Source organism: Nymphaea colorata, chromosome 7 (assembly GCF_008831285.2).
Source record: "Nymphaea colorata isolate Beijing-Zhang1983 chromosome 7, ASM883128v2, whole genome shotgun sequence".
In the NCBI taxonomy this organism is placed as follows: domain Eukaryota; kingdom Viridiplantae; phylum Streptophyta; class Magnoliopsida; order Nymphaeales; family Nymphaeaceae; genus Nymphaea; species Nymphaea colorata.
Genome location: NC_045144.1, coordinates 3,082,328 through 3,154,416, shown reverse-complemented (window position 1 = coordinate 3,154,416; position 72,089 = coordinate 3,082,328). Strand labels below are relative to the sequence as shown.

Sequence of the window (72,089 nt, the reverse complement as noted above, 5' to 3'; positions counted from 1 at the left end):
AGGATTGGTTTTGTGATACACTCAAATAAAATCCTGTTTATAAGGATGCCATATGCATTCAGACAATAATAATACAACAACAATATCATATGGACTAGTTTTATGATAGATTAACATAAAAACACGCTTACAAGGAGACAAGGTGATAACCAATTAGATGGGACAAATTGCAATAATAAACGATAAGATTTTTGTACAAGAATGAAATAACGACACCTTTAAAAAGAGGTCATAGGTAATCGGACAAGAAATCATGTGTCAATGTAATGCCAGGATTAGTTTTATGATACACTCAAATAAAATCATGTTTACAATGATGCAATAAGCACTTAGACATATGACAAAGATGTCGCATGGACTGGTTTTACGGTACATTAACATAAAAACATGCTTACAAGGAGGCAAAGTAATAAACCAGTCGGATAGGACAAATTACGATAATAGACAAAAAAAATTTTCTATGAATGAAATAACCATGCCTTTACAAGGAGGTGAAGCTAATCGAACAACAAATTGTGCAATAACACAACGTCGGGATGGGTTTTACGAGGATGGGTTTTATGATGCAGTCAAATAAAATCATGTTTACAAAGACACGAGAAACACTCAAACAAAAATAATATAACAATGACATCATATGGATTGGTTTTATGATAGATTAACATAAAAATGTGTTTACAACGAAGCAAGGCAATAACCAATCGGAAAGGATAGATTACGATAATAAACGGTAGGACTTTTGTAAGAGAATGAAATAACACCGCCTTTACAATGAGGTGATAGGTAATCAGACAACAAATCGTGTGATAATGCAATGTTAGGATTGGTCTTACGATACACTAAAAAAGTTATTTTTATAAGGGCGTAATAAGCAATCGTACTGACTGGTTTTATGATAGGTTAGCATTAAATTGCACTTACAAGGAGGCAAGGTGATAACCAGTCAAGCAGTTTAGGTAATGATAACTAACTGTTTTTTATACAAGAATGAAATAACAATGCCTTTACAAGGAGGCGTAATCTGACAACAAATCGTGCAATAACTCAACGTTATGATTGGTTTTATACTCCGCTCAAATAAAATCGTGTTTACAAGGACGTGATAAGCATTTGGACATAAATAATATGACAACGACATTGTATGGATTTGTTTATGATAAATTAATATGAAAACATGTTTATAACGACGTGATGTGATAACTAGTCAGACATGAAAGATTATTGTAAAAAACAACAGGATTTTCATACGTGAATGAAATAACAATGCCTTTACAAGGAGTCAGTAGGCAATGAGACAGGAAATCGTCCGATAACGCAATGTCAAGATTGGTTTTATGATACACTCAAATTTTGCCATAAACACTCAAACAAAAATAATGCGACAATGTTATCACCCCAAATTTTTCAAAAAAACTACTATTTTATTATTTGGATTTAAATTTTAGACCCAAAAAAAATTTGTGACTATTTGATCTAAAATGAATTTCTAAACCTAAGTCTAGATCCAAATCAAGCATTTCAAATTCAAAATCCAAAATCGCGTTCAAAACGACAGTCTCGTTCTATGAGTGTCACACATGTGCACAAATCATCTGTTTGTTTTATGCTCTGTCCTCACACCAAAAATACGTTTTTGAGCATTAACCCACTCGCTAGAACACTTCGGCGACCAATTGAAGCGAATTTGAATTCAAAACGAGCGTCACTCAAAATGGAGTCACCCACCCATTTATAACAAAAAAAGATTTTACGTTTTTTCAAACAGTTTTATTTGTTTCATTTTATTTTATTTTATCTTATTTAAAAAAAAATTGACCTCCGCGCGTGAGGCCTAGCGCTTGTGCATGATCGCTCGTGTGTGCTTATGCATGCGGGTGGCAATGGGGCGCACGGCGCTGCTCGCGTCAGGCGAGGCGCCAGCTTCTGACACGTTGTAGCATGACAGCACTTGCTGCGCAACCAATCTCAGCTGCGCATGCGCACTGAGGTGCCGAATCGGCACAGGCGCGCCACAGGTCCCCATTTTAATTAAAAATTGTCCATTAGAGGGCAGTTTTGGTATTTTGGGTAGGCAAAAACCCTGCCCACACCCCAAATGGGTGTTTGCAGGGCTAGTGGCCAATCCCACTTAGTCAAACTTATTTTAAGAAAATTAAATTATTCAAAAATACTTGAAATTCGTATAAATTCTTGTTATATAAAAAAATCAAAATTTCAATTTTGGCTCTAAAAGTCTCTGTAAATACCCCCACGATCCTCCCTCTTGAGCATGGCCTAATCCTTAGGGGATTTCTAATGTCTCTTCACTTGAAAATTTCCCTCTTCCTCTTTCTTTCTCATTCGTCTTTGTAATCACCCCCAAATTTTTCAAAAAAAGGGGGCTATTAAAATTTTGGTCCTATTATTTTTAAAATAAATTTTAAATCCAAATTTAGATCCAAAATCCAAGTTTAGATCCAAATCGAGAATTCCAAACTCAAATTCCAAAGCCGAATTCAAATTTTGAATTTTGGCTCCAAAACTCCTTCCTCTTGGATTCAAACCTTGAATTCAAATTTCAAATTTTAGCTCTAAAACTCTTCCCTCTTGAATTCAAATCCTAAATTCGAATTTTGAATTTTGGCTCTAAAACTCTTTCCTCTTGAATTCAAATCTTGAATTTGAATTTCGAATTTTGGCTCTTAAAAGTTCTCCCTCTTAAATTCGAATTTCGAATTTTGGCTCCAAAATCCTCTATAAATACCTCATACTTCCCCCCTCTTGGGCAAGAGTTAGCCTTGGGAGAAACCCTAAAATATTCTCACTTGAAAACTTAGGGTTTCTCTTGAGTTCTTTCTCTCTCCCTCTTCCTCTTTCCATTTCTCTTCATCTTCAACATCTTGAGAGCTTCATTCAAGGTAAGTCCAAGATCATTCAATAAAATAGAGATTGTTTCCAATATCAATCACATTCGAGGTATTTAATCTTCCTCTATTTCTATTTTCATTTTCTCTTCTCTCCATGGTATTTTCAATATCATTCATATCCGAGGTATGTAAACCTCCATTTTCATTTCCTCGTTTTCTCTCTTCTTCCTCTCCCCATGGCCATATGAAATAACCCTCAATCTCTATTTTTAGAGTCAAGAGGCTATGCTCAAGTGCACCGGGAGCAATGAAAAGAAGAGATGATTTTTCATTTTCATGTTTAAATCATGCAATCTTTCATTTTCATATCTTCCTTTTCCTCTTTCCGTCTCCCCTTGGCCATGCAAGATAGCTCAAATGATTCGGAATCAAGAGCTACTCTTGAGTGCACCGGGAGTATGAGCAAGACGGAAGAAAATCCATATCTTCATTTACCTCCAAAAATATAATTGATATATTGTCTTCATTCATCATTCATGCTTGAAATGATGCTCATGCATGATATTCTAATATTCCATTTATATGACCCAATGCTCGATGAGAGTGAGTGTTTGGGGTTGGGATTTCTTCTTGTGATTTTTGAGGTTGGGACTTGTCCAACTCGGGAAGAACCTTCACGAATTTGTGCATGTTAAAGTGCATTTTCATATCATTTCACGTTAGTTTCTTTTTAATCATCTAATTAGAAACCCTAATGAACACTTTATCATGTGGTTTGAGCTTCTTTCATACCCAATGATGGAAGAAACATATTCCCTTGCAACCAATTGAATAACAATATTCTATGTTTATATAAATCATATTTTCCAAAACATTTTCGAAAGAAACCTTCTAATATGGCCTTGTAGATTTAACTTAAGTTCTTGCATGAACCCAAGTTCCCTTCCGGCCTACATAAAAAATTGAAGTCGGCTATTTTTAATTTATTTCTTGATTTTCATATTTATGATATGCATATATACATGTCATATATGTATGCGTGCACATGAATATCTTTATTTGTCATTCTCTTTTTATGATTTAACATATCATTTTACAAACTCTCATATACATATATATATATATGTGTGTGTGTGTGTGTGTGTTCTATTTTAAAATCTATCTTTTCCTTTTTAAAATGATCATCTCTTCTCTACTTGATATAAACATCACTTTCATAAGCTTTCATGTATATATACAAATATGTATGTTTTTCTTTCAAAACATATGATTTTATGATTTTGAAGATCTCTTTCACTTTCTCTATATCTCTCTTGGGATGTAGTCTTTCATCTTTTTCATTCTTTCAATATCTAACCATTAAATATTTTAATTTTTCATTTGCCGACTTCATCAAGACTACAAACCAAGTAATGACCCAATATTGGAATCATACTTGATGGTCTACAATCTCAATCCATTTTCAAGAACATTTCCTTCATATATATGATATTTACAATAACAAGAATCTTAGATGTATGTTATGGTAGGAATGCCATTAGATGAATGTTGTGGTAGGAATGAATGATTTCTCTTTTAATCATATAGGATCAATGCATTCATGCATTCACATTCACTTAACATCACTTGTGAGCACAATCACATCTCCAAAAGAACTTAAGCAAGATGAGATGGAACTATAACTAGGTGGTAACCGAATTAGAGCAAAACCTCAAACCTACTTAAAGTCTTAAGAGAACACTAAAATTATTTCAGAATGACTTTTCAAGCTTTCCAATGATATTTACAAAGATTTCTCAATTCTAGTTTTTTCCAAAATATTTCACATTCTCAAGCAATTCTTCAAGAATCTTTTCAAAAGTTTGAAACATCAAACTTTCAATATTTTTCAACACCGCATATAGAATCAAAAAAAATGTTTAAGTTAAAACGAAATGCATCAATGATAAACATAGCCCTTGGGTTGATTACCCCGGTAAAGGCGCCGGAAACGGTCAATCCTCGTACCGACGGGTGAGTCCATTTCTTTCCTATTTCAAAACAAAACCTCATTTTTCTGGAGCACTCCAAAACCAATGAAAATTTTGGGATGCAAACAGTCTTTCTATCCAACCTTTCGAAGAAGTTTCATCAAGTTACAACTCTTTAAGAGAGCACAAAAGATCTCTTGGAGGCATTCTTTTCAAAATCTTGGAGCTTCTCAAGGTAAATCTAGGATCATTCGAAGCAAGATTATTTATTTTCCTAAAATCATTCTCATTAGAGGTATGTAATCAACATCACACTCTATTTTTTTCATTTTTTTCATTGTTTCTTTCCTTCTTCATCTTCCCATGGCCATATAAGATAGCTCTAAAATCTTCTTTTCGGAGTCAAGAAGCTATTCTTGAGTGCACCGAGAGCATGAGAAGGGGAAGTAATATTTCATTTTATGATTGAAATATGTTATCTCTTTTTTTTTTAATGTAGCCTTGTTTTGGTTTCTTCATTTTCTCTCTTCTTCATCTCCCCATGACCATATAAGATAACTCTCAAATCTCCTTTTTGAAGTCAAGAAGCTATTCTTGAGTGCACAGAGAGCATGAGAAGATTAAATGATATTTCATTTTATGATTGGAATATGTTCTCTCTTTTCTTGAATGTTGCTTTGTGCTAAGATAATATTCATGCATAGTTGATTGATCTTTTCATTTATATACGAATGAATGGCAAGAATGAGTTGGGGTTTGGGATCTTTTCATTATTATGTTGATTTTTTAGGTTAAGATTTGTCCAACTCGGGAATTCTAATCACATGTAAATGCATCATTATGTCATTACGGTTACTTTCCTTCTTAATCACCCAATTAAGAACCTTAACGAGTGCCTCGTTTGTTGCTTGATTTTCTTTCATACCCAACAGTGGAAGAAATATATCCCTTGTAACAAACCAAATAATAACATTCTATGTTGATATATAAGTCATATTTTACAAAAGATTTTCGAAAATGAGAACCCTATCTAATGCGGCCATGGAGACTTAGGTTAGACTCTTACATGAGCGCATGTTCGCCTCCAGCCTACATAAAAAATCAAAGTCAGATATTTTTAATTCATTTGTTGATTTTAACTCTCATGAAGACATATACATATATACATGTTATATACGTATACGTATACATGAATATCTTTCTTTGTCTTTCTCTTTTTATGATTTAACATACTTTCACAAACTCTCATATATGTATATATGAATATATATACGTATATTCCACTTTAAATCCCTCCCTCTCTCTCTCCTTCTAAAACGATCTTCTCTTTTTTATTTGATTTAAACCTCATTTTCACAAACTTTCATATGTGTATCTATACGCATATATATATACATTTATGTATATGTAAATATCTATATTAATATGTATCTTTCTTTGTTTTAAATTTTTGATTTTGTGATTTTTAATATCTCTTTGTCTCTTTCTTTCTTTATATTTCTCTTGTGATCAAATCTTTCATCTTTTCTATTTTTTGAACATTTTTCTCTCAAGATCTTTTTATTTACCGACTTCACCAAGACTAGAACTGAAGTAATGGCCCAATATTGGGTTCATGGTTGATGGTCTATAACCTCATTCTCTTTTTAAAAGCTTTTCTCTTTTCATAAAAAATATTTATTACAAAAATTTTAGATGTATGTTATGATAGAAATGCTATTAGATGAATGTCATGGTAGGAATGCTTTACTCTTTTCTAATCATATAAGATGCATTCATGCATTCACACTCACTTAATATCACTTATGATCACAAGCACAACTCTAAAGAACTTAAGCAAGATGAATGGAACTCTAACTAGGTAGTAACCGAATTAGAGCAAAATCTCAAACCTACTTAAAGTATTAAGAGAACACTAACGTGACATCAAAATGATTTCCTAAGCTTTTTAAATAATATTTATAAAGATTTCCTAATTTTAGTTTTTCTCAAAATGCTTTACATTCTCAAGTAATTCTTCAAGCACTCTTTCAAAAGTTTGAAACATCATACTTTCAATATTTTTCTCAAACACTACACCACATATTGAATGAAGAGATGTTTAAATCAAAATAAAATGCATCAAGGATAGCATAGCCATTGGATTGATTACCTCCGATAAAGGTGCCGGGAACGGCCGATCCTCGTACCAACGGGTAAATCCCTTTCTCTCTTATTTTCAAAACAAAACCTCATTTTTTTGAAGCACTCCAAAAACCAAAGAAAGTTGGGGGTTGCAAACATCCCGAATGAGATACAACGTAGTTTACACTAAAAAGAGAGGTAGCACTAGCTATCGTAAAAGTTTGGAGCAAAAAAATTGATAAAAATGTAGAGTACAAACTAACTAAAAATCATGAGGAATCCCAATTTCTATCTAAATTGCAGTTTTTTTTTTCTCTTTCCCCCTACCCTAAGGTTTTGGGAAAAAATTTGTAATTTTACCCCTCCTTTGAAAATAAGACAACTTTTATAAGGGTTTCCATTTAATAGAGATTGAATGTAGCAAAGTTCAAAAATGACCTCCATTTTTTAAAGTCTACAAGGACATAAAACTTTGGTGATGAAAACTTTTTGTAATAGGACATACAACTGTTCTTAATGCTTTTATTTGGGGTTGCTAGACAAGGGTTTGATTTGTACAACTTTGATACACAAAATTCTCTAGGTATTTTTATAAAAAAATAATACAACGATTTGGATGACATGGCTTGCTTGGAAACGTGCAGAATTCTGAAAATAATGCAAGAAATTAACTGAACATTATGGTGAATTCTTATTTTGATTTGAAAGAACACAAAAAATAACAAGTGAACAATTGTTAATGGAAAATGAGTCATTTTGAAAATTATTCTATAAATGAATTATTCTGTAGACGGATTTTATCTTAACAATATATTTACAAAAAAAAATCCAATAAATCTGGGAAGGAGATTCAAATGAAGAAGAAATTATTTGAAAATTGATGAAGAGCGTGAACGTTGTAAATATTGCAAGAATATGTAGATACCAACCACAACTCCATTAGGAGACATACACAACATTCAATTTGCTTGAAGTACATATAAGGTGGGTCTAGCTGCCTTTAAATTGGAGTGTGAAACATGGAAAAAGAGATGCGCAAAAAAACGCATGGACATATTGACTGGTTGCTATCGTGCTTGAACCAAAAGCATCTCAAAAGCCGCTGCTCGTATTGACTTCGGTACTACCAAAATTTTGATCTAAATCACAAGAAATAGCAAGTTCTGAAGCTATCCTTCCACACCCTTTGACTTGTACGAGGCAAATAATGTGAGTTAATGATTGTAAAGATCCCAAAGGATGATTCTCAATGCATTCATACCATATATAAAATCAAAATCAGGGAAATGGATATCAAGTAAAATCAACCAAGGTCAGAAAATCTGAACCTTAGCACACATTTTTTGAAAAAAAAAAGTTTGTTATATGCTCGCCACCCAATGGGTCAAGCATGAATATGGACCGTTTGATCTCTCTTGATCAAACGGCTGGATGAGTCAGTCGATCAGCCTATCTAGTTGAACGGACATATGTAACCACAGTTGTGGTATGTTAAATTACTAATGCAAAACAACTTAGACTATACATGCTTACACGCCCCGTTACTTAACCAAAATTATGACCCAATATTTCAAGTAGCTTTCTTGATGCCTCCACATATCTAGCTAAAAAAAACATGGAGTTACTTAATATTTGTCTAAAAAAAATGCTAATTTGTGATCACCAAATACGTTCAACACGTTAACCCAGCTTATGGACACAATTAACTATTTTAAGAAAATGGGCCACCGTGATTGTGCTTGGATGGATGCACACCTCATTCATTGTGTTTGTGCACTCTTCTCGGTACTCTCAAGTCTCTTGGTGAAGAACTTGATTTTTTCGATAAAAACATGTTAAATCTAGTGCAGTATAGCCAAATATAACATTTATATAATTCATTTACCTAAGTTTTCAACTGCATATAAATCGAATGATTTTGCCCAAGATACCACGCTCAAGAATTCCAAAATTTCCTCACATTTTGATCATTGAAATCCATTTTCTTAGCAATGATATATCATTTTTTAAAAAAATGCAAAGAATATACTCATTTACTGTATGCTTTTCCTACACCTTCGAAAAAGGTTTTTAAAAGGCCAAAAAGTTTGGTCATGTATCTAAAGTAAAACAGTTTTGCCCCTTCTTTGTGCAACTATAAATATCCCTTAGGGGAAGACTTATTGGCCGAAACTTTCTAGATTCGGTGCAGTCTTTTTGACAGGTTTGTGGGCAGTGACTAGACCATTTATACTTGGTTCAAATTCAAAAAACCTAAACCTCGAGAAACGCTTCATCCATGTAATTTCCCTTTTTACTTCTTTTCTACATTTTCTTGCCTTTTAGGTTTTGCATGTTTAATGTCCTTTGTTTAATTTCTTGTTTTCTTAAATTTCTTTCCTTCTTAGTTTTAATTTTTTATTTACTTTTTCCTCAATTTATTACTTTCTTAGGTTTTGCATATTTCGTTTTCTTTTTATTATTTTCTTGGATTTTAAGTATGATTATCAATAAATTTTCTATTAGCTTCCTATACTTGTTTTCTCTACTTGCTTAGATTTTGCATGTTTTGGATTGACTTTATTTTTTATGTTGTATGATGAATACGTAGGGACGTGGCTGCCCCTCATACTTTTATTTAAAAATGTCATTCTATCACCTTTTAATGCCTGTTTTCAAAAGAACATTGTTCACTCTTACCCCTCTCTCACTTTCTCACTCTACCATGAAGGTAGAGGGCAAAGGGTACGAGCCTAACCAAGATTTCCACTGCCACATTGGCCATAACCACCAGAATATGATTCAAATAACGAATGGAATATTTGTTGTTTTTCTATCCTCGTTTGCCCTCGTTCCCACTTTGTTGGTGGCAGCCATCCTTGGCTCCTATATTCCAACTGGCCTTCTATCCCCTTTGACTCAGTTCCTCCACCATGTCCTCTTCTTCAAGTCATGGGAAGCCTTCGATTTGCTCCTTGTCCTCTTCGCAATCCTCACTACCATCTTTAGCAGAGAAATTAATGATGATGGCCAACATCCCCACTATCAACGGAGTGACCATTCTTTCCAAGGTCTTCGTCTGTTTGAGAAAATCCGAAGACTAGAATGGCCAAACTAGGTGGGGAGTAGCCACATTATCTTCTGTTGATCTAATCCACATCGCGATAGGGGACCCACCCATAAAATGATGTCAAAGAGGAAGCTCCATTGTCTCTCGATTTGAAGGTAAACTAATTTCCAGATGATAGCCGGAAGACAGAGGTATGGTTCTCGGGGCAAATATCTAATTGCTTATTATTAAAATGACTATTATTTCAAACGGTGCAGTTTGGGATCCCCACCTTCATCTTCTGCTCATCCTCCTGCCAAAACCAATAACAATGACCATGGCTCTATGACTTAAAGGACAAAGGAGAACATGAGAATGCCTCCCCTAATTCAGCGAGCCATTTATCGGTTTTAGAGGAGTCATTGTAGAAGATGAAATTATAGTCACTTTGACAATGATGTCCAAAAAAATAAGACTGCTTGGGATCATATCTCTCTCTTCCGACAAACATCATGTGAAAATCAATCTACCTTCAAATCCAGAGACAATGGAACTTCCTTTTCGGACAGTAGCTGATTGCATGGATCCTTACTTTGTGATGTGAATCAGGCCTGTCGAAGAAGATACTGTGGCTCTTTCCCACCTTATCATGGCCATTCCGATCTTCAGATTTTTCTAAATAGTCAAAGAGCTTGGCTGAAAGGGTCGCTCTCTTGATCATGGGGCTGATGAGTGCTGGGATTGGTGTTTGTAGTAAAGATTCCTGTGAGGATGGCGAAGAGGACGTGAAGCAAGTTGAATACTTCCCATGGCTTTAAGAGGAGGATGTAGCAGAGGAACTGAGATAGAGAGGAAAGAAGGGTCGAAATATATAAGGGAAGGATACATGGCCGCCATCACCATAGTGGGAATGAGGGCCAACGTGGATAGGAAGAAAGCAAATACTCCATTTAGTATATGAATATTCTGATCGTTATGGCACATGTGGCAGTGAAAAATCACTCTAGTTGAGGGATGAGCTTCTTCAGAGGCTGATCGTTGAATTTTACTTTTTATTTTTCAGGTTAAAGAAGTAATGGGCTAATCTTTTATGTGACCATTATAAGAAGACATGTTTTTATCAAGAAAATAAAGATGAAGCATGTTCTTTGTCTTTATAACTGAAAATTTGGCTCTTAAAGAAAAACTTTCATTTTTTTAACAAAAAGGGGGAGGGTGAGAACATTTTTAAAAAAATTAATCATAAATTTAGTTCCTATGGTAGACTCATTGTTTCACATTCTCTTTTGCTGGAATTCTTCATGCAATTGAACGTTTTTTTAATGAAGAGAGGATGAGAAATAAAAAAGGTTCAAGCCATAAGAATCAACATGATATGCATAAGCAGTTGCTTCACTAGTTCAGGTATCCATTTACACTTGTTTGACTGCATCAAGCGCACCTCAACTGATTGGAATGTTCTCCTATCTGCTCTTGTATGTGATTGTGCTAAGGATTTTGGACTGAGTATGCTATATGAGTTTGTATAATTTTTCATGGTTCAGTTGGGAATATTCTCTCTATTTCTCTTCACATGCTGGTATGGTACATTTCATGTCTTATATGAATCCAGAAAGCAAAATATCAATTTGAGAGTGCACTACATATTGTTACCTCAAATAGGCAGCAAGTTCCTTCTAATTTAGGTAGGCCACATGGTATACTCTCTTGCATGACAACCATGTTTTATTTTCTATTCTCAAGGTGAAAGTTATGTGGATTTTGGCTTTGATTATGATCACATTCCTTGTCAACCAAACCGATTCATCACTATTATGGAAGTTAGTTTTTATTTATTGGCATCTGTTTTCTACAAAAGTTTATTGAAAATATCTTTTCAAAAGTTTTAGAAGCCAAAGGCTGTCACGGATGGAGTCCAATCCTATCCTTAGATTTTATGTTTAATGATACTTTCATTTAACTTGGTAAATATAGGAGCTACATAGTTAGTAAAACAGTTGTGATTCACATGTTATTTTCTCTAGGTTCAGCTGTTATCCTATTTTATATTTTTGAATTGCGCACAAGGATGGAGAGAACAGCCAGGATGAATAATTTTTTATATTTCCCATAGCACAAAAGACCATTACAATTAAACACAAGGAATAATGTGGTCATTTTATAGGAGCATTTTCCGTCCCGTACCACTTTGGCAAACTTTTGCTCATAACACGAGTCCTTGTTATGGGCTCCAAGACATAACCTGCAACGTAGAAATGGAAATTAATTTTACGATTGAACATTTGAAAAATATGCTCACCATGTTCCTTTTTATTTAATAAAAAAAGTTCTCCTTTAAGAGCCAAACATTTGGTTATAATACCAAAAACGAGCTTTCAAGGTGGGGGGTGCTTGTGTCTAATTTCATTATTGAGAAAATGATTTCGTTCACTCTTATTCAGAAGTTATGTAACAAATGAATTAAAAAGAAATGTAAAAAGATTGCATCATTGGAAATGCAAGAGCTATTACCATAAGGAAGGCAGCTTTGGGGCTAAAATAAGGCCATGTCTTGTGCACCTCAAAGGAGCAAGATTTGTAGTAGGCATTTGCACTAGCACAACCCTCATCTTGCTGAGCTTGAAGGCCGAGGGATCGTCAATGGTAGCTCATGTTGACAAGCACTAGTAACAATTGCTCTCTAAAGGGCATGGCACTAGACGAAAAAAATTCTTGTCTAGGACGTCCCTCATGCACTATTTCGCCAAGTACTTGCACCACTCTCACTCTCTCCCTTTCTCTCTCCTGGCACCACCATAGAGTAGAGGTGGAGGTGTTTCTGCTCGGTGGAGGCTAAGCCAAATGGGAATGAGGGCCATCCTATCCCCTTTGACTCAATTTGCTTGTCATCCTCTTCGCCGTCCTCACTAGGATCTTCAGCAGAGACACTAATGACGATGGCCACCATCCCCACCATCAAGGGAGTGACCTTTTCTTTCCCAAGTTCTTCGGCTGTTCAGGAAAATCGAAAGACCAGAATGGCCAAAACGAGATGGGGAGGAGCCAGATTATCTTATGTTGATCTGATCCACATCGCAAAGAGGGGACTGAACTAGCTGATGTCCAAGAGGAAGCTCCATTGTTTTTGGATTTGAAGGTACACTGGTTTGATGATAGTCGGAAAGCAGACGTACGGTCGTGGAGAAAATATATAATTACTTATTGTTAGAGTGACTTATTTCGGAAGGTGGAGTTTGGGATTTCCAACATCATCTTCTACATATTCTCCAACGCACACCAATAATGATGACCATGGCTCTATGAATCAAAGAACAAAGGGGAATGCCTCTCCCCATTCAGAAAGCCATTTACTGGTTTTAGGAGGTGATTATTGAGTAGAAGATATAATTAGAGTCACTTTGTCAATGATGTCTACAAGAGTCAAATTGCCCAGGATCATATCTTTGTCCTCCGATAGCCAACATTCGAAACCAGTATACCTTCAAATCCAGAGGCAAAGGAACTTCCTTTTGGACAGCAGCTGGATGCACGAATACCCACATTGGCAAGTGGTTCAGGCCTATGGAAGATAATATGGCCCTCAGCTACCTTCTCGTGGCCATTCCGGTCTTTAGATTTTTCAAATAGTCAAAAAACATAGATGAAATGGTTGTTTTCTTCATAGGCCTGGTGACTACCAAGATTGTTGTAGGAAAAAGGGAGAATGTGAGCATATTTTTCTAAAAAAATAATCATAAAATTAATCCCTATTGGAGATTCACAATTGCAGTTGCTCTTTTGCTGGGGTTCTTCATCCAATTAACTTTTTTTATAAAGAAAGAGAAAAATGAGGAAAAAAATGATAAATGAAGGTTCAAGCCATAAGAATGAACATGATATGCATGAGAAGTTGCTTCACGATTCATCTATTCATTTACACATGTTTGAGTGAATCAAGTGCAACTCAACTAATTGGATTGTGCTCCTACATTCTCTTGTATCTGAATGTAAAAAGAAATTTGAACTACCAACACACTAGTTGAGTTTGTATAATGTTTTGTAGTTCATATCTTGTCGACTAAGGGTTGACAATGTTATTGCCCTCTCTCTCTCTCTCTCTCCCTTTCATCAATTCTTGTATGGTATATTCTGTTGTATATGAATCAAAGTAAAAAAACCAGTTTAAGGGTGCACTACATCTTGTTACCTTGAATAGGCTGCGAGTTCCTTCTCACTTTTTACCAGCAGTAGTCATAGTAGCCAACGCTAGCTTCGAGCTCATGCTTCAGCAGGTAGGCCCCATGGTTATTCATATTTTAGTATAAAATATGGGATACATGCAATGCAGTTCTTCATATTACAGGCGAGTCATTCATATTCCAGCAATTGCCAGTTTCATTACTAATACTATTTATCAATGCAACAACAACAACAACAACAAATTTGCTATTGAACTTAACAACTTGTCTCAATTTCAATTAACAATTGAATATGTATTATATCATTTCTTCTGTTCACCTTTTTGGTGAACCCTTTCATTGAAGTAGGCAATCTCTCTACCTCTCTCACTCTCTCTCGTTCTCTCTTTCCCCACACCAATGATGCATATGCTAGTGATGCCACTGTCACTCACCTTCCTTCTTTTGTTAAAAAGTTTCTCCCTCCTTGAACATGGCCAACCCACATAGAGGCCGCTCCAACATCCCATTTCTTCCTCTTTTTTTTACATTGTCATTTTCACATGATTCTGCCATTGTATTTGATTTGTTAACTTGGTTCAACCATCATCGGGCATGTTTTTAGTAAAGTTATTTTAATTTGGCCAATCCCTGATTGGCCATGGCCAACACACATAGACCCCGGTTGCTCCTGCAGCTCCTTTGTTCTTCTTAAAGAAAACCATTGGCATCCCTGGTCAACTATGGGATTAGATTGCACTCCAATTGAGGAGGAATTGTAACTCTAGAATTTTGATTCCAAAATCAAATTTCTTTGCCATCAAAAGTTCACAAGTTGGTCTACTTGGACGTGAAATTGTAAACTTTTATGATCCTTTAGGTATCTAAATATGCTATGTATGTTGCTAGGTGGCTTTAACTATCACTTGATTCATTTTCTTTAAAGGGCACAAAATCTTTGAATATCTAAATATGTTATGTATGTTGCTAGGTGGCTTTAACTATCGCTAGATTTATTTTATGTGAAAAATCATATGTTAAAACTTATATTTTTGCTGTATTTTGTTCATTCTAGAGAAAAATCTTTACAAAAATCAATTATGTTTCAAGCATGGTGGTCTTTGAAAACTGTCAAATATCCCATAAACAATTGTTCATGCTAACATGTTGCATGGAGTGAGAATTTGGTGTGGAGAGAAAGCAGATATCGAAACATATATTACATTACATGTCAATCGGCAAAATATTCATTCAGAGCCAGCCATATGAACACCTAACTTGATTCTGTCTAAACCAGAGTTATGCACATTTCATGAGCACCTATTCAGATTGACATTTGGCATAGTGAATTACAATTTTTCTCATATTATGCATACTTGTACATTTGGACTTTGCATTGGGATATAGTTCTCAAATTTGAATCCAAACAAAATTTTAGATAATAGATATGGACATGATCTTTGATATGTTTTTGAGATTCAGATCAAGGTCTGAATCTAGAGAAAATTCTAAAAAAAGATCTTAGACATGATGGAAGATTAGATAAAAATTCTAGATAAGAGACATGGACGACAATAGTTCATGGATCTAAAAATGTTTATGAAAAGGTTATAATTGAAGATCCAAATATCATAAAATGTATACGTGACATATAACTTCAGTGTAGAATGGCATTATTGAAGATGAAGTGGCACTTTTGCCCTTGGACATGGGGAAAATATTTTTTCAAAATGACTATTTTTGCCTTTGGGTGTTATATTGGAATGAAACAAGCTCAAATCATGATTTTTGGCTTACTCCAAGGCTCTAGGAACTATATAAAGTCATAAACTAAATTATACATGTCGTATGTCCTATGTTTTTTAATTTGACTGGACAGCCAATGGGCCTGCTTTTAGATTGGCTTGGCTTAAAATTTTATAGAAAAAATACCTCTTGGATTTTTCTAAAAATCATTTTTTTGATTTACAAACTCTAAATGTTATATTTATAAAGGGAAACTGAGGAGGGCTTGAAAAGTTAGGTTATCATTGGAATTTTTACTATTTGGAGCTAGAGGTACTTAGATCAGCCACTTACCAATAAGGATATGTGAAAAGATCTAGCTGAATTGAGCTTGACAGCTGTTTATAGAGTGTAGCATGTACTAGGAATAAATTCTGGAGTTTCAAAACTGAATTGAACTCAAATTAGGATGAATGAACTCAAACTAAACTAAAGGAAAGTATTTTTATACATGATAGACATGATTCTAGTTTGGTTTCAACTCACTCCATAAGTTGAGCTCAAATTCAGCTCAAAGCCTTAAAAACAGGAGAATAAGCTCTGAAACGTTTGGAACTAAATTGAACTAAAACTGAGATGAATAGACTCAAACTGATAGGAAAGAAGATAGTTTTGTATAGATAAACATAATCCTAGCTCAATTCAGCCACTCCATTAGGATGAGCTCAAATTTAGTCAAATCTTTGAAAAGGAGATAGGATAAGCTTCAAGAACTTTAAATCTAAATTTAAATCGAACCAAGATGTGAACTCAAATTGAAGTAGGAAAGATAGAATTATATATGATGAACATGATCCGGCTCAGTTTGAGCTAACCATACCCAGCTGAAATTGAAATATAATTTGGGCCTTGCCAAAAGTGAGAGAGTGTCACAGTGGAAACCTACGAGTTACTCTAAAACTAAAATTTTAGGTTGGAAACTTAAGGTGAGAGAAATGATATTTTCTTTCTCCTAATGTAATCATATCTTCAACTTGATTGGACTTAAGTAGATACGGTCGAGCTAAAATTATAGTTTTAGGTTTTAGTGAACTGACTTGGGCTAGTCAAAAAGAGCTGGTAAGCTGATTTTAACTACCCTCAAAGGCTTGTTGAGAAAAAATTACTCTATTTGGATCTGTTATAAATAATTAACAAAGTTTCTGAGATTTTCTGACATTCATGGTTGAAATGGTCATTTGACATCAAGGCGACAACCTAGCTGGTCCTAGTCTAGGTATTAGGTGTCTAAATAAGGTAGGTTTAACTCTAGTTTTTTAAGGCTGGCTTCTACAACTAAAGTCGCTTTTCAAAGCACAATTCAAAACCATCTTCTAGAGGTGTAAAATGCTTGGTCATATTGAAAGTTTTGGGATATTTACAGTGAGGAAAAAATGGAAAGAGGTGGAAGGGATGGAGAAAAGGTGAGTAAACTAAAGTGAGAAAGAAAAATGCCAGTGGCAAAATCTGCAGGTATAAGTGGTCCTATACCGGTGAAAGAATGATGCTAACTACGAGCATGCAGCAACTTAGGCCAATTTCTTTTCATCGATATGAGTAATTATTTTTCAAAACAGTCGATTATGCATCCTAACATTTTTGCTAATATATATTCTATTGATCCTCCATGATATGTACTAATAATATTTTTCATCGGTATAGACAACTTGCCTACTGGTTATCTTAGATGCAAGTTTTTCATTTGTAGTGATTGGACATGGAATTCAGAAATTCATGTATTGCAAATGTTAGACCAAGCAAAGTTATTCACAACTTTTTCAAGCTATTTGAATAGATTGCGATTGTCTGGTGCAATGTATATCAGTAAATGTGTTATCTAGTCCATCAAACACACTGTTATTGATGAACTTGAGCAAGGCCAATTCAGTTCATGTGGCACATCTACTAGCCTTCTTTGTGTCTTAGAACTAGCATTGTCACTAATCAGTCTGGTTGTACCAAAGTTCATTCACTGGTGGGGACCAAAAGCTTTCATGGTATGCATGCATAGAAAAATGTGCTAAAACTTCAAACAAGAAAATCTAGAACCCTAAGGAACACAACGTTCCAAAGAAAGAAAAAGTTCCAATAATGGCATTTCCTTAGAAGACAACATACTTTTGTTCTTCGATATCTAAACTTTATAGAAATGAAAGGGAGGAAAAATATTCTATAAGTTGCTGTAAGTTAGATGCCCTCTATGCAATGGGAGTTAAGTGTAGGTTAATGTTGGGTTTTTGCCCACCTTGACTCACAAAAATTTGCCTTATTTATACATTGATACTTCCAAATTTTTATTTATTTATACATAAGTGCATGTAAAGTTTAAAACTTAAACGATTGGTGCCCCTTAGTCAATTTGTTTTCTAGTTTTGCCACTGTTCTTTTGCTTTCGTTGATTATTTACCCAAAAAATCATGGAATCTATTTTCTTGTTGAATTTCTCAATGTAACAAAATCTTCCATTTTTCTTTTGCCATGATGCATTAGTTTTTTTTGTGCTCTTTTATAATTAGAGCTTCCAAATACACCATGTTTCTGCAACTAATGCAAAAGATTTCTGGAAGATCTTGTTGTTGTGATTTTGTTGGTAGAGATATATTAAACTACTTTTCACAATTAAATGTTAGTTTGCTTCCTTTTGTCTTGAAAACTGGCACAATTAACTGTACCTTCCAAAGAAAGAAAAAGTCAGTCCACTACCCATATTCATGCTAAGCTCGGCTCACTTATAAGAGTTGCTTATCTCCCCACAGTATTGTGTTATTGGAAATGTCATGTGGACACAATTTTCATAATTTAAATGTTTGCAAGTTGAGAAACGAGCTAATAATTGAAAAAGCATGTAACTGGAATTTTGACTAAGCTAGATTGGCTTCAATTGCAAGCTGCACTATTTGCATGCCTATTTCTTGTTGGCTTATGTCACTTCTTTGAAATCAAGTAGATCCATTTACTCTATGTTTTTCCTACACCTTCAAAAAAGCTTTTTAAAAGGCTAAAAGTTTAGTCTTATATCTAAAGTAAAAGAGTTTTCCCCCTTCTTTGTGCAACTATAAATATTCCTTAGGGGAAGATTTCAAGGCTGGTCTTTCTTTTGAGAGCTACAAACTAAGAGGCAAATACGGACTTCTTAGATGCACTCTAAAGAAAACAAATGCTTCTTGGATATAAAAAGCCTTATTGGCCAAAACTTTCTAGATTCGCTGCAGTCCTTTGACAGTTTTTTTTAGGGGTAAAAAAGCACCCAACATATTAGCTGCTCTCAAGGTTGCCGATGGTCAAGATCAGTGCTGGTTCCCAGATACCGGAGCTGCTGCTGATGTTACTTCTGATCCGAATAACTTACAAACTTTTTCAAGATATTATGGTCATAGTAAAATTATGATAGGAAATGGTGAATGTCTTGATATTATTGATATTGGCACGGCTCGCATAAATAGTGGAAAATCATCTCTCTATCATCACAATGTTTTGGCTGTTCCTAAGATAAATAAGAACTTAAAATCAGTAAGTCAGCTTACTTCAACCTTACCTTATTTTTTTGAGTTCTCGACTAATGGATTTGTAGTGGTGAAGGACAAGCTGAACGGCAAGATAATAGCCACAGGCAGTCGGGCTGAAGGTCTCTATGCTGTTGACAATAAGAAGAAATTCAACAAAGATGGAGATGTGAAGAGTAATGATCAGTTTGCATAACCTACACTATTATCTAACGATTCTAACCTAAAAGAAAGGAAAAAAGAGCTAAAAGGGAGCCAACAGGTGCAAACAAGTGCAGAGCTAGGAAAGTTTTTGTGGAGGGCCAGAACAGCAGGTATTTTCTACCTATGATTTATCAAATTCAAACCATTAACAGAATTAAGGTTCCAATTTGAAAAGTTAAAAGAAAAAGAACTGACTACTAAGTTTTGTTTCCCTTATTTAGGAAGTTAGACATACATGGCATCTGGGACGACATTTCACAAATTGGTGAACTGATCTCTACAGTCCGATTTTGATTCGCACGGTTTCGCTTCTTAATCTTGTTCTCATCAACAATAATGAGAATAAAAATTAACAATATATTCATGGGATCATGTAAACCAAGTCCATAGATACACAAAAGTGAAACATATTAGATTCACATAGGCAACAAGTAATAAAACAAAACAAATGAAAGACCATGAAAATTCCAAATTTCCAATCATAGAGAGAAGGAGAGCAAGGGATGCGCTTGAGAGAGACAGAGATGCTCGACAATGGAGCAGCCGCAGGGTCCGGCTATCCGGCAGCCCTCACCTAGAGAGAGAGAGAGAGAGAGAGAGAGAGAGAGAGAGAGAGAGAGAGAGAGAGAGAGAGACCTTGTAGATGGTTGTACTTGGGGAAAGACAGCTGAAGAGAGTTGATTAGGGAGGGGGAGAGATCAACATGAGTTGAATTAGGGTGGGAGCCAAAAGATTTTCTGGTTCAAATACCGCAACCATATTCTACAGAAAATGGGAGAACAAGAGAAGAGGATATGCTTGGGAAAGGAAGCAAGCTCCTTAACGTCCTCCACTACAGCACTGTCACATTGATTTAATACGCACAAGCTGAAAGTGAGTCGTGCTCCTCTACAGTGGAGTTGGAGAACATGCTCAAGAAAAAGCAAGACAAAGGGGATGGGGGTAATTTGGAGTTCTTTCAGGAAAATCCTAAAAAGTGGTTACTGTTCTACAATTGCATAAAGGGACTAAATGAAATAGTTTCTAACTTTTTAATACAATTTTTACAAATTATTTTGTGAACCAGTGAAATTTTAATTTCATCAAATTCCTAGGATGGGTATGTCCGAAGCAGGTTGTTTCTTATGTCCTTTCACCTAGGATGGTGAAAGGGCGTAATGCCTCAATTATTTTGTAGGTGGGAGGGCATAACAAAGAATGTCTCCTTTGGATAATATATTTTTGTTAAAGATTTTTAGGGTCCACATTCTTGAAAGAATTCCAGCGGAACCAAGAACTCCAAGATCATTTTCCTAGATAGGGCAGAAGAGGAACTCTTGTCCTTCTTTCAAGTTCATTTTGTGTTTGATTTTCTGGAATCCTAATTCCAGAACTATTTTTCTGTTGTGTGTTGGGCCCATAAAAGGTGGAAGATCCCAATACCTATTGGATAAGCATGATAACCTCTTGCATTTGTCTCATTTTCATTATCTCAAGCATATATCTGGCAGATTTATTTCATTTTTTTGATGTTTTTTTATGTATATGTCATATGTAATAAGCATGTATCTAAAACATTATCCTTTGATTGTATTCTGAGCTTCATTCTCATATTATAATTGGACCACATAAAATGAGTTATATATACAATTATGAGTCAATCGATATATGTGAGCTCATCCCCAAATTAACTTGTCCTAACAATACTTTCTATAAGTCAATCAAAACCAAAAAGTGCAAGTATGAAAATGTAGCGTCTGACGAAATGCATGTTTGTTGGAGAAAAAACAAACTAGCAAGATTATCATCTAATCAATATTATCATTTACTTATAGACAATTGCAGCAGATTATAAAACAAAGTGAAATAGGCCATTAAGGTGAATAAGAGAGCTAAAAATAGAGGTTTTGTTTGCACCTATTTTTCTGTTATCAACGTATTTGCTTTATTCAAATACAAAGAACTAGTCTAAAGCCATCCAGAACGAAAACCGTGTACATGGAGCCTTTTGAACATAATGTATGTAACATAAACCCTAACTCACACGGGCCGCACGGTACCATTTCCAAACACTAATTTACCAATGTAAAATCAACAATGAATAGAGGCTGGATCAAACTCAGAATGCAAACCATTTATTTGTCTACAGACTTGGATAAGATAGAATACATGAAAATCGTTCTTCAAGAACAAAACAAGGGATCCAATCATCAACAACGAAAAAAACAGCTTGTCCAAAATTCCAAATAACTTATCCATATAATGTAAAATGTGCAATATTCAACTTGTAAAATGCAACGCAGAATTGCTATCCAATGTATTGGTATTTCTATCTTCATAGGAGAACAACCTGAAGCTTCCGACAAGACCTTCCGTTGCCATCCAATTATCAACATGAATGCCAACATACGTCACTTGGGGCAACACCTAGCCAGCATAAACCATCAGTAGGATTCCATGATTCCTAACTGGCAACCAACATCAACACGGTAAACAAACCTCTTGTTCATGACTTGCCGAAAGTCACTTGACACTTCGTTGGCACCACGACTGCCTGCAAATGCAATGAATGGATCAACTAAAACCATTTTGTTGAGAACGCCTACTGGCATCCATTCATCTCCATGATGAACTATCAGTCCGGAGCTGCCCGACCTTTCCCACGGGGCAGTTTTTGTGTTCCAGCTGTCAACAGAGTCCATTAACCAAAAAAAAAAAAGGTATTAGAAGTGGAAAACCAATAAAGGAACTATGATAGTGAATAGAAAATACACACACTAAAAGGAGAGAGGGAGGGAGAAAATACACCACGCAAGACTAAACATTCACAGGCCTTGATGGTAAAGGGGTTATATATATATAAAGAGAGAGAGAGACAGAAAGACAGACCATCTTCAACATCTTTTAACTGGTAGTAGTGCGGAGCTATTTCAACCAGCCATTCTGGTTTCACCTCTGTAACCTGCATTGAGTTGGTTTTGATCAGATGCTTTTCTCAATTGAAGTTATTGACGGTACATACTTTAGATCCAATCCATACCTGACGCATGTACTCTTTCGTTGTTAGCACCAATTCGTGGTAAATTACCCATCTAGGGAGAACCTGAAAAAACCAGTCAAGTTTTTGTCCTAAGCGGAATATATAAAAATAACATAAAACGAACCATTTATCCTAAAGATGGTCTTAGTAACATGAGAACCCGCAAATATAAGCACTAGCCATGCACAAATCCTAAGAGTAAATCATGTTTGAGTTATGGCTAAAAGAATTCCAACTCAAAAGGAAATTACCAACTCAAAAAGATGATTGCTAGTTGGATTTTTAAAGCTACCCTAAATGTGTCTGATTGGATGGTTTAAGTTAGAGCATACAAGTCATGATATTTGGGGAGCTCATATTCTAAGAAGCCTCCTAAACTCATGGCTTAAGATACAGTAACATAACGGATACCCTTAAGCCAGGCAGAAACTGTATAAACAAAACTCCAGAAGTTCAGCATTACTTAGAAAAATACGTAATTGTCCCTTTGGGGCAACACATAAAGCTTCATACTTACAAACTATCAGTCAGTCCTTTTTATCCTATGATGGTTCTAACAGGTCTACTCCCAAGCTATTTCATAAACAACCAATCTCTTTCAATCCTATAAAGGATTAGCTTCTACACTGGTCAGAATGGTTCAGGTTGGTTGAATATTTAAATTCTCACACAGCCATTTGCAGGTAATAGGTTGACACTTGCGTTCCATCACCTTCTGCCGGGGTAGCATTCCTTCATCAACATGAGTTTGCATACATCAAAAACATACCAATATAGTCACTTTCTGGGAAAGATAGAGGTGGATTTGAAAAGATCTTTACTTGATGTCATGAATGTCTTTGTGTGCGTGTGTGTAAGTAAAAATATCAAAGGGGATTCTTCGCAAAGCAAAATCCAGTCTTACAGACTTCCTCAGGTTCTTCAAACTTCATAATTTACTTAATAAAGAAAAATTATGACTAGCAGCAACATCAGAGAGGGGATGTCAATATCATTAGCTTCCGTTAACAATTAGAAGAAGAAAAGAAAACAAAAACTCCACGAACAGTGATCACATTTTTTCCTATAATACGTGAATTTGAGTAACTTCTTATTCATTGGCTTAAGTTTCTAGTGAATGTTATACCTGTGCTAGACCAGAGGTTGGATGTATAAGTGCAGTTTGTGTGTTTTTGACAGTACGATATACCCCAAACTTTTGCAGCTTTGCTGAGTTGAGAAAAAAGCCTACAAAATGGGGCAAAAAAGAAAAAAATTAGGCAGAGAGTTACATTGATTGCAGCATTTAATACAATTTACCATCAAACGGTCTTAGTCAACAATGACTACACCAAACCTGATGTTATGGCCTTCTTGATGGGGTCAAGAACATTTGGGTTAGAGGTAAGTTCAATCTCCACCCTCTCTAACAGTCCTTGCAACTGATCTCTAATATCTCTAGCACGTTTCATACTCCTCACCTGACATTCACAAACAAATAATGTATATGCAACAGTTACATGTCTATGACTAACAACCATTGCCAATAAGTGGCAAAACAAAAAACAAGTCAATACTACCTGAATATAATTCTCGTAGCACCATTGAGTGGAAAAGTTTGTTTCTTTCCATGAATTATAAACCTGTGACAGCAAAATGTAACCCAGGAAAATAAGCTATGGACAATAACTTCATCAAGGAAAAAAGAACTACAAGTTACCCTATAAAAAATGTATCAAAACAAAAAAAGCACCTTTAACAAGGCAATGTGGTCACCAACATTGCCCACATGGAAGTTCATTCTAGCAGTATCAGCATGTACTTGCTTATCCTTCGGACAATAAAAGATTGAGTTGCCAACAGAAAGCATTGCCGCTATTGAAATGATCTCTTCAGAACATTTGTATTTATCAGATGCAACAATCATCTTAGAGAGCATGGGATCAAGAGGTAACTCTGCCATCCGACTTCCTGTCTTTGTCAGCTCCCCTCTGCTATTAAGTGCATCAAGGGCAAAAAGTTGCTCAAGTGCCTTAACTAATGCCTCCAAAGGTGGCGAATCCATAAAATTAAAATTAATTAGGTCATTGATGCCCATCTTTTTTAGCATTAGTGCAACATTTGCAAGATTCGTTCTCTGAATCTCAGGAATTGTGTTGTCTTCCAATTCATGGTGATAGGTATATGCAGTGTAAAGACGAAAGCATTTCCCAGGGCCAGTACGCCCAGATCTACCTGCCCTCTGCAAAGCAGATGCTCTAGAGATAGGAGTAACCAGTAATGACTCCACACCTGTTCTTGGATTATAGGAATTCAATTTACAATATCCAGGATCAATAACATATTTTATTCCATCAATTGTAAGTGATGTCTCTGCAATATTTGTTGCCAAGACAACTTTTCGAGCACCTTCAGGAGTTGGTTCAAATATCTTAGCTTGAAGATCTGTTGGAAGGTTCGCATAAATTGGGCATATGATGAGCTCTGCAATTTTTGTTCCCAAGCCTCGAGTTCTGTGTTTCAGAATCTCTTCTGCTGCTTCTATTTCTTCTTGCCCCGTAAGGAAAACAAGAACATCACCAGCTGGCTGTGTCACATGTATCTGTAACACAGTAACTATCGCAGCATCCAAATAATCTGCCTCTGGAGCTTTTGTATAATGGATCTCAACTGGGAAACGTCTTCCTGGTATTTTAAAAATAGGGGAAGAATCAAAGTAGTCACTGAACTTTTCAGCATCAAGGGTTGCACTCGATATAAGAAGCTTTAGCTCCGGCCGAAAGCGTGCTATATCCTAATCAAGCAATTCAAGAAGCTTAGAACAGGCCAGAGCATGGTATATCCAAGTGGATCAATTCAACAGCTATTGTAACAGAAAGCCACAGTGTTTCAGTATGTAAAAAGTCAGCATCATAGCACCAAGAAATTTTTGGTAATACTTTTCAGCATCAAGGGTTGCACTCGATATAAGAAGCTTTAGCTCCGGCCGAAAGCGTGCTATATCCTAATCAAGCAATTCAAGAAGCTTAGAACAGGCCAGAGCATGGTATATCCAAGTGGATCAATTCAACAGCTATTGTAACAGAAAGCCACAGTGTTTCAGTATGTAAAAAGTCAGCATCATAGCACCAAGAAATTTTTGGTAATTAAGTGCAACAGCTAAGCAGTATTATTGCCCTCCTAACAAGAATGTGTAATGACAGCACAAAATGCAACCACTACCAAAGTTTGAAAATGATCTTTAACAAAGACATGAATTGGAGAGGAACATTTTTTGAACAGGAAAAAGAACGAACCTATGTAACGAAGCATAAAGTACAAAATTCCTTGCAACAGTCAGACATTTGCTAAAAAATTGTGCTTTATAAGAAAAAGAATCAGCATTACGTCTGATAGGAAAGAAATGCTACACACCTTGACTAAACCAAACAAAATATCGGTTGACAGGGTTCTCTCATGAGCTTCATCCACCATGATGACACTACAGGGAAAAGAACAAGATCACTAATTTATTCCACCACTATAACACTAAGAACAAAATCAAGAAAATTATCCAACCATACCCTACATACTCAAAAGTTCGACAAGGGTTACACTTAGTCTCTTTATTGTCCCTAAGCTAGCTTGGCCACCTAGGCATAATGTCTATGGATGATGAAAATAACTAGCACGACCAGGAGAACGCAAGCCTATGCTTGGTAGAACAAAAGCTCTATCTTAGTATCTTTCTTTGAGCAATATAACAAGAACTGGGTCGCAATCCTCTTTTCTCTTTTCTTTTCCTCTTATAATTCCTCCAGCCATCTGCTCTTTCATTTTTTTCCCCTTTCCTAACTAATCTCCATTCTTCTTGCTTATCAGCACACTTTTTTTTTTCCTACTTTGCTTCTGGTCCTATTTTCCATCTCCTCTTCTCCCTTTTCTACCATGCTTCATGTTCTTATTTTTATGTGTTTTTAAACTGGTTCAGATTTAATATGGAATTTCTTTTAGTTGTTTGCCAGCTTCAGTAATTTATAGGAACTTCTTAATAGAATACACTGGCCAGATTTTGTATCCTCAGTACAGTTCTTCGTGACATAATTAGTTATAATTTAGTGTTGTCAAATGCACGTCTTTAGTTGTTGTTAATGCATGTTATGGGGTTTTCACTTTTCAGTTGTCATATGCTTGTTTTGTAAAATTTGAATGTGTAGATATGTATTAGTGTCTCATGAGTGCCCTCTTCATTTTATTTTCCTTTTGAGATAAGTCTACACTCTATCATTTACTATGTTAGATGATCTCATAGGTTATTTATTGGACACTTGCTTTTCGTTTATATATTTTTTCTCCATTGGCTGCCTAGTCCCACCTAGCCTGGACTAGCCCCTAGGCAAGGGTCTAATACTTGGAGACCACCAAATTATTTTGACTACATAGGCCATATCCAACCAAAAGTAGAGACAAACATCAAAAGGTGTAGCAAAACATCAAGATAAAATTATACATTTATCAAAAGAAACACAAATAAAAAATAATTGGACAGTGGAGAGTATAAATCATAATTCATAGCCACAAATATTGTTTTTGGGTTTCAAACAGTCAGGATTTTCTAGGGTATAATGTGGCAAAGTTGTTTTTCCTGGAAAAATCTCTACAAAAAATCTCGATAAGTTTTAAAACAATTAATGTAAAAATTTCCTAAGAATAAAATGCAAAAAATGTGAATATAAAAATCTGATAACTAAAAATGTATAAACACGAAAAAACTGAAGAAAACTAGAAAAAACAAGTTGTTTTGCTTTTTTCTTTCATTTTGGCGTCCTTTCCAAAAGGGGTGTTTTTCCCATTTTTCTGGCTGACATGGTTTTTAACGATTTTGATGTGTTCTTTTTTTTTTTAAGAAACGCATTTTCTGTAACTATAATATAAATAATGAAGATGTGTATATAGAGACCTGTAGCTTCCTAAGTCAGGTTCTCCAAGAAGCTCCCTCATAAGCATCCCATCAGTCATATACTTCAAAATTGTACGGTCTGAAGTACAATCTTCAAACCGCATTGAATAGCCCACCTACAGGAAATTCATTAGAGTGAAATTGCATTTTTTGAACTTGAAACTTAGATTAAAAAATTAGACAAGCAAATATAGAGAAAAAATCAGTACTTATAAAATACAAATAAATCAAACTAATCAATGTAAAGTACATGACATGCATACCTCATGCCCAAGCTTGACCCCCATCTCTTGGGCAACACGTGCAGCCACACTCATTGCCGCAACACGACGTGGCTGTGTGCAACCAATCTGAGAACAAGTGGAGATGATTATGACAACTCATCCAGCACGGAACACCACATAAAAGTAGTCCAGTAAATGCCATGTGTATGGGCAGAAAAGTGGGTGTGCCCTCTTGTGTTTGTGGGGTGCACACATCTATTGTGTGTGCATGTGTGTGTGTGAGTGAGAGAGAGAGAGAAAGGGATGGACATGGAGAGAAGTTATTGAGCAATATGCACTGGATGAAAGACCTATTATCTCAGCAATTGTAAAATTTTCATATAACTTCAGATATTAAGAGAAGTAACCAAATATTATATTAAACATCATAAGATTATAAGTCAGTAACCTATGAAACACGGGTGTGGCACAGTTAGGTCGCGTGTCCCTGTCGACTCGGCCGGACACAGGCTTGGGTACAGAACCGCGGTGTACACAGTACTAACATGCAGTGTCCAAGGATATATCTGTCCGTTATCTGACATGGTCAGCATTGACAGACTCCAATTTCATCCCTTTCCTAGGTCTTACTTTTTTGTTTTGTTTTCTTCTCCCCCCTTTTCCTGTCTCTTCCCGTCGACTTCCTTTCATTCTGCTTCCTGTTTGCTGCTGAGCTCCCCCTTCAAGCCTCTTCAACCAAGATACGAAGTTTATTAGGTGCTTAAGACAAAAGACACGATGGCTGATATAGTGCATACATACTACCATGTACTTCACTTCACTCTTCACGTTGTCATGTTTCCTTTTCACTTCTCACTTTTCAGATATAATGGCTGATAAGGGAAAAGGCAATTTCAGGAGCTTCTATATTAGCAAGTTCTAGCAGCAGTATCAATATTGATTCAACTGTGTTAATGTACTGTGTCTGGACGGGTTGTGGGTTTAGACCCAACCTGTCCACCTCTTAAAGTGTGGGTGATTGTTATGCACTTAAGACAGGGTTTAACCCTAATCTGGTTTCTTAATTAAAAATTTATAGAGAGAGAGTGTGTGTGGCAGCTGCTAGTGGGCACCGTGCATCTCACCTGTGGTTTTTTCCTTCTGTTTGAGGGGTCTTAAATGTTAAATCTGTGCATGTATCATCTCTTCTTTGTTGTCCAATATTTTTTCATGGTATCTGAGCGTTAGAGATCGAAGATGTTTTTCTTCCTGTTGCGCCTTCGCTGGAGTTGCAGGAGTCGTCGTCTACCTGTTGCGTCATTGCTGGAGTCGTCACTGCATCTTTGCTGGAGCTGCTAGAGTCGCTGCCTACTGCTTGCTGCATCATCTCTGGTGCTGCTGGAGCTAACGCCTGCCTACTGCGTCATTGCTGGAGCTGCTAGAGTCGCTACTTGAAGATATAGCTGCCTGCTGCCCGCTCTGTAATCGCTGGTGCTGCTGGAGCTGTCGCCTACCAGCTGCATCTCTGGAGCTGCCGTTCGAATTGTTGCAGCCTGAAGACGTTGCTTGTGGGTTGTCGCCTGCTGTCTACAGCAAGGTCACCTGAGTGCCAACGAGTCATGGATCTTCTCTTTTCCAGATGGCTGCTGAGGGGAAGGGGGATAGCTCGACTGAAAGGATGGAGTGTGTGTCACAGAAATCAGATCATCTACCAGTCCAAGTCACATCGATTCACTCGACCAAGGATAATTACCTTCGCTGGTCGGTAGCCATTACGAAGGGAATTGCTGGTCATGGCTGGACTTCCTACATAAATGGGAAGAAGAAATAGCCAGCTGAGACTGATCCCTACTGAAAAACGCAGTATCTTGAAGACAATCAAGTAAAAACCTAGATTGTCACCCTTGTTGCTACTGAAATTCAATCATTAATTCTACGAAAAAGGACTGCCTATGATATGTGGGTTGTCCTCGAGCAGATGTATGGGCAGAAAAAGAAAGATGTTCATGTCGGCAGGAAGATAAAACTGTGGTTCAATTCTATTCCTCCCTCAAGTCGAAATGGGAAGAATTGGATTATTACCCCGAAGATAAGTGGGAGTATGCATATGACCAGAAGCTGTTTTGGGAAAAGGAATGGAGAAGTTGCATTTTTGTGTTCCTTGATGGTTTGAAACTTTGAATGATGAATTTGAGGGCATTCAAAGTCAAATTCTGAACTCTGGGGAAGTTTCTAACATTGAAGATGTCTACTCTAGAGTAGATGCTAATGAACAAAGGCGACTTGTTATGGTTGGCCAGGTTCCTCTGAGACCACGCCTGTCACGCAGTCTGCCCTGATTAGTTTTGGTCCGAGCACAAGTCAAAGGCATTCGGAGGTGCTCACATTGCAAAATTAATGGTCATCCTATTGATTTTTGTTGGGTTCTCCATCTCAAGAGGAAGAACAACTGTGGCAAGAACCCTGAAGGAAAAATGGTGGCTGCTGGTCCTGAAGTTGCTGAATTCACCGGTGAAAAAAGGAAGATTACATCTGATCAGATTCCTGAACTTGAAGCCTACTTAAGCCACATCGATGTTCACAAGGATGAGCCTTTTGATGATGTGAAGATCAATCGTGCCCTTGCCATGAGTGGTGATAAAGGTAATTTGTGTATGGGTGAATGGATTGTTGATAGTGGTGCTACACACTACATGACAGGAGATCCCAAGGTGTTTCAAGAATACCACCTACTCTAGGAAGAAGAGAGCAGCATTAGCCAACGGATCATCTATATTTGTGGCTGGAAAAAAGAATTTTGTGTTGTTAAATAAATATTTAGTCCATAATGCCCTTCATGTTCCTCATCTTCCCTTGTTGTCTATGAGTAGATCACCAAAGAGTCGAACTTCAACTTAATCTTTGTTGTTGATCGATGTGTTTTGCAGGACTTAGTGACGGGGGGAAGAACGGGATTGGTTTATGACAGCAATCAGTGGGAAAAGGACTAAAGATGATCAGATTGAGCTTATTTTGAGTTGGCACGAGAGACTCAGGCATCTTCCTTTTCTTTTACTTTGATGTTTGTTTCCTGACTTTTTTTTCAGCATTAGCAAGGACCTAGCGTCCTGCGAAGTCTGTGAAGTCGACCGATTGGCTAAACATGTTTGGGCTTCGTACCCCATTTTTGAAAGTCCATCTAATAAATTTTTTGCCTTGATTCATTCTGATGTGTGGGGCTCCTCGGGCATTTCCTCTGGTCATGGCTTTCAATACTTCATACATTTATTGATAATTATTCTCGCAGCACCTTTGTCTATCTGTCTATCTATTCAAAGCAAATAGTGAAATGCCTCATGTTATTGAAACGTTTCTTACCCTTGTACAAACATAGTATAATGTTAGTGTTCAGATCCTTTAATTTGATAATGCTCGTGAGTATGTCCCCCATTCTGTTGAAACATTCTTTCGAAAAAAAGGGAATTGTGCATGAGACATCCTGTAGTTACATCCCACCTCAAAATGGAGTTGTTGAGCGAAAGAACTGCCACTTGCTGGATGTCACTCGAGCCTCGTTATTTCAATGACAAGTACCCAAGAAATATTGGGGTGATGTTGTGCTTACAAGTGCTTATCTTATCAACTGTGTTGAATAATATTTGTGTTAGGTGGTTTTTTTAATATTTAAGAGTTTTAGGAACTCTTTACAAATAAATGTTCTAGTAGTGGACTAATCTTGTAATTTGTTTTCTTAACCTAATTCTCATTTAATGTGAGAATGGGGCAGACTATGGAGACAACGAATAGAACTCTCTTTCTCTCTCTCTCTCTCTCTCTCTCTCTCTCTCTCTCAACAAACTGTATGCCTACTCCTTACTCTTTGTTAAGGGTTGACCGCCCGGGATCCCTTCACCATTCCCCCTCGTGTATTTGGTTGTGTCTAATTCATTCATAATCACAGCCCACATTTCAAAAAATTAGATCCTCAGGCCATTAAAGGTGTATTCTTGAGTTACTCTCTTACCCAGACAGAGTAGAAGTGCTTGGATCCCTCTACAGGTGACCAAGAATGTGACCGTCTTCGAGCATCTTTCCTACTTCCAACAGAATTCTCTTTAAGGGGAGTATTTCAAGAAGAAAGGAGGAAGAGTATTCTCAGTTGCAAGAAATTCAGTTTGTTGACTTCTTGAACTATAAGAGGGAAGAGTATAGAGAAGGAGAAGCTGGTGTGACTGAGCAATATGGGAAAGAAAATGAACCACAGAGTACTACAGGGCAGCGTGACCATTTATTTAAACAGATTTACTCCAAAAGGCACCTCATTGAAGACAAGAAAAGTGAACACCAATCTCAATCCTAAGGTATCCTCGGATAAGCCAAGTCCAATGTGTGAGGAACATGATGAAGATGTCAGAAGTAGCCAGGTCATGTACTATGCACCCTATTAGTAGCTTTGTGTCATATTCGAAACTTAGTAGAGATTACAAATGCTTCATATTTTCTCTTTCTACTTCTATTAATCTCGGGATTGTTGTTGAGGCTCAGGTGGATCCGAAATGGGTTATTGCTATGCAAGAGGAAATGAAAGCCATTGACTAGAATAGAATGCAGGAGGTTGCGGATATCCCTGAGGATGTTCATCAAGTGGGATCAAAGTGGGTTTATACAATCAAGTATAAACCTGATGGATCAATAGAAAGATCTAAAGCTTTGGCTAGTCACAAAAGGCTTCAGACATAAGTATGGCATAGACTACCTGGAGACGTTTGCCCCAGTTGCAAAGATGAATACTGTTCGGGTAATTCTTGCTCTTGCAGTTTCAAATGAGTAGCAAATGTATCAACTTGATGTGAGGAATGTCTTCCTTAACAATGATTTGGAAAAGGAAGTTTATATGAGTATGTCTCTAGGTTATGAGACAACAAGAAGGTGTTGCAGATTGATTGAAGAAAGCTTTGTATGGTCTTAAACAGTCTTAAACAATCTCCTCGGGCATGTTTTAAACGCCTCAGACTTATGATGAAAAAGCATGGATATCAACAAGGCAATGGAGACCCACACATTTTTTTTGAAACGAAGTCAAAAAGAGGTTACAAAGGCTGAAAAAGATGTTCGCTTAAAAGTTTGATCTCAAAGACCTTGGAAAGTTAAGATAGATTCTTGGTATAGAAATGGCGAGGTCAAGTTTTGGCATTGTCCTAAATCAAAGGAAATACACTGTTGACCTACTGAAGGAGATTGCGAAACTTGGCTGCCGACCATCCTCTACTCCAAGTCTCCAATGGATGTCAGTTTTAAGATTAGTATTGAGGATGGGAAGCCGCTTGATGATGAAACTAAAGGGAAATATCAGCATTTAGTTGAGAAGTTGTTTTATCTCACTCTCACTAGAGCCGACAACACTTTTGTTGTGGATGTGATGAGTCAGTTCATGCATGCTCCTACTAATGTTCATTGGAAGGTTGTTGAGAGTATCTTGTGCTATCTGACGAAGAATCCTAGTAAGGGACTTCTATATGTGAGACAAGATCAGCTTAACATTGAAGGATATTTTGGGCTGGTAGCATTGATACAAGGAGGTCTACCACCGGTTATTGTGTATATTTGGGAGGTAACCTGGTGGTAAGGCAAGATGTTTGTTCCTATTCGAGTGTTGAGGCTAAGTATCGTGTTGTTGCTATGGGAGTTTCTGAATTACTGTGGCTAAAAGTGTTGATGGCTGATATCAGGATTAAAATTGATGAACCTATGAAAATGTATTGCGATAATAAATCTGCAATAAACCTTGCTAACAAATCTCATGTTACATGATAGGACCAAGCATGTAGAGATTGATCGACATTTCATTCGTGAGAGAATTGACTCCAATAAGCTCGTCCTACTGTATATGAAGTATGATGATCAAGTTGTAGATGTGTTGACAAAAGTTTTGTCTTCTACTCAGTTTGAGAAGAATGTAAGCAAGTTTGGCATGTTCGACTTATATGCCCAACTTGAAGGGAAGCGTTAACCTACTTAAGTGTAGGTGATTGCTATGCACTTAAGAGAGGGTTTAACCCTAATCTGGTTTCTTAATAAAAAACTTAGAGAGAGTGTGTGATGGCTGCTACTGGGCACCGTGCATCTCACCTGTGGTTTTTTCCCTCTGTTTGAGGGGTTTTTCAAGTTAAATACATGCATTTATCTTCTCTTCTTTGTTCTCCAATATTTCTTCAAACTGAAACCACAGCTCAGTCTCAACTCTCAACCACTTTGGAGACATGTATCAAAAGGAGAACAGCTCTTGATGGCGGAGGCAACATACAATTCGAATGTAATTTCTGTCATGGTCGATTCACTGGTTCATATACATGTGCTTTAGCACATTTATTACACATTTGTACAGAACATGCCCAAAGAGTTGACAAATACACGTTGAGAGAATTGAAAAAAGAACAGGAGGCAGTTGAATTGAAGAAAAAAATTAAGTAAATCAAGTGAACTTTTTGTACGTTTGACTATTGAACAAAGTGTTGATACGTGAAGGAAAAGAAAAATGGGTTTGGAAGGTAATCAAACAATAAAAGGATCATTCAGAAATATGAGTAGAGCAGAAATGGATAAAAAAAATAGCTAGATTCTTTTATGCAAGTTCACTTCCATTTAATCTAGCCAAAAGTCTTTACTGGAAAGATATAGATACATCATTGGCTAATTGCAACCTAGCTGGTTATGTGCCTCCAAGCTCAGAGCAATTGAAAACATCACTTCTAGTAGAAGAGAAACCAACTGATGGATGGATAGATATCCAAAGGGTGACGATTAATAAACTTATAGTTTATTCACTTAATGGTTCAATTTTTCTAAAGTGTGTTGACGCATCTGGGAAATATAAAGATGCAAAATATTTGAAGTTGTTGTTCATAGAAGTGATCAAAGAAGTTGGTGAAGAAAATGCAGTGCAGATTATTACTGATCATGCGCTAGTTTGTAGTCATGCAGGTATAAATTTGTCATGTGATCCTAAATATAGCCATATTTTAAGAACGCCTTGTGTATAGGGGTGGGCATCGGGCCAGGCCGGGCCGGGTCGGCCCATCGGGCCCGAAGCCCCTGCCCGGCCCGATATCCTGGGTCTTGGCCCGGGCCCGACCCGGCCCGATATCCTGGGTTCTGGCCCGGGCCCGACCCGGCCCGATGCCTACTGGCTGTTTCCCTTTTCTTCGCCTGCTTTCCCCTCTTCTGAGTCCCTCTGTAGCAGAGAAAGCAGGAGAGGGAGAGAGACGGTGAGCATGGAGGGAGAGGGAATCAAGGGATCGGCCAAAGAGAAGGTCAGCACATGAGTGGCCGTTAACATGAAACGCCATCCCTAATTGGAAATCATGAGTTCTGGAGACTTGACCTCCAAAACTCTAGCCTATCGCTAGGAAAGGGCTCTCGCGCATTGCCGAATTCTGGCGACTAGAGTGATTTGCAGCCTGCTTTTGGGAGCACGACGGATGCTATCCCTAAGAATGGTACTCAAGAGACTGCTCTCCTAAGCAATCGTCGAGCATGCCGAGCGCTACAAGGATATGGTGGAGTTCATGGAGAAGGTGATGGCGAGCGTGGAGGAGGAGGAGCTCATTGTGGAGAAGCGTAACCTCCTCTCCGTCACCTACAAGAATGTCATCAGGGCACGAAGGGCCTCGTGGCGCATCATCTCCTCCATCGAGCAGAAGGAGGAGAGCCGCGGCAATGAGGACCACGTCACGGCCATCCGTGCTACTTGGGTTTCATGACGGCAACGATGGAGTCTGTGAGTTAACGGGCCGGATCAGGCCGGGCCGAGCCCACCCGGGCTGCACCATCTGGCCCGGGCCCGGGCACGGCCTGGGACCCGGTTTCCTCGGCCCGAACCCAGGCTTGACCGGGCTGGGTACCGGGTACCCGATGGCGGTCCGGCCCGATGCCCAGGCCTACTTGTATAGTGCATAGCTTAAATCTTGCATTGAAGAGTGTCTGCAACTCCTCAAAAGAAGACCCAAAAGCACATAGTCTATGTTCACGGATTGAAGAACTTGAGTAGAAGTATCAGAAATTTGGTTGTAAACATCATCATCATGCTCTCTCTATATTAAATAAACATGCTTATTTGAGGTTGTTAAAGATTGCTGAGACAAGTTTTGCTTCTTTCATTGTAATGTTGAAAAAGAGTTAAACAAGAGGGTATTAACATTGATGCTAACTGACAATGATTGGGAATTTTATCATAGTGATGATGATGAGAAGGCTGAGGCAGCTAAAAAATGCATTTTAGATGATAAATGGTGGGACAAAGTCACATACTTCAATTTACAGAGCCTATATGTGAGATGATAAGAGAGGTTCATAAAGATGGTCTCATGCGGCATAAAGTTTATAAAATGTGAGATATCATGATTGAAAAAATTCAAAGTATAATATATAAGCATAAAAAATGATGCAACTCTTTATGACTCAGATTTCTTCAATCATGTGCATGAAGTTCTTGTAAAAAGATGGAACAAAAGCAATACTACTTTGCATTGCATGGCACACTCTCTAGATCCCAAATCTTACTCACAAAAGTGGCTGAAAGGATGTGTTGGTTGTGTCTATCCTCATCGAGATCCAGAAATATCAAAGCATGGGTTGCTAGGCTTGGGAAGACTTTATAATGATCATCATACATTGAAGATGGTAAATAGTGAGTTTGGTAAGTTTTTGAATGGAAACTTTGATTCACTGATAGCTCTTATGGCAAGGGGGGATGAAGATCCTCTAAACTGGTGGGCAACTTAGGGTTCAGAGACACCAAATCTCCAAACTATTGCATTAAAATTATTGTGTCAACTTGCCACATCATCATGTTGTGAAAGAACCAGGACCACATATGCTCATATTCACAACATTAAGAGAAACAAACTCACTAGCAAGAGAGCAGAGGATTTGGTTTATGTTCACTCCAACCTACGACTACTATCTGGAAATTGTAATGATTATAGGTATATTTTTATTTTAATCTTTGATATGTATAAATCATATTCAATAATTGCTTGCTTCTAATATGGACTTTGTACAACCGGTGGTTCCTTTTAATTTGGATGATATTGATGAACTAAATCAATGACAACACGTTTGCTGGATGACATAGAATTTCGTATTTAATTGCTTTGTTAAATTTTAGATCAATGTATCCAATTTTGAGATCAAACTTGACTTTAATTGATGAATCATGATTGCAATGATGAATGATACATTTTTAGTTTGTTTAAAATCTTAATGAATGTATTTTTCCATATCATTTCATATGTGTATATATATAAGCCGTACCCGTGATTTTGAATTTGGAATGCACCCGTACCCATACCCGAACCCACACCCATACCCATTTGACATAGGCAGTAGCCTATGTCACACGGGTGCATGTACGGGTTTGGGTATAGGTATGGAGACACAGGTACAAGAATGGCAAGTTAAGAAACGTGGATACGATGGTAATGCATTATATATATATATATGTCCATGCATGCAAAATCCCACAGAAATCCAAAAATAAAAGCAAAGTTTAAGTAAACAAGTGTTAAAAATAGACAGATACATGTTAACGACCAATAACGAATTAAAAAAATGAAAGCTGAGTAAGAATTGTCACAAACATCATTCTCAAGAAAATAATGGCAAGGACTTGCTCTGGTACTCTCGGCAATTTTTTTCTCATGAAAATTTTAGGAAAACTATTAAGAAATTTTCAAATAAAAAATCTAAAATTAGAGAAAATAAAATAAATAAGAAACTAAAAATCACAAAAATCATGAAATTCCTACTTTTGCCAAGATTTTCTCATTTTTCTATTTTACTTGTTCTTTCCTAAATATCATGTGATTTTCGAAAATCTCATGATATTGGTTATTGTTAGAATACAGTGTTATAGGGAACCGGGTCCAGATATGGACCCGGTACCCATGGGCGTGGGAACCGAGGATGGGCTCGGTTCCCTAGGCGGGCCTCTCTTCCTCCCTCTTTTAATTCTAATCACTTATTGTAATTGTCGATTAAGTGAACGAAGTTTTCTCTCTCCTAGGGTTGCGGTTTTTCCCCTAGGTTAGAGCTTCCCCGTGGTTTTTCACCTCTTTCTGAGGTTTTTCACGTAAATCCTATGTTGGCTTTTCTTTCTCTTCTTTCGCTGCGTGTTTCTACATGGTATCAGAGCCAGGTTCGTGCTGTTTGGCTTCTTTGTTCATTTGTGATTTAGGGTTTTCTTGGAACCCTAAGTCTGAACCCTAAATCCTCGCCGACGCAGCCCGCCATCTCAGCCCGCCTTCGACGCCGCCCGCTGTCGCCTGCCCGCCGACGCCGCCCACTGACGTCGCCTGGCGTGCTCCCCCGTCGTAGGCAGGCCCGCCGTCGCCTGGACCGCCGCCGCCTGGACCGCCGTCGCCTAGACCTCCGTCGCCAGGACCGCCGTCGTCGCCTGGCCTTTTTCCCGCCAACACAGCTCTCTGTTCTGCCGCTGCCCGTCCTCGTCCTGTGCTTTTCTGGTATTCTCTGACTGTTGGATTTCTTTTGTGGACGTTATGGCTGAAGAGATGACCTCTAAGACCGATGTTACCTTTGACACGGGCAGCAATACCAAGAGCGAAAATGTGCTTGTTCAAGTCACCTCTATTCGGCTGAACAAAGACAATTATCTCTCTTGGTCTGTTGCGCTTGAAATTGGCACCACTAGTCACGGTCGTCTGCCCTATATCTTGGGGAGAAACCTGCGCCTAGTAAAACTGATCCTGGATGGGCGACTTGGGCGTTGGAAGATAGTCAAGTTAATGTTTGGATTATTAGTTCTGTTTCTGCTAATATTCAGCCCCTTATTTTGCGAAAGTTGACCTCATATGACATGTGGACTGTGCTTGCGAGGATGTATGGCCGTAAAAAGAGAGTCCTGCGTACATACCAGATTAAACGCAGCATCTATTCTCTTAAATAGGGTGACTTGTCTGTGGCATCCTTCTATGCAGCCCTGAAGACTAAATGGGAGGAACTGGATTATCATGTGAATGATGACTGGAATTGTGGTTTTGATCATGAACTGTACTGGCAGAAAGAATGGATGGACCGCACTTTTATTTTTCTGAGAGGTCTGCGTGATGAGTTTGAATCCATTAGGAGTCAAATTCTCAATTGTGATGAGACCCTTGGAATTGAGGAGGTGTATGCCCGGGTGGAATTTGAGGAACAACGTCGTCAAGTGATGCATATTGACTCTAATCATGGTAGTTCACCCTCTGCTTTTGTTAGCCGTGCTCCAGGGACTGGGTAGCGTACTATTCAGCGGTGCAGTCATTGTAACAAGTTGGGACACTCTGTTGATTTTTGTTGGGATCTTCATCCTGAGAAGAGGCTCACCCGTGGTCGTCCTCCCTCTGATAGGCGGGGTCCTCCTGTGCCTGATACTAGCTCTCCCAGTGTTGAAAAGCCGAAGCTTTCCTCTGACCAAATCAAGGAATTACAAGCTTACATCAGCCGATTATCTACTACTAAGGAGGAAGTCTCCACATCTGAGGGTGCTCAGTTAGCCCAAGCTCTTGTTGCCGCAAGTGATCAAGGTAATTCCTTACTTGGTGATTGGGTAGTGGACAGTGGAGCTACTCATCATATGACAGGGAACCTTAAGATGTTTCAAGAGTACAAATTGTCTTCAGGGCAACAACGAGTATCTATGGCTGATGGGTCCTCGATCTTTGTGGCTGGAAAAGGGAGTTTGTCCTTATTAAATAAATATCTTCTGCATAATGCTCTTCATGTTCCCAATATTCCTGTGAATTTGTTATCTGTTAGTAGTATCACCAAAGAGCTCAATTGTAATCTAATTTTCTCTGCTGATCATTGTACCCTACAGGACTTGGTGACGGGGAAGAAGATTGGGATTGGTTCGGTTATTGATGGCCTCTACAGACTGCCCGTACATGTTGCCTTTGCTCTCATTTCAGCCACTAGCAGACAGTTGACGAGCGTGGAGGACAGGTCTAGCATTATGAGATGGCACGAGCGCCTTGGACATCTCCCATTCCAGTTGATTAAGAAGTTGTTTCCTAGGTTGTTTACTTCTATTTCCATGGACTCCTTCACATGTGAAGTGTGTCAGCTTGCTAAGCATGTTAGGGCTTCGTACCCTATTTCTATCAATAAAACCACTCGTCCTTTTGTCTTAGTTCACTCTGATGTTTGGGGTCCTTCGGAATACCCACTTGTCGTGGTTTCCATTACTTTATGACGCTGATTGATGACTACTCCCGTTGTACGTTCGTGTACTTGTTGAAAGAACGCAGTGAGGTTCCTGTCGTTGTCAAAAATTTTGTTGCCTTTGTCGAGAATCAATTTCAGACCTCTGTTCATACTTTTCGTACTGATAATGCCAGGGAGTATGTCTCCCAATCCCTGGATGACTTCCTGCGGGGCAAGGGTATTGTTCATGAGACGTCCTGTAGTTATACTTCTCCTCAAAATGGCGTGGTCGAACGTAAAAATCGCCATTTATTAGATGTCACCCGAGCTATTATGTTCCACAGGCACGTTCCTAAGCGCTACTGGGGCGATGCTCTCCTCACTAGTGCCCACCTCATCAACCGTATGCCCACTCGTGTGTTGAATGGCCGTACTCCTTACCATGTGCTCAGCCCCACTCATAACCCCTGGCCTCTTACTCCTCGGGTGTGTCTGCTTTGTTTATAACCATAGTCCCACCATCAAGAAACTTGACCCTCGGTCTGTCAAAGCTGCCTTCTTGGGGTATTCCTCCACTCAGAAGGGATATAAATGTATTGACCCTACTACCTCCAAAATCTATGTCTCTCGGGACGTTACCTTTCATGAACATGAGGCGTATTTTCCTGTGAATCCTCTTCAGGGGGAGTGTATAGGGGACAGTGTGGAAGAGTATTCTCCAAATCAGCTTATTCAGTTTACGGATTTCTTGGACTACAAACTTAGTCACAGTGTGGAAGATATAGTCAGAGATGATAAAGACACTCATGTGGAAGGGGGCCCTGTGGTTGATCAGCTCACATCCCGTGATCATTTGTTTGGGCAGGTTTATACTAGAAAGGAGAAAGATGTGGTTGAGACTGTTGATGTAACCAATCTCAATCCTGTGAGTTCTCCAAATGAACCAAGTCCAATGAATGAATAGCTTCCCATAGCCTTGCGCAAGGGGACCAGGTCATGTACTTCTCACCCTATTCAGAGATTTGTCTCATATTCAAAACTCAGTAAAGAATACAAATGCTTTATTACCACTCTGTCTATGTCTATGATTTCCAGGTGTGTGGAAGGTGCTAGAGAGGATCCTAAATGGCTATAGGCTATGACAGAGGAGATGGATGCCTTGGCAAAGAACAACACGTGGGAAGTGGTCGATATTCTCAAGGGGACTCACTTAGTTGGTTCCAAGTGGGTGTTTAGTGTGAAGCATAAACCTGATGGCACTGTGGAACGATATAAAGCTCGCCTGGTTGCAAAGGGGTTCAGCCAAAAATACGGAATTGACTATCTTGAAACCTTTACTCCTGTTGCAAAACTGAAGACTGTGAGGGTCATTTTGGCACTTGCAGTGCAAAAGAAGTGGGGCATGGACCAGCTTGATGTCAAGAATGCCTTCTTGAACGGCCATCTAGAGGAGGAGGTCTATATGAGCATGCCTCCCGGATATGCTCAAAGTGGAAAATGTTGTCATCTCAAGAAGGCCCTGTACGGCCTGAAGCAGTCCCCTAGAGCATGGTTTGAAAGACTGAGGGTGGTAATGAAGACAAATGGGTACAAACAAGGAAATGGTGATCATACCTTGTTCATTAAGCAGAGAAGTGGCCTAATGAGCATTCTTCTTGTGTATGTTGATGATATGATTGTCACAGGTGATGATGAAGAAGAGAAAAGGAAGATGAAGGAGAGGTTAGCTGCTGAATTTGACCTTAAAGATCTGGAAAAATTAAGGTACTTTCTGGGAATAGAGATTGCACGATCAGAGACAGGGCTTGTTATGAGCCAAAGGAAGTACACTCTGGACCTCCTGAAAGAGACAGGTAAACTGGGATGCAGGCCCTTTCTAACTCCAATGGAATCAGGTACAAAGATAAGTATCAAAACTGGTAACATCCTGGATCAGGAAGGAAAAGAACGGTATCAGAGGCTTGTTGGTAAGCTTATTTATCTGACTCTTACTCGCCCTGATATTGCTTATGCTGTAAATGTGTTGAGTCAGTTTATGCATGCTCCTACTGATTGCCACTGGAAGAGTGCAGAAAGAGTGTTGGGGTACCTGAAGAATAACCCAGGTAAAGGGTTACTGTATACACGGCAGGACAAACTTGATATTGAAGGATACTCTGATGCCGATTGGGCTGGTTGCATGGATACCAGAAGATCTACCACAAGGTACTGCATCTTTCTAGGGGGAAACCTGGTGGTATGGAAGAGTAAAAGGCAGGAGGTCTGTTCTAGATCCAGTGCTGAGGCTGAATACAGGGCTGTTGCTATGGAGGTTACAGAGATGTTATGGCTAAAGATTCTTCCAGCAGACATTGGAATTGAAATTGAAGAGAAGATGAAAATGTATTGTGACAATAAGTCTGCTATTAACCTGGCAAATAATCCCGTCCTGCATGACAGAACCAAACATGTGGAGATAGATCGCCACTTCATACGGGAGCGCATAGATTCAAAGGAGTTGATCCTTCCTTATATGAAGTCTGAAGATCAAATTGCAGACGTTCTAACTAAGGCCTTATGTACATCTCAATTTGAAAAGAATCTTAGCAAGCTTGGCATGTTTGACATGTATGTCAAGCTTGAGAGGGAGTGTTAGAATACAGTGTTATAGGGAACCGGGTCCGAATATGGACCCGGTACCCATGGGCGCGGGAACCGAGGATGGGCTCGGTTCCCTAGGCGGGCCTCTCTTCCTCCCTCTTTTAATTCTAATCACTTATTGTAATTGTCGATTAAGTGAATGAAGTTTTCTCTCTCCTAGGGTTGAGGTTTTGCCCCTAGGTTAGAGCTTCCCCGTGGTTTTTCACCTCTTTCCGAGGTTTTTCACGTAAATCCTGTGTTGGCTTTTCTTTCTCTTCTTTCGCTGCGTGTTTCTACAGTTATAATGGTTAGAAACAAGCTAAATCGAGTAGAAATAAGTCATTTGGATTGTTTTTTGTTTGAAATGTATCTAAGTGTGTCTACATACCTGTTTTGCCATGTTGGTAGACAAAGTACCCATGTGACTTAGGCAGTAACTTACACTCAATTTCACCTCGTACAATTCTCAATCATGATAGAAAACAAGCAGTAGATCTAATTGTTACCTTTCCTTTTTTTGTGTAACCAGCTTCATGAAGGTATTGAGGAATCTGAGTAGTTTTCCCTGAGCCCGTCTCACCAACAATTACAAGAACCTGGAAAACATAAAAGTTGCAAAGTGAGAAATTTAACAATTTATATATAAAGCCATCAAATTTGCAAATTGAGAAATTGAACCTGCAATCCCTCCCCCAGCTCAGTGCAGAACAATTTGTAATTCCAAAAAATAATAATAATAATATCATAGATATAAAAAATCATAAGGTCAACAAAGGCAACCAAAATTTATGTTATAACATAATAGTTCCAATGTTTCACTTGTTAGTGTATTATTATTAGACCACTGGTAAAACTTCAAAAGAATTTTATAGATAAGATATGTTAAAGAACTTTTTCAGGAACAAATTTGATAAACCTCTCTGACATATTATCGTGGGCATCATACTTTGATTTACATCTAGAAGTATTAGCAGATTGCTGAAAGTTTATTGACTTTATCGTCAACTTTCAATATCAGATAAAATGCCAAGAGCAAATCTATTCATCAGAAGGAATGACCTAATTTTTTGGCACACTCACTTAAGCATCACATATTGGAATGGCACCCTAAATATAGCCTAATCAGTAAAAACAAAGAACCTAATACCATATTAAACTTTGATGAGGAACATCAAATCCATGAATACTGTCAGAAATCGGAAGAGGAAACAACACAAATGAACCACTCAAAGTTTGTCTTACAAGCCAGATAAAGCTGAGGAGAGGACCGACCCCATTAATTAGAACAGAAACAGTGTGGCAGGAACTAGAGAGTCTTCCAGGGGAACACTTACAAATATTCTTTACATACAATTAAATCAATTGCCCGATCACAATTACTAAGATTGGGAATAGAAGCATGTGGAGTATCAGAGTTCAAACACAAGATTATTTATATGAAGAAAGTCAAATTCAGGAGTAGTAAACACCCTAACAGAAAGAAACAGTTGAGATGCGAAAACAGACAAACTATACAACAATACCCAAGTTTTCCTTAAAAGAACACCTTGAATAAAGAAGCGAGGAATAAATATAACAATAATACATTGTCTTAAGAAAAAAATACATAAACACAGCCAACTCAAACTTTTTATCAACTATAGTACTAGTGTTTGGATGTGTGCATACAAGATCCTGAAATATGCAAAGCAAAAGTTTACAAGAACTCACAATAAAAAAAATCGCAAATTGAATACTACAAAGACTAAACATAGTCGCCCTATGCATTCATTTACATGTATGTCACCAAAATCTTAAGAGAAACTACCATTTTCGTCCAAAGGAAACGGTAAATATTAATAGGGAGCACGATTTGTAGATCTTGACAAATAGAATTATTAATTCATAAACTAGAAGGCATTGCAAGTAATCAAGACTACCAGCCGTTGCAAGATATAACATTTTAGGCTAAATTTTGTATTGTACATCAAATCAGATAAGATTGTCTAATCATTACCATGCTCATCTGCACGCAACTGAACCATTTGCAACATAAACAGGGGGAAGACAACAGAAAAACAAAAACAGCACCCTTTACCATAACAATTGCAACCATGAAAAGTAAAAAGCAAAAGATAGACCTGATGATCTTCAACAGCCTGAAGTAACTCCTCCCGATAAGAATAAATGGGCAAGGTTTTTCTATCATCCTGTATGCAAAAAAAAATCGTAAAAAGAAATGCGAAGAAGTCCAAGCTTTAATGGATTTTTGACTGCATTGCATGATGCCAAAGTCCGGCTATTTTCCCAACAAGTTCCTATTTCTACAACTTTGAGACATGGAAAGATACATAAAAGCATGCATGTCCATGCATATATTTGTATGTGTGTGAGCAACCAAAAAAGCATAGGTGTGACTAAAGCTATGTAAGGCAACAGCATGAAAGAAAGATCCTTTTTTAACATGATACTCAAAAAGACTCACACCTGCAGTTTTTGTAGCATTGTTTTGGCAAATGAAGCATCAATCTCCCTAGGCAATTCATTTTCATACTGCATTCAAGGAAAAAATCACAAGAAAGCAAATTAAACAATTACTTAGGGTAGTCAATTCTCAGAGGAACCTTTAAAACAATCGAGGTAAATTTAAGATGGAAGTTACCTTCACTCCGTCCAAGACAGATGTCTTGATGAACTCAATCTGATCCGCAAAGACATACCTAACAATATCAATAGAAGTTATAATAACTGATTGTTAAATGTAAAAGTTAATGATAAAAAATGACATCCTAAGTGACACGGGTGCGGGTGCGATACGGGTGCTGATACGGGATATGGGTACGGACACGGCAATTTTCACAATTATGGGATACGCAGATATGGCAAATATAATATTCTCAAGAATTATAAATTGAAAAAAAAAAATAATAGTTCACTCTTAAAATCACAAACAAAACATTGTTTGTCCGCCATACTACATTAAAACATATAATGAACATACAATTGAAGGAAGAAATCACAATAGTTCAACATCTCAAAAAATCAAGATTATAAGTGCACAAGGAAGCATAACAAATTAACAATTAACAAAGTCTCTAACAGGTCTGGAGGAATGCTTACAACAGGGAAAATCATACAAGTATACTTCTTATGCTTTATTGGTGATGTAAATGTAATGCCAAGTGGGGCTCGGGACAGAAAGATGGTTTCCAAATCTAATGTAAAACAAAATGCCCCAATTGCCACTTCAGAGAATCTGTAATGGGTGCAATTTGTCAATCTGTAACAGACCATATCAACGGCTGCTAGAACAGAAGCGCCAAAAGCCGTTGTTGTTCCCTTTTACTGAGTTTACTCTTCAAGTGAACAACACTCGACAAAGATGTCACTGCTAAATGGTCAAGTTCAGAAAGATCGAACTCATTGATATGTATTGTGCAGTTGTGAAAATCAGCAAATCCAAAAACAGAAAAAAAAACCCCAAATCGGCAAATCCAAAAACAAGAAAAAAAAACCCCAAATGAAGAACACGAACCCTAACTTCTAATATTGAAAAGAAAAAAAGAAAACCCACTTACCTGTCCGTCGCCTTGGGTCGCTGGAAGTCTTCACCGTCGCCTGCCATAGCTGCCGACGATCGGGTCTGCATAAACCCTGACATGAAGCCTCGTCGGGTGAATGGGAGAAGAGCTCCACAAGTTAAAATTGGGTTTTTTGGGTTCGGATCGGGTGTGACCCAGACCCGATCCAAAACGTATCTATGTTGTATCCATGTCTGAATTGCCATATCGGTGTATCGACACGGGCTACGTGGGCAAACCCACCTATCCGTGTGGAGCTCCACAAGTTAAAATCGGGTTTTTTGGGTTCGGATCGGGTGTGACCCAGACCCGATCCAAAACGTATCTATGTCGTATCCATGTCCGAATTGCCATATCAGCGTATCGACATGGGCTACGTGGGCAAACCCACCTATCCGTGTGACTTAGATGACATCCAATAAAGCTTACAATAACTTCATCTACCCTCTAGAACGAAAATTACAAAATGTCATTTAGACATCCATAGAACCTTGAACTTCTACCATCCGAGCCATAGGCAGGAAAAGTATTAGGGAGCTATCAACCATTCCAAAATTTTTTGGTAGCTCATTGAGGGTTTTTAAATAAAAATTAATATGAACTTCAAAATTTTAGGTTTAACAAATGGAACAGAAAATAAGAATGAGATTGCAAAATATACTAGAATGTGGTTCAAAAATTGATTTCTGTCACAAAGTTACCAAGAAATGGGATCTCAAAACTCTTTGTCCATTGTTTAGTGCTACCTCACAATTGTTATTGGTTCTTCATAACAAGTTCTTCTTGGACCAGACTACAGGGGTCTGCAAGATGCCATGTCGTTTATGTTGCTAAATTGCTAGGTCAGCTAACAAGGTGGGTTACTCACAACTCTATGGTGTAACAGGTTAAGACTTAAGAACAATATGTCCCCTCACTGGTTAGTGGTTCGTAAATACTGATGACCAGGCCCATATTAGTTAAACTAGTCCAAGTGCTAATATAACGCAGTGACAGGAAGCCAACCAAAAGCAGCTTGTTCAAGTTGTGTTGATAAGCACTAGTTTAAGTGGAACCCTGCCAGAACCTAGCTTGTTTACCTTTAGGAAAAGGCACCTATATGTGCAGCTGTCTGTTACACACATAACATACATAACCAAGTAAACATTGTCTATTTATTATTATCTACTTAATTTTTTCATGCATACAATTTCATGCATAGACCCATGTTTTCATGCATCTTGCATTAAGGGTTGTTCTCAACAGCTGAACGCACATAATTTTTCTTCAAAAGCTAACGATAGATATTCAGTCACATAAAGGTGCTGGCCTTTTAGGACTTGACACATAAAACTGATTCCTGGCATAAGCTCAGAAAATGGTTGATGTTTAACACCATGAGGAAACTAAAGTTTCTCTCTAAATCAAAATTAGTGCACGCAGGAAACTTTCAAGGATACAGATGCAATGGTCAAGAGAGCCTAAACTATAATCTTCAAAAGTTCAGGTGTGGCCACCCCACCCAATCACTTTTAAATGGACTTTTTGGAAGATATTAGCATCGGGTGATTGGAATATCAAAAAAGTGGAAGAAATAATAGGAAAACATTGACGATATTAGTTTGTGTATCAACGGTTTCTACTTTCTAGTCATTAGTGTTAATTCAATATTGGTATTTTTTTAAGACATTTCGTCTTACTATATGATCTGATATAACTGTACACTTTTGCAGTAATATTTAGAATATTACATAGGCATAGTTCAGAAACACCAAGAATGATGACCAAAAATATCAGAGAGGAGAATGGAGAAAGCAAATAAAACCAGGCTATCTTATCGCTAGTTTCCAGAAGCTTCATTTTCAAAATCAGTTTAATTTGTTTTCAGACCCTGGTCCGGTACTACACTGGAATATATTAGTGCATACGTATGAGAAAGAAGGGGGAGAGTCAATCACGGCGATCACTGCAGACTCAACTCGTCTCCATCTAAGTTCCAAAAATTTGATGAAGTGAGAATGAAACTAAATGACAAATCACGTAACACCAAGCAATATTTTTGCAAACACCACTAAAGCTTCTTATCAAAATTTTCACCGAACGGAAACCAGAAAACTAGAAGTCTCACCTAGACTTGATCACAAATAACCTCTATTTTTGTATAAATGTATTTTAAGAATACTGTAAGTAGTCTTCAAGCATCCACTAACAATTGCTGGATAATATCAAGATCCTCAAAGGTCTCCATACAAGAGTCAACACCCAGGTAAGACCAAATTTGTCACATGGATGTGGATGTGGCTGCAAAGCATTTAAAAAAGACTAAGTGGTAACACTGTAGCATACATACGTACAAAAAGTACATGCATAAAAGAAATACATACATACATAACTACCTACACACACACACACACACATATACATATATACTTGCATACGCACGCATCATACATATATGGTTTTTGGAATATGTAAATTGAATAGATATGAGGACTACTGGATTGATTTATGAGCCATCTAATCAGTTTGATTAAAGGACCACCAAGAGTTATGCATAACATTACCTGTTCAAATCAAATCTAAGTTGTCATTTACATTCTGAAAAAATAACCTTCTACCACTATGTGAAACCTTGTGAATCAACAATCAAGCTAATGGAACAGGTTATATTCAGCCATCATATGTACTCCATATTATATACATACATACATATATATATATATATATATATATATATATATATATATATATATATATATATATATATATATATATATAGATGAAATCATTTCATTAGGATTACGACATACTATGTGCAATTACAATATCTATATCCTTGTCCAGTACCATTATATTGAAGCCACCAAGTGGCAATATGTAAAATCAAACGTAATAGTTGCTTAATATAAACAAGAAATAAATAATATAAGCATGCTGTCAAATGACGAACTTACTCATAGTCTTGTGTTTGTTTCTTCCTGTCTCGAGCTCCAAAATTTAGAATTGCTTTTCCTGTGGAAATTGAGGCTTAACTGTGAGAAAAGGAGGTATTGGGAAAATTACGAAAACCAGCATCACCCAACTGTCACAGATACTATTGGGAAAATCGCAATATTTATGAGAAGAACAAGCAAATCAAAAAATTGGGAAAATCTCAATAATAATGAAAAAACGCGACTTTTTGCTATCTTTTCACGATTTTTCACCTTCTTAGTTACTATGATTTAGTTTCTTATTTATTCTATTTTTCCTAATTTTTAGGATTTTCATTTTAAAAAAATTATTGAGATTCACCCAAAAATTCCCCAACAAAAGCAACTTCGCCAAAAAATACCCAAAGAAAAACCTTATTGATGTTATCCTGAGAACGATATTTGTGACGATAGCCCAAATTACAATTTACCTATTTGATGCTTTTCCCATGCTTCTTGTTCTGCAAATGGGTTCATCTTCTCACCACCAGTATCCCTGCTCACATGAGAAACAATTACCCTTGGAAGCCACTAAGAAAATAATCTTTGCGCATAAAGCAAGATAGCTTGTGGTTCCCAGAAGAACCATAGGAACAGGACAGCATGAAAAAACTCTCACCTATATTCATCTACAGACTTACCTATGATGTTGCAGTGCGACAGAGAATCTTTTCTCTTGATTTACACAGCCATCAAAGTCATATGCTTCTGGCATCTTATACTATTATTAAAAAAAAAATAGATTGAGTAAAGATACAAAATTAAAATCATAAATAAGACATAACTAACCCAAAGAAGAAGAGAAGCTTAAAGTAAGCTCTCATCATCATAAAGCATCAATATTTTCAAATGAACAACATCAAATTCTGAGATTATTCACACATCACGAATATCAATCCACTACAGAGAAGGTATAGCTTTAAACCATGTTATCATGTCTAGGAGTAAAGATTTCACTTCGGATAAAGATGATGTGTAATAATAAGGCAGCCACTATATAGCCAACAATCCAATATTTCATGACATAACTAAGTAGTTCAGTGCTATCTGCATCATGAATAGGATACAGATATCATACTCGTATCATATGTATCGCACGATACGAGGCCATATCGTATGAGATGGCAATACAGCCCGTATCGTACAATACATATGTGTTTTCTAGAAAGGAACTTAATGCCCATTTTCATGTGTTTTAACTTTAAACCTCCTCCTCCCTTTCATTTCCAGTGTTCCTAAGAGTTGTGGAAGGAGGAGCTTCTGCCATTTTGGAGAGAAATCTCCAAAAAATCGATGATTGAAGGGAGAAATCGCTGTATTGAAGGGAGATTTGTTTGTGGCAAACTCATTTGTCTTTGGAAAGAGAGTTTTTGCATGTTTTCTTCTACGAAAGGTATACCATCTTTTATGTTTTTAAAAGTTAACCGTAGGTTTTTTGTTTCTACTTGTTTTGGAAGATATGATTGTTGATCGTACATGGCAATAGGGAAGTAGGGAGGATCCAACTGACCGGTTAGCTGGAACAAGCAAGAATGTGTTACAATGCAATGTTTCCAAAGAGGCCTCATTGCCATCATATATTAGACATCAATGTTTAGAAAAGATTAACTCACTGGCTGCAAATAGGATTGAAAAAAATCTTCAGGATGTTGAGATAGGATATGCAGAGCCCTGGGAGGTTGATGAGGAGATTGAAAATGGAGTAGAGAACTATGAGTTGTGAGAAGAAGAAGAAGAAAAGGATGTTAATGTCGATTTGGAAACCATGCAAGATAAAGGAAAGAGCATCGTCCAAGTAGAAAGAGAAGAGGTATAATTGTAGGAGGATGCGGGCGTTGGAGGACACGCGGTCGTAGTAGTGGTGGCAGAGTACTTAATGGAAGGTCGAGTTCATCGATTAATAATCTTTTCACTACTTATATTGCTACAAGTGCTCAACCCGAGACATGGTCGCCTATGACTTCAAAGAAAATTGTCAAGCGATTCAGTGAGAAGATGATTTTATGATGCATGGCTGCATGCATTCCTTTTAATGCATCTAAATTTTTTTTATTTTCAACCTATGGTAGATCATAGATGTGATCACTTTATAGGCCGTGGGTATAAAAATTCATGTTATCATAAGTTGAGAGGTAAAATTCTTGATAATGCAGTCAAAGATGTGAAGGCATATTTTAATCATTCAAGGAACGACATGATGGCAGATGGATGGACAAATATAAAGAATAAAACATTGGTACAAATATAAAGAATAAAACATTGGTAAACTTTCTCATATAGTTTTCTCATGGGTACTATATTTTTAAATTTGTTGATTTATTAGATAGAACTAAGAATGTTGATGCCTTATATGAAATTTTTGATAAAGTCATATGTGATATTGGGTCTAAGAATAACGTGCATTTATTACAGATAATGCAGCAAATTATAAAGCTGCATGTGAGATGTTAGTAACACGATATAAGGTTTAATATGGTCCATTAGACTACATTGATATATTACTCATAGATCCCAGAGAACTAGATGTTGTTCACTTGTCGCAGAACAAATATGATAAAGCCATTTGGTAACAATGGGAGCCATTCAGCAATTTGGATGCAGGTCAAGCATGCATCCAAGTATTACAAACATGGGCTTTTAACTTTTTTAGTTTATATGTTTTTGATGTGTGACTTTATTATTTCTCAATATTCATTTTGTTGTTCAGACATATGGTGGAGCAAAGTTGTCAAGTGTGTTGATGTGAAGCAATGCCTTAAGTCTATAAAGCACCTTAAGTCTATAAAGCAGTGTATATCGCAATGATGTGGAATGATGCATAAACATCAAGATAAAAAATGCCAAGTATATAATATCTACAAAAATAGTGTCAAAAGTAAAAAACAACAGCAAAAAATAAAAAATATCAAGTATATATATAGTTATCACCCCCCATGTACTAATGGGGTGGAATCAATATATTAAGTGGCACGTGTTGAGGATCTAAGATTCTAAACTAAGAGATGATGCAGCCTGAGGCCCTTCCCAGGTAAAGAAGAGAATGCAGGATTTGGCTCGTGCTCAAACAATATACTCCTTTCGTTCACCCAAAGAAAGACATTTAAAAGACTTTTGCCTCGTGTATATGACTTTGCTAGATATATAATTGACGTATAGCCTATTCAAGGCCTCCCCCTTAGTTGTTAAGGCGTGGACTAGTGTCTATGCCCAGGCGTCGCCTAGGCGTGAGCCCACAGTCGTCGCCTAAGTCTATCACTTAAGCGACATGTGTTAGACTGGTGCCTAGGTACGCATAGTCCATGGGAAGCTGAAAAGTCACCTTCCCTTCAAATTAAGTCCTGTAATTTTATTATACACTGTTAAACCGTATATACTTATATTATATGCAGTTATATTATATATTTTCTGTTCTTTAAGTATAGTTTGTTGTATGTTAATTACATATTCTATATCAACTCATCAAGTGGAAGTTCCAGCCATACGTTAAGTACATATTCTATAAAACCATGAATTTTTGTATATACCTTATGTGCTTTAAAACATGTTTTATGGAACCTGTGCCAGCCTTCTTACCCATGTTATAACCTAGGTTTATGGTAAAAAGACCACTAGTTTCTCTTGTTTAGTGCATGTCTAGTAATCAGAGAAATACGCGCAGACCTTAGTGCAACCTGAATACAGATTTATTTTCTCATTTGAGAGTTTTGTGTGTTCTATGTATATTATATGTTATATGTACAATCTGTTGTAAACTTGTAATGTATACAGTATGTAAACAAGAATGATGTCTTCTTTGTGTATCAAACTAAGGCATCAGCTAGAACAGAACAGCACAGTTTGCCAGTACGTAAATAAGCTGGAAATGTACTTTTAATCTGTCATGTAAACAAGAACAGAACAGTTTTTCATGTTTTAATTTTTGGCTTTACTTACAAAGCATAATCATTCAATTGAAACAGAACAAAACAGTTTTTCAAGTTTTACTTGGAATGGAAGCTTACAGTTCAGTCAGTAAGTACATAATTTTATTATGTAATGGTTAACATAACTAAAAAAATAAAAAAAAAGGTCACCTTTTTTGCCTAGGCAAGCCTGGGTGCCTTGACAACATAGGCCTCGCCTAGGCGATGCCCAAGCATGGAATAAGCATGAGTCCACACTCGTCGCCTAAGTCCACCACTTAGGCGACATGATAGGTGTTGGCATCTAAGCTGGCCCAGGCGCCCGCATGCCTAGTCCATGGGAAAGTCAAAAGGCACCTTCCCTTTTAATTAAAGTTTCTTAATCGAGTATATATATTGCCATGTACTTTATTTCGTATTGGTTGCCTACTTTTTATGTATTATTATGTTGATTATGCTATTATATATATATATATATATATATATATATATATATATATATATATATATATATATATATATATATATATATATATATATATATATATATATATATATAGACTATTATATGTATATACTGTTAGTCACATAGTTTGTTATATAGTATTGTGATACCTCATACCTGTTATATATATGTATACATTAGTACGGTTTTGCTTCGTATTTATGTCACATAGTTATAAGTATTGTCAATTTGTTATACCCATTATAAAATATAAACTTATATGTATATGCTATTATGTACTATTAGTCTATTTTGTTACACTGTCTGTTGTTATAAACTTGTATATATTATTATGCAATGTTAGTCTGTTTTGTTATATTACCTGCTGTTATACCTATTATGTAACGTTAGTCCATTTTGTTATATATAATACCTACTGTCATACTTGTTATATGTATTGCAAGACAATTTGTTATTCCTGTTATTTGTATTGAATACCTGTCATATTTATATATCATTATGTACAATCTGTTATACCTGTTGTATAATATTGCATCGACCTGCTATATGTATAAACTGTTAGCCTGTAATATAATATGTACTATTGTGATACCTATATGTATACAGTAGTATGGTTATGTACTTATATGTATTGTTACTGTTATGAACTTATATGTAGATTATTATGTATTGTTAGTCTTTTTTATTATATTACATCTTTAAGTACAGACGGATTAAAGTCTTCTTGCGGATGTCCCTGCCTGGAACCTAGGACCACACAGCATATAGCCGAGTTGTTTGATCCATTATTATTGAAAAATCAATTTCAAAAAAGTTAAATAACGGTTACTTAATACTTCCTTTACAAAACCCTTTTTATAAGCTAATGCACGTAGGGGCTCAGCTCAACCATGTTTATGTTTATCTTGAACACTTTTTTAACTTTTTTTTATGTTTACTTAAACCCCTTTTTTTCTCCTTTTCTTCACATTATTTTTTTATTTTTCATTAACATTTTGTCATTCCTTTGTCAATACCACACACTGGTGATACAGGTTTATTACTTTTATTTTCAGAATGCAGTTAAAATATTTAAGTTACTTTTGTAACTAAAAATCTAAAAAAAATAGCAAATAAAAACTTAGCAAGAAATCATGCATACCAACTGGTATGCCAGATCACTAAGCAAACTGATTTGGCAGCAATATCAGAGAGTAAACAATTAAAATGTCCAAAATAGTGTTAAGGGGCCGTTTGGATGTCACACCATGACCTGGTTTTGGAGGAGAACCAGGTTTGGCCTCCAAAACTACTTTTTGAAAGTGTTTGGATGACAAGAAAATGCTGTTTTCATGAACCAGTGTTTTCACATGAGGATGAAAAACCTCAAAACCTCTCAGGTTTTTCATCAATAACCTGGTTTTCAGTAGAGAAAACCTGGTTTTACCTCGTCATCCAAACATGCAAACTAGGTTTCAAGAACTCATTAAAAATATTTTCACAAAACCTGCTTTTGTAAAAACCAACTTTTAGAAGGTGGCACCCAAACGCCCCTTAAAACTTCATAAAAAATATTTGTGCCTTGATGCATGCTCATGCGCACACATCAAGCACAAACTGGGATGGCACGTATCTGGTTAACTGCACATCATCCCCATGATATGATGCACTTCACAGGGATGCATTTTGCTGTGTCAGCATCTAGTAACATTGTGGTGGAGCATGTTCGCATTGACTACCCAGAACCTAGGAAGTTGGCAATTTTATCCTCAGTCAAACATGCAGTGCTAGTGGTTGTGAAAGAAATTGGAATAATTTCCAACACATATTAGCAAGAAAAGAAATAACCTAGAACACAAAAACCTAAATGACCTTGCCTTTGCTCGGTGCAATATGAAGTTAAAATAAATGTAAATAATAAATACACTTGTGTTGCAATCCTAGTCACAAATAACGTCTCAAAGTTTTAAACAGCAAGGTTTTTCTCGAGTATAATAGCGGGCTTGAAAAAAAAGGGAAAAAATGGTATTTTAAAAAAAATAAAAAAATAAAATAAGTGAGAAAATAATAACACAAACATCAAAAGATAAGTAAACTTGCAACAAATAAAAAATAGAAAATGAAAAAAAAAACTGTTTCGCATTTAAAAAATTTAAAAAAATGTGAAAAAAACGTTTTTTAGTTTTTCATGTTTTTTCAAAAAAAACAAGTTTTTTTTAAGTTTTAAACGGCATTCCATTTTCTCACGTTTTTTCATGTTTTTTTCGAAAATAACGCGTTTTAACAATTTGTTAACTTTTTCTCTTGTTGCTTTTAACATTTACGCAATTAGCAGCAACATCTAGGAGGAAGCACCATACCCAATTTGATCCCATCAGCCTAGACTATATAGATATGTTAAATTCTTGGGTAGAACAAGAACCGGCCACTCTATTTGATGATGACAATCTTGAGTGGTTGAACATTGAATGAGTAGGAGTGTTTGGTGAAGAAGGACAGCCTACATATGCTGAGGACATTCCACTTGAAGGAGATGAAGATAATGAAGCAAAAAATGATGAATATTATAATGAAGAAGATGAATAGATAGATGATATGTTTTAAATCTTTGATGATATGATGTAACACAGTAAAATTTTTACTATAAAAGACTTTCAAGATTTCAACTTTATCATGCTTATCATATCGTCATCATTATTATCTGTGTCGATGAAGAATTATTAATGTTTATTATATGTGTGGTATTGTGATGAGCTGTTTTATATGGAAAACATATTTCTTGACTTTTCCTGAATTTTGCTAATTTTTTTCTATTCTTTTCGATTTTTTATGAATTAAGAGAAATAAATTTAAGATAGGCATATAAGTCAGGCCCGATCGATATGTGTTTACAATATGGCTTTTACAATATTGCAAGGCATAATGAAGTAAACAATCACTATATTCAGGATACAGTTCAAGCATAGAATATTTTTACAATTCATGTTTCTACTGAGAGCAGGTTGCAGGTGTTTTTACTGTTTTCTAAACCATTATCTATATTTGGGTCCTCAAAATATTGTAACAAATTGAGCATCATAGACACATATGTTCCAACTTAAGGGAGAGTGTTGAAGGAAATAATTAAGCTACTTGGGTAGTTATTAGAATTTTAGAAAGTTATTAAGGATACTGTTTCATATATTTTTTATTTTCTCTGTGGACTTGGATGTCATTTTTCTTTTTTACCATTCCTTTAATATTTAAGAGAGATTAGGGTCAACCTAAGGATGACTTTTCTTTCTCCCAAACCCATTATAACAACTGACAGTGACAAAAATGGCTAAGTCACATCTTAGGCTTCAAATAGATCAGAGTTACCCTGACAATGGCCTTGTTAAGCGATAACCAAGAAATATTAACTTCGCACACTAAAATATATTATTTGGAGAATTACAAATAAATGCCTGTTTCATCCACATAAGCTTCATAACCTAAACTATAGCACAGTGACAATGAAGATCATACAGAAAAATTTCTCATATTCACAATCATCATAATCCTGTTTCGCTCAATTACAATTTCCCCTCCCCCCCCCCCCCCCCTCCTAATCCAGATGATCCCAGGTTGCAGAAGTCAAGTTCAGGAATGCTCTACTTGTACTAAAAGACGTTGAGTGCATCAAAGCACAAACTTGGGAGTTGCAACAAAGATGACGCCTAGTCATATTTTTCCATAATGCACAAGAGGAGGATGCCTATTGGAGTATGTGTCCAATGTATTATTTCTATCTCAGAGTACCAAAACATTGACATACAAGTAGGATTACAAATTCCTTGCAGCTTAGAACATCAAGCAGCAGCTAAGCAGTTTAAAGATAAAAATGTAGCTCATTACTCGCAACAGTGAAGATGCTTATCTTTTGAAGCAAGTCAAACATCTTGCACTCTACAAAAGAAACATAATAACAGGCGGAAGGTGAATGCTTAACAACTGAGTAACTAATTTACCAAGATAAAAACAAAAAAAAAAGTTCCAAATTCAACAGAAACTAATAACTATTATAAATTAGTAAGCACTTGCCAGAACCATCATAATAGTAGCACCCATGACTGAACACATTTTAATTTACACAGGTAAGGAAAAAAGAATAGATTAGAAGTTGCATTCCAGGTATAAGATGGCATAAAGCATAACAAGTACCTCCATTATCTCATCCACCTCTTCAGCTCGTTTCTTTGCAAGTCTATACATTTCTTTCTTGTACCTGAAAATACACAAACTCTTATTATATCCTTCATAATCAATCACAAAACGTAATAAAAACTGGAAATTTGGCATCGTATATTCTGTGTCTTTTTTTGCTCTATCATTTTTCTCAGAATTGAAAAGAACACCACATCTAAGGACATTGCTATATGGTAGTTGAACATTAAGTACAGCTGGAAAATTGCTCATAAGCAGGCATGAGGCTTGCACGGCCTCAAGTTTACTGCAGTAAGCCTATAGTTTATCCCCTAAAAAACAGGATGAAAATAGAATTCAGTTTCCAACAATAAAATATGAAAACCAACAGTACTACATTAATTATTGTTCCAATTGATCCTCATGAACAAATAAAAGAAAACACTCAATGAAAACATACAAAAGAAGACCACATCAGTGAAGTTTTATGTTTTTAACATAGACCTAAGAAGACGTTACCAGTTGAATATGCTTCAATATTCAGAACAAAACTATAACCTCAAAACAAACTACTTGCATAGTTGCACTTGTTTCACTTGGAGCCTGTTTCTCACTCTCATGCATATCGAAGCAGATACATCAAAGCCACCTATTCTAAATTTTGAAATGATTTTCATGTGTATTGACAACAGTACCTGAAATGAATAGAAATATAGAATACAACAGCTTTAAATTTTAAAAGCAATATGATTACTGAGGAAAAAAGACATACATATACATGTTATTGTATGTCATATAGATGCATGTGAGTGTGTACATAGTACATACACATGTTGTACATATATAAACACTCTGTCCCTATTTTATAATTGCATATATCAGTGCTGTATCGGTGCCTATCGTGCAATACAATGCAATAAGCAAGCTAACTTTCTATAAAGCAATATATGATATCCTCCTAAAACCCACTTGTGATCACTAGCATATAATCAGCAATGTGACACAAGTGCAGGGTAGGGGTGGGGAATATAACCTGTCTGTTCCACACCACAATCACACCCAAGTCACCATGTTACTTAGATCGCTATTGCTCTCACCAATAAACATTATGTTATGCACTTTACAACATCAGCATGTATACCTTACGTATGTACTTCACATCTTTTAATTTCTTTAGTATGTACCAGTACTAATGTTGGTGCCAAAAAGCAGTAGGATATAAAAGACAAAAGAGATAAGGAAACTCAGGTTTTAGAACATATAAAAACATCTGATATTCCCAATTACCTCATTTCTTGACACTCCTTTTCTGTTACATGTACGCCTTCAAAAAGATACTCTTCATCTTCAATGTCATCCCTAAGAGTGGAAGCAGAAAATATAGAAGGAAAACGGAAGACTGAAATTCTATCTTTAAAACAACAAAATAATGTAGATTCAACAACTATTAACCTCTCAGCAAATTAATGCTGAATAAACATACCAAAGCTCGTCTAATTTTTTCAGCTCTCTTTTTTTTAGATATTCTTGCCTTGAAACTTTTCTGCAACAAATATAAAGCATATTATCACAGGATTAAGTTAACTTTCTGGCATGAAACCTAACTCCAAAGGCGAACGCTGTAACTGAGTTGCTAAATTTGGAACCTGAAGTTTGAAATATCATTGTTCTGCTGAGATTTTGATCTCTGAAGTGCTTCCTCTGTTATTTATAACAAAATATATATAGAAATCCATAAGCATAAGTTCATGATTTATTGACTTTCAGATATTCAGAATTATAAACTAGTAATTTGTTGACTTACTTTCCTCTTTCTGTGTTAAAGTTGGCTCCATAATCTGCAATAAGAGATAAAAAAAATAATGCATTTGTAGAACAACCAGCAAATGAATAGCCATAAATGGGAGAAAAAGCTAACCCAGGAAAATATGTGAAGAACATTTATAAAAAACACTCAGTCCTCGACTTCTAAAATGGCAAACAAAGTAGACTAAAAATGTGCCCAAGGACCATTCACCTTCCTTGTTGCAGCTGCATCCTTTTCTCTAAGCCGTTTTTCCAATTCCATTCGCTCCTGCTGATCACGTATTCTATCTAACTCTAGCTACAACATGACTTAGACCAATAAGCTTCAAACTGATAAAGCCATAATTATTCAATATCATGTCACAACTTCCCAAATGAAACTTAACACTTTAATGGAGAATATGCATGTACAAAATCAGTCAACAGGACATCATCTGAAACAAAATAAAACATTTAGATACAATAATAAATAGGAACTTTTTTGTGCTTCTTGACAATGCATCAGTCACTTGAAAATACAAGACAACATTGAATACAAAATTGAACACCATGTATTGCATGAAGAACAGTCTGATGCATAGTTTTCTTGTTACAACCTCAGGTGCATGTGTGACCTTTGGGCTTTGAGACATAAATAGTCCCAACAAAGAAGCCAGACAAAAGAGATTAGGGGTATAAGAAACACTCATTCCCTACTTCTTAAGTCGAGATGATGTACCTCTCTTTCATAATTGTCATCATCATGAGAGTATCGATCTTCTTTTCTCCTAACTGCTTGGATAGTCGCCTTCAGCATTAAATGAAATGTTACCATAACAACTAAAGGAACCAAACAAGATGTGACATGCATAAGACATGTTATATTTTCATACCTTATTGTGTTCGTCTTCTTTTTCTTCTTCTTCATGCTTACACATCTTTTTTATAATATGCTTAGCTTGAACACCAGAACCCTTGCAACCCTTAGATGGAACTCCTGAAACTGCAGATACTTGATCTTCTTCTTCATCAGCATCTACAAGACTATATTTCATTTGCTTTCTAGCAAAACGTGCAGCTTCTTTCTCTGCTTTTTGGTAACTCTAAAGAAAATAAATAAATCACAGTTCATCATATAACCATTTACTTGCAAGCAAAACAGCAGCTACTGTTATGTTCCCTTAATATAGCTGTGCTGAAAGGAACGCACGCCTACTAGAATAAGCTAAAGAAGCTTTATAATACACAAGAATCATCATATAAATGCTCCAGCAAATATGTTTCTGTAACTCCCAACAATAACAGTATCACCTATCAAAATCCTCAGGAAAGGGCCATCATATACACTATAGATCTTCTCTATATAACTTTTTTTCCTTTTTTTGACCATTCTTCCATAGGAAGAGCACTCTAACATGCCTCACAAGGTTTCACAAAAAATGTCATTAAATATCTTCTTCATTTAACTCTTTTATTTTTTGTATGTTGAACTTTCTAATGTAAAAACTATCTAAAACCCTTTCTAAGGAAACCCATTTAAAAAAAAAAAAAGAAGAAGAAAATATTTTTGAATTTGCATTGAACCCACATAATGGATGCAAATCACATTATGTGTTTGTCAAGAATATGATTTTTTTGATAGTTGTGAATTTTTGTGCTTATACAAGAATTCACATTGCTTCCTAAACAACCCAAGCCATCATTCCCCAGACCTTGAATCCCACAAAATCTTGAAATGACCATTTTCCAATACCAATCCCTGTATTGGTTCTGGAAATACTTAGAAGACTGCCGCATTCTTGTTGACAAGCCTGGATGATTATCTTTTAACTTTTGAGTGAATTACAATCATCAAGATACTAACCTCCCAAGGCATAGTGGGAGTTCAACAATCCAGGAAACACAGAAAAGAAAACAAGTTATTCTATTGCCATGTCATTTCTTATACATATATATACAGACCCTCGAAATGGTGTCACCTAGAAATGAAGGCTTCTTCATGAATAGATGTACATAGAAAATCATTTCATCATGCAAACAATGACAAAGATAAAACCACAGCTATGTCACACAGGTACCTTTATTTGGGTGAGGTACCTGTGTTGACACGGGTATGCCCTTGTAAGGGCACACCCTTAGAGGTGGCCAGAACATGGGCAAACCTGTGTCAGGTGTGGTCAAAACACCCATGGCTGTATCCATCATTTTCTGCATGCAGTCAAAGTTGACCAAGTTCATGTTTGTCAACCAATTAAGTTTAAGAAAAAAAAAAAAAACAATCATGAAAATGAAGAGCCCTTGACAGAAAGTAAAGGATTGTTCATGTTTTCTGTGACCTAACTCCACCTGTTCAGCAGGATTTTCCAGCAAGATCTTTTGACCATCATTGTTGTTTCCAGCAACTTAGTTTTCTTTAATTGAACTTTCTATATTGTTTTGCTTGTTTAAAACTTTTTTGTTTTATATGTGTGTGTGTGTGTGTGTACAGCCGTGTCCCTGTACCTAAATTTTTTGAAAGTGTTCCACACTTGTACCTGTACCCATACCTATGTGACATAGAACCACAGATAGTCAAGTTACTGAAAAATTAAAGTACTCATTGGCAAGCACAGCATCATGAAATTAAATCTTACATTTAAACTAGCGGCCTTATGTGGAACTTTAGAATAGATCTCTTCAGCAAATACGTGTGTCTCTGTTGATGACGAAAAGCCATTCTCGATAAGTTTCTGAACTACATTAGCTGGTGAAGCTGATTTTTTTGCTGCAGAAGTGTATAAATCAGGGAATTAGAAACATGCCCCAATTCAAATTTAAAGGAAAAAAATAATTAAAGAAAAGTTCTTTCAAGCTAGAGCTCGAAAATAAAATGGTTTTCACCTACCAATTTCAATAATGAAGGTGACCACTGCTGGCTGCGAGTAGCCCAAGATTGAGAATAGCTTCTCAGAGACCCATGTACGTAACTGGGCATCGTCTCCCATTTCTTACGTTCAAATGTGTGATAAAATTTGATCAGCTACAAATTGAGAAGAAATTCACTTGAACCTAAATGAGTTGGTCCTGCAGAAAGAGACAAAAGTAATGTGAACATTCATATAAAACCAAAATTAAAAAAAAGTTCCAGCAGAGACAAGAAATATAAGTCATGGTAAGGAAATATGAAAATATCAAATATTTAACATAATTTTTTGAATGAAAATTTTAAACCTTTTGCCAACCTAGACTATTAACCAACGAGTCTAATCTAAAAGAAAGGAAAAAAGAGTTAAAGGGACCTGACAGATACAAACAAGGGCAGAGCTACAAAATTTTGCATGGAGGCCTGAGCAGCAGGTATTTTCTACCTATGATCTATCAAATTCAAACCATTAACAAAATTAAGGTTCCAATTTCAAAAGTAAAGAGAAAAAGAACTTACTACTAAGTCTTGATTCCCTGATTTAGGAAGCTACACATACATGGCATTTAGCACGACATTTCACAAATTGATGAACTGAACTCCAGAATCAGATTTTGATTCCCACAATTTCCCTTCTTAATCTTGGTCTCAACAACAATAAGTCTTGATTACCTGATTTAGGAAAGTACACATACATGGCATTTAGCACGACATTTCACAAATTGGTGAACCGATCTCCAGAATCAGATTTTGATTCCCACAATTTCCCTTCTTAATCTTGGTCTCAACAACAATAAATCTTGATTCCCTGATTTAGGAAAGTACAGATACATGGCATTTAGCACGACATTTCACAAATTGGTGAACTGATCTCCAGAATCCGATTTTGATTCCCACAATTTCCCTTCTTAATCTTGGTCTCAACAGCAATAATGAGAATAAAAATTAACAATATATTCATAGGATCACATAAACCACGTCCACAGATTCACAAAAGCAAAACATATTAGTAGATTCACATAGGAAACGAGTAATAAAACAAAACAAAAGAAAGACCATGCAAATCCCAAATTTCCAATCACGGAGAGAGTGAGAGAGAAGGAGAGAAAGGGGATACACTGGAGAGAGATAGAGATGCTGGAGAATGGCGCAGCCACAGGGTCCGGCTACCCAGCAGCTTGACCTATGGAGAGAGACCTTAGAGTTGGTGGCACTTGGGGGAAACTGGAAAGACAGCCGAAGCCACCAACTCTAAGGTCTCTCTCCATAGGTCAAGCTGCTGGGTAGCCGGACCCTGTGGCTGCGCCATTGTCCAGCATCTCTATCTCTCTCCAGTGTATCCCCTTGGGGAAACTGGAAAGACAGCCGAAGAGAGTTGATTAGAAGGGGGGGGGGGGGGAGAACTGGAAAGACAGCCGAAGAGAGAAAATAGGAGAACAAGAGAAGAGGAGATGCTTGGGAAAAGGGAGCAGGCTGCTTAACGGCTCAGGTTTACCGTTTCGAACTACCGCTGCCGGTGAAAGTGGTTGCCACTGTGACTGGAGGAAGAAGCCGACGCCGGAAGGAGGAGCGGACTCGTCACGAAGCCATGAGAATCATGCACACGTCCAGCGTCCTTTTTCTGAAAACCTTTTTTCGTTTTGCCCTCATCATTATTTTAAAATCTTAACTTACAAGCCGTTTTAACTTTTAAATTCAGGAAACGTTACTTTTAAGAAAAAAAAAGTAAAAAAAACGTCTGATGCATGATGCACGGCGAGTGCACTAGACTAACGCATTTGACAACACTGATTTAATACTCACAAGCTCAAATAAAAAAGCCCTGCCTCCTCTACATTGGAGTCCTTGTGCATGCTCAAGAAAAAACAAGACCAAGGGGATGGCGTAATTTGAAATGTTTTAGAAAAAACCTAAAACGCGGTTAATGTTCTGCAATTGCATAAAGGAACTAGTTGAAATAGTTTCTAACTTTTTAATACAATTTTTGCAATTTATTTTATGAGCTAGTAATTTTTTTTAATTTCAGGTTGTTCGTTACGTCCTTTCACGCAGGTGAAAGGGCTCAAATCAACTTGCAGGTGAACAGGAATAACAAACAATGTGTCCTCTTGGTATTACCTTGTTGCTAAAATTTCATGGGGTCCAAATTCCAGGGGCATATAAAACTATATTGCAAGTAAAAGAAAATATTTGAAAATTCCAAAGGTGGCCACCCTGGCATTCATACATAGACAAACGAAAGGTGCAAACGAATTCAAAATGATTAGAAATGAGAATAACGAAAGGCTAATTTGATGGCTTAGAAAAATAATTCTGGGACCAAGAATTCCATAATCATTTGCCTATATAAGTGCATAAGAGGAATGATTTTCATTCTTCCTAGTTCATTTCCTGTTTGATTTCCTAGAATCATAATTCCAAATTTTTGTATTTTTTGCTGCGTGTTGGGCCAGTAGAAGAAGGTGGAAGGTCCCAATAACTGTTCGACATGCATGCTAACCTCTCACATTTTTCTCATTTTCATTATCTCAAGCATATATCTGGCAGATTTGTTTCATATTTTTTTGCTTTTTTATGTATATGTCATATGTAATAAGCATGTATTTAGCACATCATCAAGTCCTTTTATTTGGGTTCTGAGTTTCATTCTCATGTTATAATTGGATATGCAAAAAACTCTCTCTGTGCAAAGGGTCACAGCAACCCTCTCTAGTGGGGAGAGAGTGAGAGAGGGACATAAGGAGAGACATCCGGTCCATCATCATCTGATTTCGCCGGAATAGAGACAGATGAAGACAGAAGAAGAAGACAAAATATCAAAGAAGAAAACATTAATCCACCTGCAAACAGTTTGGGTTTTCTCCATGCAACGCCAGCAACTTCGCCAAGCTCGGTTCGGTGGTTGCCGCTTGCATGTCGCCTCTCGCCGGTCTGGATTTTTTGTCCCGATGAAGAAGAGAGAACAGCGGAGCGGAGAGAGAAAAGAAAGGCGGAAAAGGAAAATTTCAAAACAAATTAAGGTTTCAACTTTTAGCTATCAAACGTTGAATTTGTTTTCAAAAATATAAATCCAAAATTAGCAAATACAATTTGAAAATGTGAATTTTGTTTTCAATTCACCGATCCCAGAAATAAATTTCTAATAAGTTCTTTCTATTTCTATATTTTAAGGCATTAAATGGGCTTTAATGGAATTAAAATTCCAGGTTTTAGTTTCTTAATTCTAAAAAAAAAATATCTCGTTTGTTTAATAATCTCAATTTCTTAAAACGTCAACAGATTCTAGTTGTATCAAACATCCCCTAAGGGCGTTTCAGGGTTTAGAATTTCCATTCAAGATTGAAAATTCCATAATTTCAATTTCCAAATTCTAGAAACAAAATACTCTATTTGTTTAACAATTTTAATTTCTTAAAAAATGAACAATTTGATTCTAAAATTTTATTATTCTGGATAGATCAAACGCGCCTAGGGAAAAAACCAAATTGAGAGATACTGATCGTCATGACGTGTAACGCTCGTTATGTTTTAAGCAGGTCGGGTCGGATCGGGACTCAGACCCGGACCCGAACCCTTGGCGTGAAAGAAACGACGCGAGGGCTCTTCTCCCTCGCCTTTCCCTCTTTTCTCTCGTCTATCTCCTGGGTGCACTCGGGCTAGTGCAGAGAAGAGGAAGAAGACGGAGGTGGTGCCGGCAGCGGCGAGGGCGGCGGCGGCAACGGTGTTGCATAGGTAAGCCATCGGTCTCCCTCTCTCCCTATCCTTTCTTTCTCCCTTCCTCTCCTCCACCACTCTCACCCACTGTCGCCTCTCTGTCTGTCTCCCCCTTGTTGTTCCCCCTTTTCCGTCTCTCTCTCTCTCTCTCTCTCTCTGCACGCTCTCTCCCTCTGCGTTCTATTTTGCCCTCTCGTCTCTCTTGCGCTCTCTCTTTTTTTTTTCTCTGTCAGCGCCCTCTCTCCCTTCTCTCACGTGCTCTCACCTCACTGCCTTCTTTTCCCCTTTTGACCGAACCATTTCTCCCTCTCGTTTTCAGCCTACCTAACATCTACCGTAGGTTTTTTTTTTATGGCAGACCCCTCCCTTGAGGCCCCTTCTCATTGATTTTGATTATATTGTGGGTTTGGTCGATTTGCAGCTAGGGGAACGTATTCTTCCCCTCATAACAGCGACTAGGTGGTGTTGGTGGTGGAGTCTTGGCACGATTTTTGCTGTTTGGGGATCGATTGAGCGCTTCGGGTGGCTGTCGAAGATGTTACAACAGTTCAGACTCTTGTTTTGGGGTGAGCAAGATCTAATCAAGCCCAACTTATTGAATATTATCGATTAGAGCATGTATAATTACTGTTTGAGCATGCTAGAGTTTAGAATTGATGATTTGGAACGCATGTTAGAGATTTTGTTTTTGGGGAAAGTTTAGGATTATGTTGGAAAAGCGATAATTCATGTATTTAATGACCATTTAAGCATGATGGGTTAATTTTCGAAGCAATAGGGAAGCATGGTAGAGTTTGTGATGTTGTGGATAAAATTTAAGACCGTTTTAGTGAGCATGTAGCACGCGTTTTTGTGAACGGGTGCATCTTGGAGTTAAATAGGGATAACGTACATAAGTTGGATGTGCCTTTGGGGATTGACGCCTGGATTAAAGAAAGTTTTGAGAAAGGTGTTAGTGGAGGATGTATTGATGGCTTTGGGTTTTGATGTTGGGTGGCAACGTCGAGATGTAAGGAGGAGGCCTTTTGGAGAGCTTGTAGGTCGACACTCTCTTGAGGCGATGACACGTGCTTCAACGATTTTATTTAGTATTTGTTTGAATTGTTTGAGTATCTAGTAGGAATCTTATATTTTGTTTACGTCTGCAGGTACACCGGGCATGTCCCGTCGACCTTGAGCTACCGGATTCGAAGCTCGAGGCATTTTGAAGAGTCTTGTGAACGCGCCACAGGTATGGCGACATTCCAGGCAAATCCCTGCCTGGGCAAGTGTGTGAATGTGTATTCCTAGGATCATGAGATCCTAAGATTTGTGATGTGAATGGATTGATTGTTCCGTGAATGAATGTGTGTGTGCATGTACATGAATTGATATATGATATGAATTGTTTTGAAATGCTTATAGTAATTGTTTTGAAAATGTTACACATTTGCATGTGCATGCTAGAATTGATAACTGTTAAGGACAGATGAGGCAGGGTATCGAGTCGAGTGTCTCCTCGACCCCAATTGTGCATTAGAAAGCATCATAGAATGATAACTGCATAGGACAGCTACGAGCCCTCCACAGATCGAGACTGCTCTCTGTGGTTTGGCTAAGTTTCAAAGATGTGATTGTTATGATGATGAATGTGAATGTTGTGTTTATTGAATACACATTGCCGTGGGCAATGATGCAAATGATTGCACAGAAGGTAGTTGTACCCATATTGTTATGACGGCTAGCCAAAACTGTTGTTGTTATGTGTAACCCTCGTGTGGAGGCAATTGGAGGTGTGGGTTCACTCGTGAAGTGAACCAACCCCATGAGCTAGCCAGTTAATTGTGTTTGCGCAAGTATAAGTATAAGAATGAAAGAATAAGAGATGAGAGGTCAGTGGGATGTGACTATGTGTTTGGGAGTTGTCCCGCTTTCGCCACTGGTCTCGCCTGTTCGGGGCGCAGGTGGTGCAAGACCCCACAGTACTGTTGTGTGATGTGCTTGGGGCGTAGGCTCCCGCCTTTCCAACCTGGGTGTCTAGGGAAGGCTGAGTATCTCTCCTTGGAATTCACACATCTATGGATAAGTGCTCTACCACTGCAGCGGATAAATTGATCCATATTGTTCTGGGCCACCACGGGGGTTGTCTCTCGGTTGTAGGCCGCTTGCGGTGTGCATGTGCCTGTGTTTGCACCCACGAGAACTGTAAATTCATGATAGTAATGAAACTGAAATGTATGTGATTGAAGTGTACATGATTGATGTGCATGTGACTATTGTGCTTATGAATGCAAGTGACATGTTTGAGGATGCCTTGCATGTGATTGAAATTATGTTATTGTAGCTATTGAGTGGCCTTTGCATGTCGTGTCCTGACACGACATAATGATAGATTGTTCTGATGTTTCCTTGTATAATTGAGCCCTACCTAAGAGGGTTTGGACTTTTCCTGGCTTGTTGCTATACTGCGAAGGTTAAGCCTTCAGTTGTTTCTTTTCTTCGGTTTTGGCGAACCCGGGGCAGCAGGCTGAGCAGATGGCTACACTCACGTCTTATTGGGGAGGTTTTGGGTTTGGTTTTTGTAGTGTCGGCACGTCTGGTTTTGGTGTTACTGATGCCTTGTTTTTTATTAGGCATCGATGTTGTGATTTTGGGGCATTTGTGTCAAATGTACAGTTGAACTGAAATGCTATATAATGGAAAGCTTGCCCCATTGTTTTGAATTGCTTGGCTCATTTCTTTTTGAACTGTTGTGTAGTCACACCTCGATGTTGGATGTTAGAAAAAAAAATGTTTGAGTGTCAAAAGGTCGAGGTGTGACATGACGGCTGTGAGCAAACAATTGTGTAAACTATTATGACAGAAATGCTTATCTGTCGTAACTGGGAGTTGTTTTAAACACTTTATAATGAGAATTCTTTGATTGTCTACCCTCTACCCAGGCTTTCGTGACGACCACCAGTGTCAACAATTCCTGGCGTCATGATTGCCACCTAGGTATCCTTGAGCGTGTTCTCTACTTACCTTCGCTGCCATTGACAGCAGCCATCTCTATTCGCCAATGTTCTCGGCCATCCCATCAGCGAATCTCCTATTTGTTGTAGTGACTGTCGAACAAGGAAGCACTTCGGCGCAGTTTGGTGCAGAACAAGGAAGCAGAAGCACTTTGGTTCAATGCACACGGATGATCATCAGATTCGGGAATTCCTCTGACTGTAGGCACATAACGTGTACCTGCTCCGTAAATAACATCAATTTTTTTTTACTTTTACTTTTTTAGGATAAGAGAGGCATGTAGTGGTGATTAGTCATCACTAAAGAGTCAATGATGTAAGTCAGTAGTAAAGCTACGTATTGGTGAAGGTCCGTGTGGGCGAAGCAAGGGAAGAAAGAGAGTGAAAGGAATGGATGGAAGGGAATGAGAAGGGAAGGGAATGGAGAGGGAAAGAAGAAGAAAGGAAAGGAAATGATCATCCATTCCTTTCCCATTCAATCTCTCCATTTTCGGAGGGATTGGAATTACATTAAAAACTCATTTCTTTCATCTCCCTTTCCTTTCCTTTCCCTTACATCCAAATAGAGTTATTAGTTCTCTCTTCTTCTTCCTTTCCTACCATATTAATTAGTCATCCAAACATAGAAAAGGTCTTTCTTTCTATTCATTTCCCTCCCTCTCCCTCCATCCAAACATGTTGTTAAAGTAGTTGGAAAATTTTCTTTCCCTGCCCATTGTGCCCAACCATTCACCAGAAAGGGGAAGGCCAAAGGGGTGATCTGCCATTCGTGCAACATGAAGACATTGATAGCAATATGGGGGACAAGAACCTTTCCAGAATGTCCTTTCCTTTGGGGCCATTTGATGGCCTGGAAATATATTTTTGGAAATATATTTCTAGAAATATAGGAAATGGAAAAATGGAATGAGAAAAATCTTTTCAATTCCAATTTTGATGTGTGTGAGATGACTCAGAAATATATTTTTGTGTTTGATGATAAAGAAAGATATTTCCAGATTTCCAAAAATATATTTCTTAGTTTGATATAAGAAACATATTTCCAAACTCTTTACATTTTCCTGAGAAAACTGTTGAGGAGAGATACAACAATTCGATGCAAGACAAACATGCATCCAAGGTATTATAAAAATGGACTTTATCTAGCTTTTGTTTGTTATTTATTTGTTGTTTTTCATAGTATTTATTTGTTATTTATCCTCATTCTGTTGTTTAGATTTATAGTGGACAAGGCTTGGGGTTGATTGCCTAAAATTTAAGAAGTTTGTACTCAGAATCCTCAACTCAACTCATTATGTTCTATTTTTCCTTCTTGTTGTTAAAAATTATATATGTATATAAATCATATATGACTTGCTTCATCAATGGAAAACTCAAAACTATATATGAAAAATAAATCAAGGTTTCAAGTGTCGAGTTGGAAACTCATACAGCTCAAGCAAAGAGAGACAGAGAGGTGCTATATGTAGGGGACTTGCTTCTTCTCCCTTTGGACAAGAACCATCAAAGCGAAATCCTTACTACTTTGAGTTTTGATGCCCCATTGAGGGGCATTCTTTAATCACCATTTACAATCCCCTTGATGTCCCTCTCATACAGGTCCAATGACTATTGGATCGGACCAATTGTGATGGTTCTATTATTTTGTGAAATACTACAACTTTGCTCCAAGTGGGAAAATAAACATCTTAGCGTTAAAGTACCAACAGAGGATTCAAAAAACTGATCATCAAATCCTTGTGGGGTGGGCCAACTTGAATAATTAGCAAGCCATAATGCATTTAGCTTCAAGCCATCTTTTTACCTGACGAGGCGCATGAAATCATTAGATGAAGTCTATGGTTTGGCTCTCGAGTAGTTGGAAATTTTCAAATGTAGTACTCGTGCTTCGTCTAGCATGTGTAGTCTTCATTAAAGAAAGAGGATCATCAGCGCAACTTATCATACCTAGTTTGATAGTAAATCAAGTTCTGAGAAGTTGTTTTGGCATTCTTTTAGGATGAAGTGAATCCATATGCAAAATAAGTAAAGGGGCTACTTGTTTACGTTGGATCTGAGATCTGAAGTACGACACGATGACTAGGATCTTAAAAACAAAGATTTGAGGCTAGACCCATTGCTATCAGATCTCAAATATGAGGTTTCACCCACATATTGAAAATCTCAATTCTCATTTTTCTCTAGAACTGAAATCCATTGTTTGTTTGCTACGTGGGTCACACATAAAAGGGATTTCAAATCACCCTTTGGTTTGAGATCCGAGGTTGTCATACATGTCCTAAGTTTAGGAATAATAATAAATTAAACAAAAAGAAGGAATGAAGGGGAGCATTTCATATCATTGTTTGAGTCACCTCAACGGGTTGAGAAGGAAAGCACGTTCAGCAACTAGCACCTTCACACTTGGAGAGTCGTTCCTAAGAGTGTAGCTGCTAAGATGGAGCAGCCTTGTTTGTAGCAAGGGAGAATCCAGAGCCTTGTAGCAAGGGCGAAGCCAGAAAATTCTAGCTGAGAAGCACTAGTTATAAAATTTTGAATTTTTTAAAGGCATCAGCATGTAAATGAGAATTTTTTTTTCTGAAATATCAATATGAAAATAGGAATTTTTTGTGGGTTTGTCGAACAATTAACCACACAATACCCACACCTGCATTCCACCCCTGCCTTTTAATACATCTTTGGCCAATCTAACAGACAAAACTGAAACCTCCTCAGGTTGGCTGGCTGAAGGTAAATGTGAGTAGTAAGTTCCAACCCATATCAGCTCTTGCTTTTGTGCTCAGAATGGCGGGGCAAGTTTCTAGCTAAACGCTGATCTACGAGTTCTAATAACTTTCTCAACGGAAGCAGTAGGATTTTTTTTTTTTTTTTTTTTTTTTTTTTTTTTTTTTTTTTTTTTTTTTTTACCAACATAGAATTCACGGGAGAAAACAGAAATTGGTAGACCCAGGCTACAGCAGTATTCTCTAAGTTCTTGACGACCGAAGAATCCAGTAGATAATCTATGTTTGAGTTAAAAAGAAACACAAGGGATAGTGTGACATATATACATATATATATAACTAAGGTTTGTTCAGGGGTGTTACCGTGACAAAACTAGGTGTCGGAGTCAAAATCTAACTGTGTTTAGATGACGTA

At 37.2% G+C, this 72,089-nt stretch overlaps 1 protein-coding gene across 4 annotated transcripts; it reads right to left on the bottom strand.

Annotated features, from left to right (window-relative positions):
• Positions 1 to 21,691: 21,691 nt before the first annotated feature.
• LOC116257518 (pre-mRNA-splicing factor ATP-dependent RNA helicase DEAH1-like) lies at positions 21,692 to 63,859 on the bottom strand. 4 transcript variants are annotated; one of them, XM_050078894.1, is made up of 30 exons: positions 63,740 to 63,846; positions 62,764 to 62,916; positions 62,227 to 62,405; positions 61,976 to 62,106; positions 60,236 to 60,445; positions 60,082 to 60,150; positions 59,575 to 59,661; positions 59,362 to 59,395; positions 59,204 to 59,258; positions 59,041 to 59,100; positions 58,845 to 58,916; positions 57,576 to 57,639; positions 49,688 to 49,767; positions 49,478 to 49,542; positions 49,029 to 49,086; positions 45,177 to 45,234; positions 45,002 to 45,067; positions 44,656 to 44,724; positions 43,042 to 43,131; positions 27,797 to 27,883; positions 27,534 to 27,649; positions 26,009 to 26,075; positions 24,348 to 25,388; positions 24,175 to 24,237; positions 23,952 to 24,075; positions 23,742 to 23,842; positions 22,616 to 22,678; positions 22,465 to 22,537; positions 22,075 to 22,260; positions 21,692 to 22,002 (listed from the first exon to the last, which is right to left on the bottom strand). In XM_050078894.1, exons 3-29 carry the CDS (start codon positions 62,324 to 62,326, stop codon positions 22,211 to 22,213), a joined length of 3,153 nt encoding a protein of 1,050 aa, XP_049934851.1. In that variant the 5' UTR covers positions 62,327 to 62,405; positions 62,764 to 62,916; positions 63,740 to 63,846; the 3' UTR covers positions 21,692 to 22,002; positions 22,075 to 22,210. The 4 variants fall into 4 exon arrangements, with proteins under 4 accessions (XP_049934851.1, XP_049934852.1, XP_049934853.1 ...); XM_050078895.1 differs by lacking the exon at positions 62,764 to 62,916 and having other exon boundaries at positions 63,740 to 63,859; XM_050078896.1 differs by lacking the exon at positions 63,740 to 63,846 and having other exon boundaries at positions 62,764 to 63,307.
• Between the last annotated feature and the right edge of the window lie 8,230 nt (positions 63,860 to 72,089).

Excerpts from the sequence above, each read along its gene's own strand:
- LOC116257518 (XM_050078895.1), bottom strand. The coding sequence starts at position 62,326 with ATGGGAGACGATGCCCAGTTACGTACATGGGTCTCTGAGAAGCTATTC. Across the intron at positions 45,068-45,176 it reads CTGTCTTGGACGGAGTGAAG|TATGAAAATGAATTGCCTAG; the intron begins GTAACTTCCATC and ends CCTTGAATGCAG. Across the intron at positions 44,725-45,001 it reads CAATGCTACAAAAACTGCAG|GATGATAGAAAAACCTTGCC; the intron begins GTGTGAGTCTTT and ends TTTTGCATACAG.